The sequence below is a fragment of the Entelurus aequoreus genome, linkage group LG10 (assembly GCF_033978785.1).
Source record: "Entelurus aequoreus isolate RoL-2023_Sb linkage group LG10, RoL_Eaeq_v1.1, whole genome shotgun sequence".
Classification (NCBI taxonomy): domain Eukaryota; kingdom Metazoa; phylum Chordata; class Actinopteri; order Syngnathiformes; family Syngnathidae; genus Entelurus; species Entelurus aequoreus.
Window position 1 is genome coordinate 43,656,905 of NC_084740.1, and position 72,089 is coordinate 43,728,993.

The 72,089-nt window shown below is 39.5% G+C and overlaps 3 protein-coding genes and 1 non-coding gene across 6 annotated transcripts in view; 1 reads left to right on the plus strand and 3 right to left on the minus strand.

Moving 5' to 3' along the window:
- Positions 1–4,001: 4,001 nt before the first annotated feature.
- hnrnpul1 (heterogeneous nuclear ribonucleoprotein U-like 1) lies at positions 4,002–49,722 on the minus strand. 3 transcript variants are annotated; one of them, XM_062060914.1, is made up of 16 exons: positions 49,586–49,722; positions 48,877–49,179; positions 39,364–39,570; positions 39,031–39,220; positions 31,022–31,095; positions 29,840–29,979; positions 26,660–26,759; positions 26,467–26,579; positions 26,078–26,341; positions 23,938–24,060; positions 23,730–23,858; positions 11,896–12,064; positions 11,088–11,339; positions 7,873–8,033; positions 7,561–7,794; positions 4,002–4,611 (listed from the first exon to the last, which is right to left on the minus strand). In XM_062060914.1, exons 2-16 carry the CDS (start codon positions 49,139–49,141, stop codon positions 4,495–4,497), a joined length of 2,538 nt encoding a protein of 845 aa, XP_061916898.1. In that variant the 5' UTR covers positions 49,142–49,179; positions 49,586–49,722; the 3' UTR covers positions 4,002–4,494. The 3 variants fall into 3 exon arrangements, with proteins under 3 accessions (XP_061916898.1, XP_061916897.1, XP_061916900.1); XM_062060913.1 differs by having other exon boundaries at positions 7,561–7,797; XM_062060916.1 differs by lacking the exons at positions 4,002–4,611; positions 7,561–7,794; positions 7,873–8,033; ... (7 more) ...; positions 29,840–29,979; positions 31,022–31,095 and adding an exon at positions 35,257–36,916.
- LOC133659471 (small nucleolar RNA SNORA76) lies at positions 31,157–31,269 on the minus strand. Its single transcript, XR_009827698.1, has one exon. It is a non-coding gene; the product is annotated as a small nucleolar RNA SNORA76 (small nucleolar RNA).
- Positions 49,723–55,335: 5,613 nt separating the features above from the next.
- On the minus strand, positions 55,336–62,331 carry opa3 (outer mitochondrial membrane lipid metabolism regulator OPA3). Its single transcript, XM_062062160.1, has 2 exons — positions 62,124–62,331; positions 55,336–55,937 (listed from the first exon to the last, which is right to left on the minus strand). Exons 1-2 carry the CDS (start codon positions 62,263–62,265, stop codon positions 55,609–55,611), a joined length of 471 nt encoding a protein of 156 aa, XP_061918144.1. The 5' UTR covers positions 62,266–62,331; the 3' UTR covers positions 55,336–55,608.
- Positions 62,332–66,608: 4,277 nt separating this feature from the next.
- The window catches only part of LOC133659155 (uncharacterized), a 34,176-nt gene continuing 28,695 nt past the window's right edge, over positions 66,609–72,089 (plus strand). Inside the window, exons 1-2 of the mRNA XM_062061890.1 lie at positions 66,609–66,757; positions 67,769–70,765. Of these exons, the coding sequence (XP_061917874.1) occupies positions 66,609–66,757; positions 67,769–70,765 (3,146 nt within the window). The remainder of the gene's footprint in view (positions 66,758–67,768; positions 70,766–72,089) is intronic.

Here is a 72,089-nt window from a genome sequence, read left to right on the forward strand (position 1 = left end):
CTATTTTGGCCCATTCCTCCATGCAGATCTTCTCCAGAGCAGTGATGTTTTGGGGCTGTCGCCGAACAACACGGACTTTCAACTCCCTCCACAGATTTTCTATGGGTTTGAGGTCTGGAGACTGGTTAGGCCACTCCAGAACTTTCAAATGCTTCTTATGGAGCCACTCCTTCGTTGCCCGGGCGGTGTGTTTGGGATCATTGTCATGCTGGAAGACCCAGCCACGTTTCATCTTCAAAGCTCTCACTGATGGAAGGAGGTTTTGGCTCAAAATCTCACGATACATTCATTCTTTCCTTAACACGGATCAGTCGTCCTGTCCCCTTAGCAGAAAAACAGCCCCAAAGCATTATGTTTCCACCCCCATGCTTCACAGTAGGTATGGTGTTCTTGGGATGCAACTCAGTATTTTCTTCCTCCAAACAGGACGAGTTGAGTTTATACCAAAAAGTTCGATTTTGGTTTCATCTGACCACATGACATTCTCCCAATCCTCTGCTGTATCATCCATGTGCTCTCTGGCAAACTTCAGACGGGCCTGGACATGCACTGGCTTAAGCAGGGGGACACGTCTGGCACTGCAGGATTTGATTCCCTGTCGGCGTAGTGTGTTACTGATGGTAACCTTTGTTACTTTGGTCCCAGCTCTCTGCAGGTCATTCACCAGGTCCCCCCGTGTGGTTCTGGGATTTTTGCTCACCGTTCTCATGATCATTTTGACCCCAAGGGATGAGATCTTGCGTGGAGCCCCAGATCGAGGGAGATTATCAGTGGTCTTGTATGTCTTCCATTTTCTGATAATTGCTCCAACAGTTGATTTTTTCACACCAAGCTGCTTGCCTATTGTAGATTCACTCTTCCCAGTCTAGTGCAGGTCTACAATTCTTTTCCTGGTGTCCTTCGACAGCTCTTTGGTCTTGGCCATAGTGGAGTTTGGAGTCTTGACTGTTTGAGGCTGTGGACAGGTGTATTTTATACAGATAACGAGTTCAAACAGGTGCCATTAATACAGGTAACAGGTGGAGGACAGAAGAGCTTCTTAAAGAAGAAGTTACAGGTCTGTGAGAGCCAGAGATCTTCCTTGTTTGAAGTGACCAAATACTTATTTTCCACCATAATTTACAAATAAATTCTTTAAAATTCCTACAATGTGAATTCCTAGATTTTTTTTTCACATTCTGTCTCTCACAGTTGAAGTGTACCTATGATGAAAATTACAGACCTTTGTCATCATTTTAAGTGGGAGAACTTGCACAATCGGTGGCTGACTAAATACTTTTTTGCCCCACTGTATATACAAACCCCGTTTCCATATGAGTTGGGAAATTGTGTTCGATGTAAATATCAACAGAATACAATGATTTGCAAATCATTTTCAAGCCATATTCAGTTGAATGCACTACAAAGACAACATATTTGATGTTCTAACTCATAAACTTTATTTTTTTTTTGCAAATAATCATTAACTTTAGAATTTGATGGCAGCAACACGTGACAAAGAAGTTGGGAAAGGTGGCAATAAATACTGATAAAGTTGAGGAATGCTCATCAAACACTTATTTGGAACATCCCACAGGTGAACAGGCTAATTGGGAACAGGTGGGTGCCATGATTGGGTATAAAAGTAGATTCCATGAAATGCTCAGTCATTCACAAACAAGGATGGGGCGAGGGTCACCACTTTGTCAGCAAATGCCTGAGCAAATTGTTGAACAGTTTAAGAAAAACCTTTCTCAAGCAGCTATTGCAAGGAATTTAGGGATTTCACCATCCACGCTCCGTAATATCATCAAAGGGTTCAGAGAATCTGGAGAAATAACTGCACGTAAGCAGCTAAGCCTGTGACCTTCCATCCCTCAGGCTGTACTGCACCAACAAGCCACATCAGTGTGTAAAGGATATCACCACATGGGCTCAGGAACACTTCAGAAACCCACTGTCAGTAACTACAGTTGGTCGCTACATCTGTAAGTGCAAGTTAAAAACTCTCCTATGCAAGGCGAAAAACCGTTTATCAACAACACCCAGAAACGCCGTCGGCTTCGCTGGGCCTGAGCTCATCTAAGATGGACTGATACAAAGTGGAAAAGTGTCTGACGAGTCTGACGAGTCCACATTTCAAATTGTTTTTGGAAACTGTGGACGTCGTGTCCTCCGGACCAAAGAGGAAAAGTTCTAGGGGCAAAGTGTAAAAGGCAGCATGTGTGATGGTATGGGGGTGTATTAGTGGCCAAGACATGGGTAACTTACACATCTGTGAAGGCACCATTAATGCTGAAAGGTACATACAGCTTTTGGAGCAACATATGTTGCCATCCAAGCATGGACGCCCCTGCTTATTTCAGCAAGACAATGCTAAGCCACGTGTTACATCAACGTGGCTTCATAGTAAAAGAGTGAAAAAGAGTAAAAAAAGAGTAAAACTGTGGACGTCGTGTCCTCCGGACCAAAGAGGAAAAGTTCTAGGGGCAAAGTGTAAAAGGCAGCATGTGTGATGGTATGGGGGTGTATTAGTGGCCAAGACATGGGTAACTTACACATCTGTGAAGGCACCATTAATGCTGAAAGGTACATACAGCTTTTGGAGCAACATATGTTGCCATCCAAGCATGGACGCCCCTGCTTATTTCAGCAAGACAATGCTAAGCCACGTGTTACATCAACGTGGCTTCATAGTAAAAGAGTGCGGGTACTAGACTGGCCTGCCTGTAGTCCAGACATTGAAAATGTGTGGTGCATTATGAAGCCTAAAATAGCACAAGGGAGACCCCCGGACTGTTGAACAACTTAAGCTGTACATCAAGCAAGAATGGGAAAGAATTCCACCTGAGAAGCTTCAAAAATGTGTCTCCTCAGTTCCCAAACCTTTACTGAGTGTTGTTAAAAGGAAAGGCCATGTAACACAGTGGTGAACATGCCCTTTCCCAACTACTTTGGCGAAATTCTAAGTTAATTATTGTTGGCAAAAAATAAAGTTTATGAGTTTGAACATCAAATATGTTGTCTTTGTAGCATATTCAACTGAATATGGCTTGAAAAGGATTTGCAAATCATTGTATTCCGTTTATATTTACATCTAACAATTTCCCAACTCATATGGAAACGGGGTTTGTATATATAAATATATACATATATATCGAACTTTTAATGGAACGTGTCTATTGCGATATAGATGTCGTTGTGGCTTGTGCAGCCCTTTGAGACATCTGTGATGAAGGGCTATATAAATATCAATCAATGATTGATATTTTTATCGGCCCAGCCCTAGTTGAAAAAAATAAAAAATATTAGGGATGTCGATAAATGCGTTAAAATGTAATATCGGAAATTATCGGTATCGTTTTTTTAAATTATCGGTATCGTTTTTTTTGTGTTTTTTTTAAATTAAATCAACATAAAAAACACAAGATACACTTACAATTAATGCACCAACCCAAAAAACCTCCCTCCCCCATTCACACTCATTCACACAAAAGGGTTGTTTCTTTCTGTTATTAATATTCTGGTTCTTACATTATATATCAATATATATCAATACAGTCTGCAAGGGATACAGTCTGTGCTTCCTACATTATATATCAATATAGTCTGCAAGGGATACAGTCCGTAAGCACACATGATTGTGCGTGCTGCTGGTCCACTAATAGTACTAACCTTTAACAGTTAATGTTACTCATTTTCATTAATTACTAGTTTCTATGTAACTGTTTTTATATTGTTTTACTTTCTTTTTTATTCAAGAAAATGTTTTTAATTTATTTATCTTATTTTATAATTTTTTTTTAAAAGTACCTTATCTTCACCATACCTGGTTGTCCAAATTAGACATAATAATGTGTTAATTCCACGACTGTATATATCGGTTGATATCGGTATCGGTTGATATCGGTATTGGTAATTAAAGAGTTGGACAATATCGGAATATCGGCAAAAAGCCATTATCGGACATCCCTAAAAAATATGCTAAATGTTGAAGAAGAAGCTATGAGGTTTGGTCCAGGTGTAGACAACGGCTTTTATTGTATAAAGACAAGAAACAGCTCGGGTTATTAGGTTTTTACCACACTGGTACAAAAAAAAAAAAAAGGTTTTTGAACTACAACAAGCACAAGGGGATTAAAAAAAAAGAAGCATTATACATCTACTGAAAAAGTGGCATTATGAACACTTCTAAAATGTTGCAGGAGTAAATGATCTCGCTCACCGTAACCGAGAAAGAAGGTAAAATGAAAGTAAAAGGCATGCTTTTGTTCTCCGCCCCGCCCACGCTGTGGATGTATCTCTAGTGTAGAGTTTTCTCACACTGAAGCTCTCTGCTTTGTCAGGTTAGCATCTAGCTAGCTAGCATCTATCACCTCGCCGCCACATAAGACTGATTTAGGGGGAAAAAAGAAGAAAGGACACCTGAAGGAATGAATGTTGGGACTCCACTCCTTTCTGGCTGGCAGGCCACACCAGGAAGTGTTGGGGGGGGTGGACGTGAAGGGGGCGGGGCTACTGGGTGCCAGAGGAGGAGCCTTGGCTGCCCTGTCCTGGGTAGCCCCCATACTGGCTGTAATACTGGTTCCACTGGTTCTGGTTCTGGTAGTACTGCTGCCACTGCTGAGCGTACTGAAAGAGAAACAAGGATTGGTTGTTTTTTTTTAGAGTTATGACATCATCAGCAATAAAATCACCATGACAGGGTATTTATTTGGGGTGCACAAAATAAAATAAATTCACATCCGAAACCCAATTATTATTCATTCAGATTCTAAATCGAGTCATCATTTTCAGAAATCGATTTACAAAAAAACCCTTTTTAATTTTACTTTAATAAAAATAAATTTTTAAAGGGGAACTGCACTTTTTTTAAAAAAAAGATTTTAAATACAGAAAAAACGCTTGGAAGATTTGGCTAATAAGAACTTTCAAAACCCTCTAAAACAACTTAAAAACCCTTCATCAACGTTTTATATACACACTGCAAGTATACATATGATGTAGTAACAGACACCTTCATAACAATATGTAATATGTACAATATACACACTGCAAGTATATATATAATGTAGTAACAGACACCTTCATAACAATATGTAATATGTACAATATACACACTGCAAGTATACATATGATGTAGTAATAGACACCTTCATAACAATATGTAATATGTACAATATACACACTGCAAGTATATATATAATGTAGTAACAGACACCTTCATAACAATATGTAATATGTACAATATACACACTGCAAGTATATATATAATGTAGTAACAGACACCTTCATAACAATATGTAATATGTACAATATACACACTGCAAGTATATATATCATGTAGTAACAGACACCTTCATAACAATATGTAATATGTACAATATACACACTGCAAGTATATATATCATGTAGTAACAGACACCTTCATAACAATATGTAATATGTACAATATACACACTGCAAGTATATATATAATGTAGTAACAGACACCTTCATAATATGTAATATGTACAATATACACACTGCAAGTATATATATAATGTAGTAACAGACACCTTCATAACAATATGTACAATATTTACCATATTTTGACTTCTTCAGCACATTGATTTCTGTTTCCATAGCAACGTACATCTGACTTCTTGCAACAAAAGTGTGTTCCTACTTCCGGAATCAAACACGAGTGTGTGTTCTAATCATGGCAGACTTGGTAACAAACAATGAAGACGACTATTTTTGAACAAAGAAGTTAACAACCTTATATTTTTGAAGCTGAACTTACTGAGGATGAACTACTGCTTTAAGAAGCCAGCACGAAGGAAGAGTGAGACGTTGGAGCAGACGGAAGCTGGGAGTGAGGTGAAAGTGATTTTGACGCTATGAATATGGAACTGGGAGCCAAGTTATTTCGACATAAATGGATTGCTTACCCAAAATAAACAGGAAAAAACGTCTCCGGCCAGCTGGACCAAACAGACAACTGTCCACGGAGGGAGCCACACTTTATATTGATGATGATACATGCAGCACGTCATGCGTGTTAGTACAACTACAGTACATACATTGTCTGGCTAGCTATGTACAAACAAAACATGAACTAATACTTTACAGATATTGTAATATGATTGTTCATGTTTTTCACTCAGTACATATTGGTGTTCTATCACAGTGTTGTGTATTACAAACTAACGCATTTCGTGTTGTTGTAGAAGTTAGCTTATCTGTTGCCGTAGTTAGCTTGTACGGCTAATATCGGTATCGTACACTAGACAAATGGTTCCTCAGTGTTTGCTCTTACAAAAACAATGTGGCTACAGTTTGGTTATTATACAGGTTACGGAACGTAAATGAAGTATTATTGACGCTTTTTGAATGCATTTTTAAAGTGATTTAGAGGTAGAATTGATTACTCCCATTAGATGCATTGCTAGCCACCTACAACAAGCCAATGTTTATGTTAGAATGCACAAAAAACAACCTTAGTGTCCTCTTGTCTCTCATGATTCTGAACAATAGGCAAAATGTTTTTACAAAGTGCAGTTCCCATTTAAAAAGGTTTCTTAGGCCATCTCAATGCAACTACAATCGCAATTCTTCTTCATTCCGATTTTAAATAAATTCGTAATTTTTAAAAAATCGATTTAAAAATAAATATATTTTTTAAATGTATTTTTAGGGTATCTCCATGCAGCCAGAATCACAATTCTTATTCATCCCTGTTCTAAACAGATTCATAATTTTCCTAAATCAATTTACAAACAAAAATTACATAAAAAATGTATATAATTTTAGTTTTTTGCATGAAGAGTCAAAAAATATTTTTTTTAGCACTTTTCAATGCAATCAGAATCGCAATTTTTCTTGATCCTAATTTTAATTAAATTTAAAAAATCTAATAATATAAAAATATATATTTTTGTTCAAATATATATTTTATCCCATCTCCATGCAACCAGAATGGCAATTTTTATTCATCCAAATTCTAAACCGATTCACAATTGTCAAAAAAGGATTTACCAAAAAATTCAATAAAAGTACATAATCGTTTTTAATAAGAATTCATTATTGAAAATACCTTTAGAGCTTCACCATGCAGACAGAATAGCAAATATTATTAATCCAAATTCTAAAACGACTCATATTTTTCTAAAATCTATTAAGTAAAAAAAAAAATTTTTTAAATTAAAAATACACTTTTTTTTTATTTAAAAAAAGAGTTTTTAAAAAAAATAACAAAAAAAGACATTTAGGGCATTTTCGTGTAACCAGAATTGCAATTATTATGTATCCCAATTTTAAAAAGATTACTAATTTACAAAAATTGATTAAAACTTTTTTTTTTTTTTTTTAAGATATATAATTTTTTTAATCATTTTTCCTTTTTTAATAAAGGAATTTATTTTTAAAAAGACGCTTTTAGGGCCATTTCCATGCAACTGAAAGGAGCCTTTCTAACCTGTAAGCAGTTTTGAAAAGGTTTTACTATAATTAATATACCAATTAATACGCTGCGAGAATCATGTTGAATGGAGAATTGATTGGGAATGGAATGGTTAGGTGGCCAAAGATAATAATTACCTGCTGATACTGCTGGTTGTAGCTCTGCTGGGTCTGCTGCTGTTGGGGCTGCTGAGCGGGGGGCTGATGCTGAGGCAGGGGCTGCTGGTATGTCTGCACTGTGGCGGCCGGCTGGCTGTAGCTCTGACTGTAGCCGGGGTACTGGCTGTAGTTGCCATAGTAACTCTGGTTGTAGCTGCTCTGGTTGTAGCCTGCTTGGTTGTAGGCGCCCTGGTTGTAGTTCTGGCCGTAGCTCTGCTGGGGGAGCGGAGGAGAGCGTGTGAGTCTACAGGGAGGACTGGGCCCGCCACAAGAGCACAAAGTTGGACTCACTTGGTTGTATCCTCCCTTGTTGTAAGAAGCCGGCCTGCTGTAGGTGGATGCAGTCGACTGGCTGCGGTATCCAGAGCGCGAGTCGGAGCCTCCATCACGGTAGTTGTTGCTGTTGCTGTTGTTGCTCCAGCGGCTCTGGTTGTAGCTGCCACGATTGTAGCCTGCCAGCACAACCAATACCTGATGTTTAAGGTCTACCATGATGCAAAAGTAACCCTTTTAACTAGAAAATGCGTGTGAATAATGGAAAGCCGAAGTTGAACGGAAATGCTAACAGTTAGCGCGCTAGCGTCAAATAAAATACGACTCTTGGGGTTATCTAAAATGAGTTTGCATACTAACATGCTAATGTTAGCATGTTAAATTAACAAAAATATTTGACTGAGGCGTATACCTGCATAATCTGCTAAACAATCTGCCATGCTAATGTTAGCAGGTTAAAATACTCGCTGGCCAGATAAGAGTCAAATAAAATACCCGAATTCCGGTAAAAAATTGTTTTAATTCCACAACCTTTTTTCCTACGTTTCGCACCCTGCGGCTTATGAAACGGTTTTCTTTGCTGACGGCCATAATGCAAATAGTTTAAAACAAACAAACAAGCAAAGACACTGAATAGATGTGTTTGTGCTGTGGTGCCATCTTTTGGACAAGTTCTGCATTGCCCTTCTGTTTAAACTAATTTCAGTTTCCTAGATGTGCATAGCCTTTCTACTCGTATGGATTCTTCAATTATCTCTCCAAGCAACGTTTGTAAGTTTTTTAATATAACTAAAACAATTCTTACTGACTATAAAGTGTCCCATGTGTGATGTCTGTAGGAGTGTTTTCATGGTATTTGTACGTGCTATCGCAATGTAATCAACCTAGCGTGGTTAGCATTAGCTTATATGCTAACACGTTTACAAGTGTGTGTTAGTATTATTAACTTAAAATGGCATTCTTTTTGTATTGTTTCAGTTTCACAAATTCCTCAGTAAATTCACCAAAATGTCACTGTGGAGTTATTGAGTCTGTTTAGCTGATTGGAGAGCTAGCTTCTACAGCTCGTGGGTCCATGACCATGACTTCTGTTTTGTTTGATCAGCCGTTTTACTGCCATGTTACAGACACTGTTTGGAAACAATTAAGGTATGTAAATAAACATTTACAGAATATTTATGTGTAAATAACTCATTTCACAACGTACATATCTGCGGCTTATTGCCCGGTGAGGCTAATAAGGATTTTACTTCGCTGACTACCATAATGCAAATAGTTTAAAAAACAAAAACCATGCAAAGACACTGAAAAGGTGTGTTGTTGTTTGTGCTGTAGCGCCATATTTTGGACAAGTTTGCCCACTGCAGGAGCTGCATTGCCCTTCTGTTTATAGAACTTTGAACCGGAAGTAAAAGTGCCGTCCTGTCTTCTCGCCGCCCATCGCGTTTCTACTCATATGGATTCTTCATTCATCACTCCAAGGAACGTTTGTAAGTTTTACAATATAACTAAAACAATTCTTACTTACTAAACTGTCCCATGTGTGATGTCTGTAGGAGTGTTTTCATGCATGTTTGTACGTGCTATAGCAGGGGTCACCAACCTTTTTGAAACCAAGAGCTACTTCTTGGGTACTGATTAATGCGAAGGGCTACCAGTTTGATACACACTTAAATAAATTGCCAGAAATAGCCAATATGCTCAATTTACCTTTAACTCTATGTTATTATTAATAATTAATGATATTTACACTTAATTGAATGGTTTAAAAGAGGAAAAAACACGAAAAAATGACATTTAAATTTTGAAACATAGTTTATCTTCAAGTTCGACTCTTTAAAATTCAAAATTCAACCGAAAAAAAGAAGAGAAAAACTAGCTAATTCGAATCTTTTTGAAAAAATTAAAAAAAGAATTTATGGAACATTAGTAATTTTTCCTGATTAAGATTAATTTTAGAATTTTGATGACATGTTTTAAATAGGTTAAAATCCAATCTGCACTTTGTTAGAATATATAACAAATTGGACCAAGCTATATTTCTAACAAAGACAAATCATTATTTCTTCTAGATTTTCCAGAACAAAAATTTTTAAAGAAATTCAAAAGACTTTGAAATAAGATTTACATTTTATTCTACAGATTTTCTAGATTTGCCAGAATATTTTTTTTGAATTTGAATCTTAATAAGTTTGAAGAAATATTTCACAAATATTGTTCGTCGAAAAAACAGAAGCTAAAATGAAGAATTAAATTAAAATGTATTTATTATTCTTTACAATAAAAAAAATTAATTTACTTGAACATTGATTTAAATTGTCAGGAAAGAAGAGGAAGGAATTTAAAAGGTAAAAAGGTATATGTGTTTAAAAATCCTAAAATCATTTTTAAGGTTGTATTTTTTCCCTAAAATTGTCTTTCTGAAAGTTATAAGAAGCAAAGTAAAACAATTAATGAATTTATTTAAACAAGAGAAGACCAAGTTTTTAACATATTTTCTTGGATTATCAAATTCTATTTGAGTTTTGTCTCTCTTAGAATTAAAAATGTCGGGCAAAGCGAGACCAGCTTGCTAGTAAATAAATAAAATGTAAAAAATAGAGGCAGCTCACTGGTAAGTGCTGCTATTTGAGCTATTTTTAGAACAGGCCAGCGGGCTACTCATCTGGTCCTTACGGGCTACCTGGTGCCCGCGGGCACCGCGTTGGTGACCCCTGTGCTATAGTAATGTACTCAAGCTAGCGTCGTTAGCATTAGCTAATAGTGTCTGTGTTAGTATTAACTTACAATGGCATTCTTTTTGTATTGTTTCAGTTTCACAAATTCCTCAGTAAATTCACCAAAATGTCACCGTGGAGTTATTGAGTCTGTTTAGCTGATTGGAGAGCTAGCTTCTACGGCTCGTGGGTCCATGACCATGACTTCTGTTTTGTTTGATCAGCCGTTTTACTGCCATGTTACAGACACCGTTTGGAAACAATTAAGGTATGTAAATAAACATTTCTGTGGAAATAACTCATTCCACAACATATATACAGTATCTGTGGTTTATAGGTTGGTGCGGCTAATATATGGAAAAATATTGTTTCCTTTTAAAATTTAGTGGGTGCTACTTGCGCTCTATAGTCCGGGAAATACGATATTTGACTCTTCCAAAATCGACACATCTCCAAAAGCAGGCTGGAGCTCAGCCTTTTCCTTGAAATGTGACAAAGATAAGAGCGGCGACTCACCTCTGTGACTTCCAGAGTCGCCGCTGCGGTTCTGGTACCCGCCGCGAGGGGCGTCGCGGCTGTCGTAGCGCTGGAAGCTGCCGCGGCCACGGTACCCGCCCTGCCTGTTGTCGAAGCGTTTGTCGGGGGGCGGGCCGGCCTTGCGGCCCTCCTCGTTGTACTGCTTCAGCAGCTTCTCAGCGTCCTCGCGCTGCAGCTCGCCGAAGCTCACGTCCTCTAGGAAGTCGCACACCTCCGGTAGGGTGAAGTTGGCTTGGGGAGGGCGAGCCAGGGTGGAGATAGAAAGAGAGAAAGGGAGGGAGGGGAGGGGGGAGCAGTGAGGACCAGAGCGGTCACACCACCAGAAGACAAAAAAAAGACAGCAATTAGTGTCGCGCAGAGGAGGAGGAAAAACTTAAGAGCAGAAAGATGACGCATTTACAACAACAAACGTTTCCTCCGTAGAAGCAACATTTGTGTAAGCAGACACAGGAGGGGGAGGGGGAGGGGAGGGGGGGCTGGTAAAAAAGCACTGCAAACCAAGGACAGCGAATACCTAGCGTTAGGATGGTGCTAGCACGCCGCCTCAGTTTGCAGTGCATGAATACAGGGAAAATTTCAAAAGAATCATGGGGACTGCTTTCAAAAGAAATAAAGTCCAGGTCTGATAACGGTCTAATGGTGGGGAGATGACGGGGGCGGGGAAAGGAGGCATCTTTCAAGTTTGATTTTTTTTTTTTTTAATAGAGACAACATAGAAAAAGTTTCAAAAATAAAAGAACAAAAAGTAGATCTGGTGTTGAGTTGCTTGAATCCACAGCGTTCCTACCTTTCATTTCTAACACAGCATGATCGGGCACATCCTTCCCCTGCTCATTGGTTTGCTTTAATGTTCGCTCTTTTAAATCCTCGTCCGTGGGACAAATTACAATAGCCTTGCGTTGAAAACCTTCAAAAGGACGCATTTTTCGTCTCCTGGCTGATCCATAAACATTTGTCTAGCAATGGTGACAAGAAAGAGGTAGAAGCTTGTTTGTTATTGTTTACTTGCAAAGGCGTTCCACTGGAAAAGGGAAGCTGGAACCCTGCAATCATCAAGTGACAGAGGTTTTTTGGGGTTGGATGGTAGACTACGCGTTAGCTCAGCTGCTATAAAAGGCCTCGTCACTCGCACACTCACCTGGACGTCAGCGGGACGGCTGCTGGGCAGACAGTGTGCACTGACGGGGGAGGGGGGCACCCAAAATGAACCATCGATTGCTGCCGTGTGTCGAATTGAAGCAATGTAAGCGGTGCTGATTGGCTACTCAGAGGTGACAGCATGCAAACATGTCTGCTGTTACAAACATGACATTGAAGCTAGCAGCTGCTTGAATGTTAGCAGAGGTTGAACAAGTTAACAGTCATTCTCTGAAGAGTGTGACAATATATTGTCATATCTAACCTTGGAAATAAAACAATCGAACCGTTCCACACACTCTCAGTCTCTCGCCATAAACGGTTGTGTTTTATCCTTCGGTGCAGTGAATATGTACCGTATTTTCCGGACTATAAGGCGCACCTAAAATCCTTTTCCCCCTTCAAAACTCGACAGTGCACCTAATAACGCGGTGCACCTAATGCAAGGAATACGTTTGGCTGAGCTTACCCACCTTGAAGCTATTGTACTTGGTGCATGTTGTGATGATTAGTGTGACCAGTAGATGGCAGTCAAACATTAGAGATAAGTGTAGCTGCACTTTGATGGCAATATGCCTCAAGTAAACACCGACATTTTAAATGTTCCATTGAAAATATAGAAACATTACACACGGCACTCAAAAATCTATCAAAATGTTTTAGTACGACTTTGGTAAGCTATGAAGCCGCACCGCTTGACGGATTGTCGGGGCATTAAACATAGGAGTATTATTATGGTGTGTGTATAAGGTAAGACATTATCTGGCGTTTTGTTTCGCAATATTATTTCTTCTTTTTCTCTATCCTCTTATTATGGGACATTCATCCTCCGCTGTTGCCATTTCTAATATAAAGTAGTGTAAAGTTCTTACTTCTATCTGTCAGTAAACTCACCATGAAAGCGCTAAAACATACCGGTGTAGTGAGTTTACATTATTCACCCAAGGAACTTTAGTTATTAGAGTTCCGGTCGGACGGTTTTTGAAGGATTGTCGGGGCATTAAACATAGTAAGAAAAGACATATTATCTGGCGTTTTGTTTCGCAATATTGTTTCTTCTTTTTCCTCTATCTTCTTGTTATGGGACATTCATCCTCCGCTATTGCCATTTCTAATATAAAGTAGTGTAAAGTTCTTACTTCTATCTGTCAGTAAACTCACCATGAAAGCGCTAAAACATACCAGTGTAGTGAGTTTACATTATTCACCCAAGGAACTTTAGTTATTAGAGTTCCGGTCGGACGGTTTTTCACGGGACACATTTCCGGTGGTGTTGTTTCTGGGTGAGGAGATGCTGCTCCGTTGTTGATTGAAGTAAAGTGTGAATGTCATTAAAACAGTTAGCTCCATCTTTTGACAAGTCTTCCACTCCCGTCCTTGCACGCTACACCGCTACAACAAAGATGACGGGGAGAAGACGCAGTCGAAGGTGAGCCTCGTAAATAAGATCGCCCACAAAACGGAAGCGACTGTCAGAGAGTGACTTGAAGATGATGTGTAAAACAATCTATGCAACATTTTGACCAAAGAACCACCATTACATGTTATGTAGACCACAAGGAAGTATTTTACATAAAAAAAAAATCATAGTAATATGACTCCTTTATTGCGCCATCTAATCCAGTGCACCTAATATATGAAAAAAGATCAACTATAGGCCATTCATCGGCAGTGCGCCTAATAATCCGGTGCGCCCTACGGTCCGGAAACTTGGATGACTAACGCTACACCTTCAAACAATCGCACTACAGTATCCTTAGGGCACATTCACTTTGCTCCTTGCAGGCATCACAGTGGAACGAAAGCAATACGATACGCAAAATAGCTCGCAGACATTCAAAACAGGAATTGTATTTTAGTTTTTGATATTATCATTATTAAACATCACATATTGTATCGTAGCGTAAGGTACTCTTGAGATTCCCAGCCCAATTTCTTAGAACCAACGACATACATTAGCAAAATAAACTTTAAAAATATATTTTTTAGCAAAACAAAACATTATCTATAGAAGGGTTGCATATGACGTCACATCTGTATTTCTTCTTGGCGGCTTAATTGACAGGATGGTCAAGCAGCTTGGGCATAGCATTAAAAACAAGTCAGAGTGTAGAGTTTGAGCAGAAACTGTCGTATTGTTGTTTCGTTCTTGGGTGTTCAAATAGATAGGAAATAACTTTCATAGAGTCCCCAAAGAAGTGGCTCGTGAAGGTAATAAGGAAAGTGCGTGGAAGGAAATGGCTCTTAAAAATATCACTTTAATCTATTTGTGGAATACAGTCGTGTCTGCAGAGATCATTTTGTAAAATGTTTGTTTGAACATTTGATTTGTTTGAGAAACTTTGTGTGACGCAATCGAGTTTATTCCCTACTATTTTAGTAGTGTTTCAGAGCCGAACTAAACGTAACGAAAGGACAAGAGATGGCATTAGTTTGTGTTCTTTTGTGGTTGCTATGCCTAAATATAACTAGAAGACCTGCTTGTGCAAATAAACTAACGTCATGTTAAGTCCTAGTTATAAATATTGTGATTGTTGGTCCAATCCATCGTATTTTCATTGTCCATTTTCATAACATAAACTAAAAGCTTAGTTGTTGTGCAGGAAAGCCAAGTGCTTTATTCGACACGGATGACCCAATTACAGCGTCTTTGGTGATATTTGTTAGCATCAAGAAAATATCCTTAATAGTATTAATAAAGTAGATGAATAAATCTTGATATCACTTCCAAACATTGCTGAACAACAGGGACATCTGTAGCTAAATAATGAGACAAAATATACTTCACAGCATAAAAACTGCAGAAATGAATCGTAGATGAGACTAATATGTGTAGCAGGAAATCAACTGCAAACAAACTGATCTTTTTTCTGAGTAGCGTCACAACACTCGTTATGTCAATCAAATACGTTACTTAGCGATGCATGAATAAATACAACTTTGACCGATTAATCCCTAATTTGTGGACCCCTCAGATGTAAAGACATGATGTGCCTCCAATCTTTTCTTCTTTAATTACTGTGTCAAATGAAATTAGGTTGTAGCGAGCAGTAACATCTTGTTGATGATAAATGCTTTAAAAATATATTTTTCTTAAGGGTGTAAAAATCCACTCCATCCCATTTTAAATATTTTTTTCATGATCGCTTTTATATTTGCCTGTAAACCTTTCAAAATACGCCCAAATATGCACTGACTAAGGTAAATTAGCAGTAGTATAATAGTGCTCTGTACCACTGCCTGAAACCCGGAAGTGCCCAGATGTCCCTCGAGGCCACGTGATTGAAAAAAAGAAAAATTTTGCAAGATAAACCTTGATGTGATTGAGGTTTCCTTGTGCTTTACATCAAAAGCTGCAGACTCTGCAACGTTCAACAAGTGCTTGAAGGTGATAGTGTATAAGTACTGAACTGTAAATTCCGGTCTATGAGCCACTACTTTCCCCCACACACTGGAACTACAAAGGGTTTCTGCAGTTATGAGCAAATCAAATTAACTGCTTTTTAAATGCAATTTAAAATTAAGTCAATGTCCTACTGCAGATTGTTGTTAATAGTCAAAACAGGGTTTCTCCTAGATTGCCAAGATACATGTGGCGGTGGGGGCGTTGCTAGGGGCAATGACATCACATTAATTGCTATGATGTGTATATTTTCTTTAAAAAGTGAACACATACATTCAAAACAAATAAGTTACTAATTATTAAATTAACATATTACATCAAACATATTTAAAGCCAAAACCATCTTACATAACATGGTTTTAACTATTTTTCAATTGTTGCTGCTTATTATACAACGTGCTTTGCTGAGAATAGTTTTTTTAATTAGATTTCTCCAAACATTTTAGTCACTCTTCCTTTATTAAAACGACTGGCAACATATTAGCATTTATTTCTGGTGTTATTGTAGAATGTACTCGTGTTTAGAGACTCCATTTATGCCTGACGTCACACTTGTTTCGCGCTGCTGGGAGCCTCTCTCTCCTTAAAAGCCGCCAGTGTCATCTTCAATTTTGAAGATCGCTGTCCGCGAGAATATCTGAGATATATTAAAGTACGTCCACATCGCGGACATGCTGCCTCCGATCCAAACAACCCTTAGCTTACGTCATCACAACATTCCGTTTCAGCAGCGCTGTTCCGTTGATCAAATTACGTCTTTTTTCAGCCAAATTTCCGGTGCATCACTAGTCAATAATGCAGAAAAATAAAGACAGATGAATATATTTATTCATACTGTAACCACCTGCTGATGTTGATGTCTATGTTAGTGTGTTCATTTTTCCTAAGGTCTGTGAACACACCTTGACGGCGGAGAACGAGGAAACGTGTGTCTAAGGGTGAAACACACGTGCGTGCATGGGGGAAATACTTGCTGGAATTGGGCCTGGTAGAATAAAATTGGCAATAAAGGCTAAAAAAATAAAAATGCGTCAATTTTTTGTTTTCTTATAGACGCTACATCATATAATTGTATTTTGGTTTCAGGAAAATATGGCCACGGCGTACCACCACAATCAAATACATTGAGGGGAAACCCTGCAAAAGCTTAACCTGACTCTCGCCAGATCCTTGTAGTTCGCTGAGCTCCACACAAGGATCTGGGACTTCTCAAAAAGAGATGTATTTCAGAAGGCGGGGCCTTGTAAAAAAAAAATCATTGTATGTGAATGGATAAACCACATGTTCGTTATCTTGAATGACGTGCTACTTCAACCACTCACATTGAAATCAAGCCGTGACGCTGGGAAATCCAAAACCTAACAACCGACATATTGGATAACGGCAGAGCGACAAGTTCTCTGTTCATCTTTTACATAATTAATATTCAATAGATTCGACAAAAAGGTTGCAATAGCAGAATCAATGTCAGCACACGACTCCTCGCTGCGTGACGCCATTGTTGTTTGAATCAAACAGTCACTTCGGCGCTACGTCTCATGTATAAAATCCCGCCCGGCGATCCTGATTGGTTCATTATTTTTTGCTATCTTGAAGGATTTTCTTTGCCCTCGAGCCCAGATCCTTGTGTGGAGCTCAGTGAACTACAAGGATCTGGCGAGAGTCAGGTTAGCAAAAGCTTGCATGGACAGAGAAAATTGTGAGCTTTTGACAATGATACATTTGAATAGTAGAAAAGTTAACTAATGCAATCATATAATAATGCAAGTAACCCTTTCAAACACAATAAACATACTAGAATTTGTCATGACTGTAGTATTAGTTTATCATTGTAATTGTAAGGACAATAACTGAATTATCTTAAATAGGTAAACAGAAAAATAATCTTTAAGCAAAAACTGCACTTCAATGAATATTGACTATATGAAGTGCAGTTTTTTTGCCCACAGTTGGAAAAACTGGATCAGGTGGTTTGTTCCGTTGTGTTTTTTTGCTGCCGATGTCATAACAACATACTTGCTCGTTCATCCGTTCTGATTTTTTTTTTTTACCCTTATTAATTAACCCAGGAAAGTTCCATTGAGATTAATCATTTCTTTTTCAAGATAGTCCTGCACATTCACACACCAGTGCAGGTGCCAAAGGGAGCAAGGTGGGTCAAGTGTCTTGCCCAAGACACAACAGCCGTGGATAGTATGGCGGAAGCTGGAATCGAACATAGAACCTTTAATTTGCTGGCACGGCCGCTCTGACATCCGTGCCTCACCGATGGGCTCCTGTTTCTCATTCAGTTCCAAACATTTGGCTTTGTAATCATGTTTTTTCCTCCTAACTTTAGCTACTTAATGAGCAGTGCTTCTTACTAGCGAGGCCAGGTCTGTGTATTCCGTGTGTGTGTGAGCTCGCGGTCCTGCCTGCTCATAGCGAAACAACTGACTGGAGGCTTCACTGCACTCATTTAAGTCTTATGTCAAATAAACGTGCTCGGGTGCTGAAAGCGATGCACATAGTGAGACCACTTGTTTCATTTGAAAGCCAGAGAGGAAGAAATGAAACACACAGACTAGCGATGCTAGCAAAGTTATCAAGTTCATGTATCATACAATTGTGTGACATTTTTCAATGCATCTGGACATCGTAATTAATGCTTTTTAAAGCCCTTGAAGGCCATCATTTTTGCAAAACCCATTTAATGACAATGCTTTTTAATTATGTGCGGAAACCCTGTATCATATCATACAACGCTGCGCCTGATTTATGTTTTTTTTCCGGGTTAAAGAGCTTCACATGCCACCAATATATTTAACTTCGTCACATCAGACCAAAGAAACTATTCACATTCACATAAACGCACTCGCACAATCGTTCAGTCAGCCATTTAGCCTATATGCACTCACCCTCGTCACTGAGAACAAAACGACCGAATGCAGACGACGCAATACCAAAGCCCAAGACTATCAACCCCGGTCATCGAAAAAGGACAACCCCGCCACACAGAACAGAAATCCAGGCCCTGAAAGGCTGCAGCGCGAAGGAGTACAAAGACAGTGCCGTACGGAGGCTACTACTGTCGTGTTACAGGCACGGTCTAATGTTAACTTTGTGAATGAACACAAGCGCCTATGTTAATATTCCATGTTTCAGACTTGTACATTTACAAAAATTAGGTGGTTGTGGCTTTTATTGATCGGTGCACTCGATAGCCTGGAAATGAGGTAACGTCTTGTAAGTAATTTTGATTAATTAATACAGGAAAGATCAACTAGTAAACACATAATGCATCTCATGTATTACATCTATAGTTTATATAAACATTTAGTTTCAGCTCCAAATCTATGCACTTGAATTACAACAAAGTTGTTTCTTTTCTGCACATGCCTGTGTTCTGTAGGACTTTAGTTTTGGTGACTTTATGCATGTATTTACATTATAGAAATATTTATCTATTACCGTAAATTCTGGACGCTTAGAACACTGCGGCTAATTTATGGATTTTTCTCTGCCGACAACCATAAAGCAAATAGTGTTCATGAAACTGAAAGGGCGTGTTATTGTTTGTGCTACGGTGCTATCTTTTGGATGAGTTTGCGCACTGCAGGTGCTGCTGGGTAATTGTGAACTACTGCTGTTTAAAGCTTTCAACCAGAAGTTGAAGTGCCTTTCGTCTACTTATTGTCCATAGCGTTTCTAATCATATGGATTCTCCATTCATCACGCCAAGCAACGTCTGTAAGTTTTACATAAAAACGCAACAATTTATACTTACTAAAGCGTCCCATGAGTGATGTCTGTAGGAGTGTTTTCATGCATGTTTGTACGTGCTATCGTAATGTAATCAAGCTAGCGTTGTTAGCCTGTACTAATATGCTAACATGTTTACAGGTGTCTGTGTTAGTATTATTAACTTACAATGGCATTCTTTCAGTTTCACAAATGCCTCAGTAAATTCAACAAAATGTCACTGTGGAGTTATTGAGTCTGTTTAGCTGATTGGAGAGCTAGCTTGCGCAGCTAGTGGGTCCATGACAATGACGTCTGTATTGTTTAATCAGCTGTTTTACAGACACCGTTTGGAAACAATTAAGGTATGTAAATAAACATTTACAAAAACTTATGAGGTAAATAACTAATTTCACAACATATCCGCAGCTAATATATGGGAATTTTTTCTCCTTCTAAAATGTAGTGGGTGTGGCCTATATACCGGTGCGCTTTATAGTCTGGAAAATACGGTACTTTGTTCAACTTGTATGTCATAAAAATAGTCTTCCTTTTTTAAAGTAGCGGTTCAGGAACGGTGTGAGCGGTGTCAAAACTGGTACCAGATAATCAAAAGCCAACCCTACTTGAAGTTGTTGTATATTTTGATACGTGGCTCGCATTCAACTGCGCGACATACAGTATATTCCGCTCTCTTCCTGGTTTAACCATGTAAGCTCGGTGCCACTAATACTCACAACAAAAGGATAGCGTTGTTACAAAAAGAGTTTGGAAAAGCAGGCTGTTTCGACAGCAATATAGCAACCACAGTCATCAGATTTGGATAAAGTTTAACTTCTAATAGTGAAGCATTTGTTAAGGCCGCTCTTTGAAACCGCTATCTTAGCCTTTGGTGGTATTCTAATATTATTTTGCTGTAATTGTTTTAATTTTGATAAGCTTGAACTCAAAACCGAGCAGATATATTTGTAGGAAGCGAATGAGTTAATCTGCAAAAGCACGTACGGTACAAATGTATGCATCCCTTCAGTGTACAATCACACCACAGTGTTAATGTTTTAAATGAAAATGATGAAAACAGAGGACCTCTGTGCATGTTGCGCAACGCTTCTACATTTACTGGACGTATGGTGGACACAAAACAAAATTATGAACGTGTACCAAGTTTAGGACGAGCTCATTTTGGTCGACGTGCGTCAACTTTTACACGGTGACATCGCCAACGAGTGGTCTGGCATACAAATAAATTACAGTTACTTTCATACAGTGGAACCTCGATTTACGAACCCCTCTATTTGCCAACTTTTTGGCTTACGTAGCATGTTTCTGTGTACAAACGCTTCATGCATTTGTTTTGTGTCACGCTGGCAGCCATTTAGTGCTTGCTCGTATTGAAAACAGTTTTTGTTTTTATTTGTGACGACAACAGACTTTTCTGGAAAAAGATGCCAAAACGGAAAACACACACATGGCCCCTCCACCCCGCCCCCTTGGATAATTCCTCTCCTCATAAGGAGCAGCTAAAGAGAGGACTTTGCAGATGTTACCGTATTTTTCGGATTATAAGGCGCAGTTTTTTTCATAGTTTGGCCGGGGGTACGATTTATACTCTGGAGCGATTTATGTGTGAAATTATTAACACATTACCGTAAAATATCAAATAATATTGTTTATCTCATTCACGTAAGAGACTAGGCGTATATCAGCAACCGAAACCATCCTGTCCGGATTCAGAGAGGCTGGAATAATTGGAACTGCAACTGACGATGACTCTGACATAAGCGACGTACCGATAGAAGAGGAAGCGGCGCATTGTCTACCTTTGGAGTTGGCAGAGTTGTTTAGAAGCGACACAGAGGAAGAAGATTTCATGGGATTTAGCGATTAGGAGTGACAGATTGTTTGGTAAACGTATAGCCTGTTCTATATGTTATAGTTATTTGAATGACTCTTACCATAATATGTTACGTTAACATACCAGGCACGTTCTCAGTTGGTTATTTATGCCTCATATAACGTACACTTATTCAGCCTGTTGTTCACTATTCTTTATTTATTTGAAATTGCCTTTCAAATGTCTACTTTTATCAAATACATTTCCCCCAAAAATGCGACTTATACTCTAGTGCGACTTATATGTTTTTGTCCTTCTTTATTATGCATTTTCGGCCGGAGCGACTTATAATCCGAAAAATACGGTAATCAGAATCAACTTAATGCACTGTAAGTGGATTTTACTTCAAATGTTTATTATTGTAGCAATTAAGTTGTTAAAGTTAAGGATTTTTGATCGTTTGTGAGGGCACCAAAGGGACTTGCGCGTGTTGGCAGAGCAGCGCATACAGACAGCAGCTTGTCGTCAATTTAGCTTGTTAATAAAGATATCGTTCATTCATCACCTGGTTATGTTTGTTTGATGTACAGTACTGTATAGCACTTCATATTGTGTTCAAAGTGTACAAACCTTCACTAAAATATGGACTTTTTTCAAGGCTGGAACCCATTATTCATATTTACATTGTTTCTTATGGAAACATTTGCTTTACTATATGAAACTTTGATTTCCCAACCCAGTTCAAGGACTAATCAAGTTCATAAATGGAGGTTCCAGTGTCATCACTTTTGGCAGATTGTTGTTGACGCGCTCAGCAAATGCTAAAAAAAAAATGGTGTTCCAGTCTGTCATTAAATGTATTATATTTAGCATGGTCTGAGACTAACAACGCAAACAGGCGATGGACACAACAAGCTAGGTTCAATCAGGCACTGGCGGACATGACTGTGAAAAGGTTTCTTACAGAACGGCTAAACTTCTCAGCAACGAGCTGCTTTGTGTTTTCCATGTCACCTTTTCCTCGCCATTTACTACGACTGTGAAGACAAAGGCCAGATTCTGAAATAGCCACAGACTAGGGATGGGCGAAAAAAACGATATCGATATATATCGCGATACACGTAATCCATATCAATAAAAAATGGGTTCGATAAAACGTTCGATATAAATATATTTATTGTCTTCTTCGGAAATAGCAGGAAGTTGCGAAGCAAGGTTGGTCGCATGAACAAAAGCGTGCGTTGCTCGCTAACCTTTCGCCATCTTGTCGTCTCGCGGTTGATTCCTTGCAAGGAGTGCCAAGAGAAAGTAACAATTATAAAATGTGGATAAAACAAGAAAAGTCACAGAAGTATGGCACTTCTGTGGATTTTTTTTAATTTTATACGGACCGTAGTCAGACCGTTGAGATTGGTAATACCACACCACCTTGAAAACAGTTCTTCTCGGGATTCTCGGTTTACATTTGCACACTTTGCAGTGTTTTTGCTACACTTAATTAGGCATTATTTACACTTTCCTTATTTTTGCACTTTGTGATTTTAGAATTGTGTTTACATTGTTTAAGTGTGTGTCTTGATAGCTCAAAGGAAGGTTACATTTTAAAAATGTTTTACATTTATATTTTTCTTCAGGTCCTTATCGCCAATGGGTCATAAAATAACGGATTTAAACCACTTATACGGTGACACGGTGCCCAGCCCTACTACTGACCCCACACGTGATCGCTCGTCATGAAATATTCGTGATAAAAAGTTAGTGGTAGCAAAGTGCGATGAAGTCGTATTAGTTTGATAAACTGATTAGACAGTAAAGTCGGGATGCTAATTTATGTTATTATCTGCCTACTAAATCAACAAAATGGGGCCCCTCCCCCGATACTTACCTGAACTTACCTGGTTTTCGAAAGTGCTCTCGTCCCACTTGACACAACAACACAGATACAACTCACCTGTGAATACTCACGTATCCATGGCAACGCCCCTGTCAAGACTCACCTACCTTTTTGCCACCTTGGCCATCGCCAAAGCCCTGAAAAGCTCAAGGTGGTTAGACGCTACTTACCTTGGGGGTCAATTCATAAAAATACACACTCAAAAGTTCCATGTATCTCACTTATGTAAAAAAAATAGCTTTTAAAGGAAAAAAGCTCTCTCTTAGGATTTAGCAACAGAAGGTGTTTTTCTTACTCACCAGAGTCAGAGCTTACTTGTTTCTCAACATCTTTACATAGTCACGGTCTACTTGTACATTGTCGCAGTTCACAAGACAAACAGTAGTGTATTATGACAAGAGATAGCAAGTGCGAGTATAGCGAGGGATGACAACATGGATTAAATGTTCTGTCACTTTCATCGATTACAATACAAGACAGAGCAAAGTGACAAGAGGGTGATCAATGCTTCTTCTACTACTTCTACAATACACAGAGCCCCCCTGAAAGATAAATAGATAGTCCATTAGAGAGAGTGATCATTGACTGACGGTGCTGAGTGTGTCCGAGTGTGCGAGGACGCCGGTACGCTACCTGGTCCAGGATGTAGTTGCGTCTCTTGCGTGCGGCGATCTCGATCAGCCGGTTCAGGCACTGAGTGGCCTGTTGGATCAGAACGTCCCAGCGACCCGCGTAGTTCCTTTGGCGCCGCAGACCCATCAGCTGCGGGACAGACCCTCTTGTGAGCAAACAATAACAAGCGGGGTTTTTCCCCCCACCCTGTTTGGTGTGTGGCACCTACCTTCATCTTGTCCATGATGGCGTTGGTGCCCAGGATGTTGTACTTCTTTTCAGGGTTGGTCTCTGCGTGCTTTACAGCCCAGGTGGTCTTTCCACAGGCGGGCAGGCCCACCATCACCAGGATCTGAGACAACACACACAGCTTGATCCTGATGTTCTACACACAACATTGACTCAACTACTTAAAAGGGGTTTCTTCCATTCAGACCAGGGGTTTCTCAACCTTTTCCACAGGGGCCACATTTAAAACGATTGAAGGCTGTGTGGGACCACTTTCATATTAGGGATGGCCTAAAATCTATATTGCTATGTATATTGCAGTCTTCTGCAAAAACTATTTGTTATGTACAATACAGGCCAAAAGTTTGGACACACCTCATTCTATGCGTTTTCTTTATTTTCATGACTGTTTAAATTGTAGATTGTCACTGAAGGCATCACAACTATGAATGAACACATGTGGAGTTATGTACTTAACAAAAAAAGGTGAAATAACTGCACACATGTTTTATATTCTAGTTTCTTCAAAATAGCCACCCTTTGCTCTGATTACTTTTTCGCACACTCTTGGCATTCTCTCGATGAGCTTCGAAAGGTAGTCACCTCAGTGTTTCCCACACATTCATTTATTTGTGGCGGCCCGCCACGAAAGAATTACGTCCGCCAAAAATTAAAAAAATAAATAAAATATTTTTTTGTCGTGTCCAGCTTCTCAGGCAAATCATATAGTTGATGTAGATGCCCATATCGGCTGTTCAGATTTACTTTACAAAAGAGAAGTGTAGGATACTTCTCTTGTTGCCTTATTTGTATTTGACCACTACTGCTTTCTGTTTATTTGTTACTGACTGTGGCAGGACACTTCTGCCTCTGTTTCACTTTATGTTGCTGGTAAATAATATGGTTGTAGTAGTAGGCTAAAGTTAAATTATTTAGTATGCACTAATTAAAAGGGCAGAGCTTTAAGAGACATTTTAGCTTTTATATTTTATAAGATATATTTTTTGTAAGAACCACAATTAATAAATATATTTCAGTGAATAACTTATTGTTCAAATCTGTATATAAATATGTACATAAAGTGTTGTAATTATATTGTAAAATGGATGGATGGACGTTTAAAACAAAACTGTTATTATTAATTAGTAAGTATACATTTTTTGAGCCTTTTTAGAGAAAATCATATCATTGTAGTAAATTATGCAAATTACCCGATGATGTCATGGTGACCACGCCCATAGCCACGCTCCCACCGCCACGGGTATCTTGGCAGTTTATGGGAAACACTGAGTCACCTGTAATGGTTTTCACTTCACAGGTGTGCTTGAAGCTCATCGAGAGAATGCAAAGAGTGTGCAAAGCAGTAATCAGAGCAAAGGATGGCTATTTCGAAGAAACTAGAATATAAACATGTTTTCAGTTATTTATAATAAAGACTTTAGAATATTTAGGAGTGAGGAAATTTCACGACTGGATTTGTTGCACAGGTGGCATCCTATGACAGTTACACGCTGGAAATCACTGAGAGCGGCCCATTCACAAATGTTTGTAGAAACAGTCTTTATGCCTAAGTGCTTGATTTTATACACCTGTGGTCGGGCCAAGTGATTAGGACACCTGATTCTCATTATTTGGATGGTTTGCCAAATACTTTTGGCAATATAGTGTAGTTTCTTTGCCGCCATGGAGGCAAGGACTGCTGACTCAGTAGTGGCTTTGCACTTTGGAGGGAAGTTAGCCGCTAGCCTGAATGCTACATTGCGTTGAGGACGCATTTGTTTGCGTCATAATTTACAGACATAACTGGTATGACCAAAAACCGTATTGTCCGCCAAATTTACATAATTTATATTGTAACCCTCTTTGATATTTGTCAAATGTTCATTTATTTAAACACCACAATGAGCAAACGTGGGTCAAGGTATGCTAAGCAATAGGGGTGTGTCGATATGTCGATTATTTGATGCATCGCGTGACGATCAGTATTGAAAATAAAATAAAACATTTCCATGATAGCAAAATTACAGACAAGTTGGCCAAAACGTACTCTAGCGCCAGCTCATCTACAGAGACTGGGCTGCGGTGGAAACTGTAGTTGAGTAAATCAACTCCCAGGTGCCGGGGAGAAGGCACTTCTTTACCTCGCATTCGTTCTTGTTGGCGGGTCCCTTGGTGCCTCGGACCTTGTCCTCCAGGGCCACATTGTGGATGTACGTGAAGCCCTCTGGCGGGGGGAAGTAAGACTCCTTCTGTCCAAAGTTGAACTCCACGTGGCAGTTCTTCACCAGCACGTGAGGGAAGAGTGCGCGGCCCGCCAGGTCCTCCTTGGTCACCTTGAAGGCCACACCCAGTGGGACTCCGTTCTTGGAGTACGACATCTCCACCTCATCGCCTTCCTCAAAGTCCTGGCATCATCAAAATGGCCGTTAGCTTCACATTTGGACAACACATGCATAATCTAAGCAGATCTCTTTTGGTCTTAATCTCCTTGTGCAATTCCATTCCAATTAAAAGTGTCGCTGTTACTCACGATGTAACATCCGATGACGTCGTTTTCACCAAATTTTTCCCCAAAGTCGGCAAATTTACAGTCAGATGATTTTTTCCCCGTTCCTCCATATCCATAAGAAAAGGGCTCCTCTCCTAACAAGAATGAAGAAGATAGTTTTAAGGGACAGAGGCCACATTAGAGTTTTTTTTTAGTTTTGGTTACTTGCTCCTACCGAGTTGTGTGCTGCTGTGGTTAAGGGACCACCCGATACGGACGACGTGGGGGTCTGGTTCGGAGCTGGGCAGGTGCTTCACGGGAATTTCCTCATTGATCTGAAGGAGAAAATTTTATTTATCAAGGACTGTGGGTGTCACATGCGGGAACAGTATAAAATAGGCTAACACATTCGATTAATCACACAAAAATATTACATGAATCACGTTGAACCACAGATTAATAACGTTGACTGCACATGCTCCATTATATTAACTGTGGATGGTTACTTGAAGGGTATTATAGTCAGTATTAAGATCAATGCATACATCAGACTGACTGGTGTGCTTCAAAATACACCCTAACAGGATTGAAGATTATACTGTTATCAAGTTTTGAACAAATGTTGTGCAGTCGAGTAAAACATAAAAAAATGTTTTTGCAAGATATTCTGACAATAAAATTGCATTTGTGTCAAAATATTGAGGTCCCTTTTAAAGTTATTTTTATGATGTACATAATTTATTGCGATTAATCACAATAAATCACTTCAAAAAGTGTGATTTAAAAAAAATTATCGTTTGACAGAACTAGTATAAACACGTGTCAAGAAAACTTTAGAAATGTGTGATTGCAGACCACCACTATTTATCCCTCAGGGCATCTTCTAAATACAACCACAGCAGAGATGTGACATTCGTGAACAAATCGAGTCTTTTGAACGGATCGACGAGAACCGATTCTCAGTTGTGAGCCGTTGTTTATGCCCATGCAAATAGAGCATTTGCAATTGCCCATTCTGCCCATGCGTCCCACCGGACTGCCGAATGGACTAAAAAATGAGTCAGAGTTAAAGGAAACGTAGCAGCATTTACAGTAAAGAAATATATATATATATTTACATTTTAGTTCTATATATGTATATATTAATTATTTCCATATTGTATTTTTCTTCATTTGGTTTGAGTTAACATAATTTGCGATTACATATATATTTTCTCTCTTTCCCAAAATAGAAAGAAAGAATACATTTAGTGAGAAAAGTTACAGTACATTATTGATACATATTATTTCCAGGCTTTCGAGGGCCAAATAACATGAAGTGGCGGGCCACATCTGGCCCCCTGCCTTGAGTTTGACACCTGTGCTTTACTGTGTACTTCTTGCTTGGTATACTTGCTCGCCCCGTTATAAACTATTTGCTTGCCTAACAGAATTGTTATAGCGACATCCAGTGGACACATTCAGAACAGCAGTTTCTTTCATTTAAAAATGCAGCTCAATTTTACACTTGAAGTTAAGTTAAAGTACCAATGATTGTCACACACACACACACACACACACACACACACACACACACACACACACACACACACACACACACACACACACACACACACACACACACACACACACACACACACACACACACACACACACACACACACACACACACACACACACACACACACACACACACACACACACTAGGTGTGGTGAAATTTGTCCTCTGCATTTGACCCATCCCCTTGTTCACCCCATCAATCATTCAATCAATCAATCAATCAATGTTTATTTGTATAGCCCTGAATCACAAGTGTCTCAAAGGGCTGCACAAGCCACAACGACATCCTCGGTACAGAGCCCACATGTGAGGTGAGGAGAGCAGTGGGCATCAGCGGTGGCCACGCCTGGGAATCATTTTGGGTGATTTAACCCCCAATTCCAACCCTTGATGCTGAGCGCCAAGCAGGGAGGTAATGGGTCCCATTTTTATAGTCTTTGGTATGACTCGGCCGGGGTTTGAACTCACAACCGACCCATCTAAGGGCGGACACTCTAACCACTAGGCCAGGGTTTTTTAACCTTTTCTGAGCCCAGGCACATTGTTTTCATTGAAAACATTCTGAGGCACCCCACCAGCAGAAAATATAAAAAAATGAAACTCAGCAGCCAATATTGACAGTAAAAAGACGTTCTTGCAATTGTTGGATATGAATTAAAACCATAACCAAGCATGCATCACTATAGCTCTTGTCTCAAAGTAGGTGTACTGTCACCACCTGTCACATCACGCCGTGACTTATTGAGGTTTTTGGTGTTTTCCTGTGTGTAGTGTTTTAGTTCTTGTCTTGCGTTCCTATTTTGTTGTTGATTGTCATGTCATGTACAGATGTACTTTGTGGACGCCGTCTGCTGCTCTACACGTTGTAAGTCTTTGCTGTCGTCCAGCATTCTGTTTTTGTTTACTTTGCAGCCAGTTTAGTTTTACTTTCGTTTTGCATAGCCATCCCTAAGCTTCAATGTCTTTTCTTAGCGGCACTTGCCTTTAGTTTATTTTTGGTTTAAGCATTAGATACCTTTTTACCTGCACACTGCCTCCCGCATATTGTGATCACGACAAACCATGTTCCTGACATCTACAAAGCAATTAGCTACCTGCTGCCACCTACTGATATGCCAAGCTCTAGACGGCACAGACACTCAACAACGGCACATTATTTGCGGATTATAATTACTGGTTTGCAGAAATTATTTTAACCCAATTAGGTGAAATTACATAATGTCCCACGGCACACCAAACAATATCTCACAGTACACAAGTGTGCTGCGGCACAGTGGTTGAAAAACACTGCACTAGGCCACTGAGTAGGTTGGCAAACTCATCTCGCGGGCCGTATTAAACCTGTCTATGGGTCTGATCCAGGCCGCATGTTTGACATCCCTGCTCTAAACCGTAGCGTGGGTTACCTGTACTGTTTATATATGAACAAAATGGCAGTTGTTAGCATATATTACATCTATCAAACATGGTGGACATGTCTGTTACAAGATACTGCGGTAGTAAACGTGGTACTCACTACAATCCTGCACGGGACATTCCGTTTTAATAATTTTTTATTTTAATCCTGATATTAATCTAGATCAGATGATATGAAAAAATTAATTCATAATAATATTTTTTTTTGCCATATCGCCCATCCCTACTTCCTCCCAAACAACAGGTTCAAAGGGCAGTCTGCCCAAAGGTGACGGATGGAGTACACTGCCAATCTCTCTGTAAGTGACATTGTTCATTCACGACAAAGAAGAGGTAAATTGCTGAGTGGTGGACGGACGTCATGATTGGTGATGGAGTTATTAGCTTTTTAGAAAACACCTGGCTAGCATTTGCTGTATGAAAAGTCAAATGACTTACCTTCATCTCATAGCACACGCGACCAGCGGCGACCCCGTGAGTGGCTCGTGCCCCCGCCCACAGGTAAGCGAAGCCTTCGATGGTGAGCGGATAGCCGCTGTAGCGGTCCCGTGACACTTTGAAGTGCAGGTCGCAGTTGTCTGAAAGCAAAGCCGGGCAGTTTGTTGAGGAACACGACAGTTTCACTATATAGAACAGGGGTGTCCAAACCTTTTCTACAAAGGGCCGCATACTGAAAAGTCAAAGCATGCGAGGGCCATTTTGATATTTTTTTCTGTAAGAAAAATGCTAAAAACAGAAATTATATATATTTAAAGATATGACTGTCAGCTTTATACTACAGGTGACATTATTATTCTATTACAATACAAATATTAGACTCTTGACCACGATTAATCTGATTCGATATCAGTACAAATGGTACATACTTGTATTATTTAGCAGTGTGGCATGTTAGAAAAGGTTTGATCATGTGAAATGAATCAAACAGAACAATGGCCAGTATGAAAAACACGTACCTATTTAATATCAACCGTCTGGAGTACACTTATGCTGTCTTCAAGTTAAAGTGGAGTGATAGTTGTTTGTTTTGGCAACACCTAGTGGTCACAATAACCCATTAAGCTCATGGCCTAGTAAACGCTGCTTTAACATCTGCTGACTGAAGCCTTGCTTTTGAAGAATCCTCCATCAAGTCTTTTATTGGGCGCCAAACAATCATCCATGCCACAACCACTTCAAGTCCACTTCTTGTTATGCGGACACCTTTGTTACTGGATACAATTTTAATACGTTGCTGACTTTGAATTTGTATTTAATATTATTCCATACTTGTTAATACTGACAAGTGTCTTATTTTAGACTGTAATGTTGTTCAATTAAGGACACTATATCTAGCGTGTGTGCTTTGCTCTTGTCAATTAAGGACACTAATTACATATGTCTAGTTTGTGCCAATAGAATATTTGCTATTTTGCTTGCATGGGATCGATATCGATATCATATCCACCTAGTTATTAGTATCACAATTTTAGCTTTTTCCTCACTATATTAAGTCTTTTTGCTGTTTTTTCTTGCAATGTTACTTGTTTTGTTTGATTTTATTTCAACAATTTACTGCGGGCCAAGAAAACTTGAGCTGCGAATGGTATAAGACATTTGTAGGGTTGTGGTCACACTTACAAGTATCGATAGTGACCAGAGTGTCATCAATGTTCTCTTCCTCGTCTTCTGCGGGTGGCTGTGGTGTGCGGGATCTAAAAAGCACACAGAGAAGTCAATCCGGGTGCAGTTTTAGGACAGGCTGGTGTGGAATGGGGCTATGGCTTGCTTTGACAAGAGCGACCTGTTATGAACAAGCCCTCTCTCTTTAGCACTGTAGTTTGGCCCAGGAGGTCACGGGTCAGACCCAACAAGTTCAAAGACAGTGCCCAACTTTGAATATCATTGCTGTGAATTGACGTGAGTCCACTTCATGACAATTGTTACACATCAACAGGACTTTTTTAAAAGAAATGTGCCATCAGACAATATGTAAACAACTGTATGCATGACGATAAACACAATGGAACCTGTTTTGAAAATGGAGTTCACTTGTATACCGCGTTTCTATCTTCAAGGAAGTCATTACCGCACTCACCTACTGACAACAGCATCAGGAGCAACTGTGCCTTGCCCAAGGATACTTCAAAATGGTCACAGAGAGACTGACGAAGGAAGCAGCAACCTTCAGGTTGGTAGATAACTACTCTATGGCTTGAGCCATGCTGCCCCTAACCATTGTGCGCACAAAAGATTTTGATTTAACCTACTGCAACTTGTTGGCATGCTTTTCCGGAATTGGTGTATATTCTTAATAACACTGCCATGACTTTATTCTGAAACTTATTTTGCACTGAACAGGAAGTAGCATTGTGCACATTTTGCACCGCAACTATAAATAGCATCAATTGTCTATAAAATTGTTATAAGTACACCCCAGCATAACAGTGTGTCCTTATTACAACATATTACCAGAAAACACATTTTAAATCATATTACGACAAAAAACTAACATTTTAGTGAAAATGCATAAATATGCCATAAAATAAAAATGCAATCATAAAACGAAAACCATTATTTGACTGACTTAAAAATGTTGATACTGAAAATTTATATTAAACTCAATAAATAATACATTAAAATTGATCAGCAACATTACTGATAAAGCATGTAACCTGGGGTCACACGATTATTGAAGAACTGACATTTTATTTTATAGAAATTAACACTTTGGTTCTCAAATTATGTCTACAAAGAAGGTTGACTATGTATGTCGACTTAAAGCTGGGGTACCCAAGTTATATTCTTTAACATTTTTTAATAGAAATTAACACTTTGGTTCTCAAATTATGTCTACAAAGAAGGTTGACTATGTATGTCGACTTAAAGCTGGGGTACCCAAGTTATATTCTTTAACATTTTTTAATAGAAATTAACACTTTGGTTCTCAAATTATGTCTACAAAGAAGGTTGACTATGTATGTCGACTTAAAGCTGGGGTACCCAAGTTATATTCTTTAACATTTTTTAATAGAAATTAACACTTTGGTTCTCAAATTATGTCTACAAAGGAGGTTGACCATGCCCACTGCTCCCCTCACCTCCCAGGGGGTGATCAAGGGTGATGGGTCAAATGCAGAGAAAAATTTCGCCACACCTAGTGTGTGTGAGACAATCATTGGTACATTAACTTTTTAACTTATGCTAGGTTCACACCAACGGCGCTTTAAAGCGGCATGCAAAGCGGCATGCAAAGCGGCGTTAAAGCGTAACAAAGCGTGAGGGTCGTAATGGATCGTGGGAAAGCTTGTAGTGAAGCGGGACATGTGGCAAGATCGCCAAAATTTTTTAAACGGTTTAAAAAAATTCGGCGCTCTGTCAAGAATGGAATAAAGCGCCGAGAGCGTATCAAAGCGTGACAAAGCTCAGCAAAGCTTGACTCAAAGCGTAGGAAAGCTTAACAGATCTTGGTCCAAAGCGCGGACCCCAGTCGCCACCGCATGCCACCAGACGACACCACCAGACGACACGACGTGACACGCTCCGCCACACGCTCCGCCACGATTCGCTGCGAACCTGTGACAAGATGTGCTACGCTTTCATCAAGATCTGAGGCGCTTTGATACGCTTTGATGACGCTTTGCCGCGAATGTCGCCGATTTGATACGCTTTGATGCCGCTTTGATGAAGGATTGACACGCTTTGGCGCGAACCTCGCCGCTTTGATGAAGGATTGACACGCTTGGTGACGCTTTCTCACGCTTTGATACGCTCTCACGTATCTCACGCTCGCACGTCTCGCTTTCTCACGCTCTTTCGCGCGCTCCTATAAAAGCAAGAGGGCTGCCACTGGAGTATCATTCATTGCCTTGACTCTGAAGAAGAAACATCCAAGTATCCTGCAGTATCCTGAACCTGACAATGGGACCCAAGAAAGGTAGAGGTGCAGCAAAGAGGAACCAGAGAGGGACAGGCACAGTTGAGGACAGGTCTCCAACACCACCGGCGAAGTCTCCAACACCAACGCCAGAGACAGAGCCTGAGATGCCAACCATCGCACCTGCCCGCAAGAAACGTAACAACAAACCGTATTATTACACCACACTGACCGATCCACAGAAAGAAGAGGTCATTGACTGGCTGAAAGCTCATCCCGCCTTGTATGCCAAGCGAATGACTGAGTACAAGGACACACACACCAAAGACAAGCTATGGGAGGACAAGTCTGCTGAGATGGGTCGAACCGGACCCAGATGAGCCGGCTCAAGAGGATTCTGGGCAAGTCCGGCGACGGTGCGGAAAGAGAAGAGGACTTGTCTGCCACGGACAAGTGGGTGTGGGAGCAGTTCTTCCTGAAAGACCACATCGAAAGTGTGGAACGTCGGAACGTGGTGAGCATCCGTGGTGGGAGCGCAACACCAGCAGCAGCCACAGCTACTGGGCCAGCACTACCCCGACCAACACCCATCAGCATCCAGTCTGACTCTGGGTCAGACTCAGTTGACCGTTGAGTCTGGGAGAGTCTCCACAGAGTGTCGACCTCAAGCGAACTCTCCTGGACTTCATGTCTGGCAAGAGAGGTGGTCCCTCCACCTTTGCCAGACATATAGATGAGGGTCTGGCACAGGTTCCTGGGGACATCAAGAGGGCCACAAAGATGAAGCTGATGTCAGTCTTGCACGAGGGACAGAGGCAGGCTGAAGAGCGCCAGGAGATGCAGCAGCAGCAACAGGTCGCCCCAATCCAGCCAATGCAGCCACCACTTCAGTACCTACCAAGCTCCACCAGCAGGCAGTACCCCCCAGAATGGTGTCCCAGAGTCCCCAGTGGCAGCCTCCACCATCACAGTGGTCAACCCAGCCGATGCCAGGTCAACAGTCCACTAGTGTCTGGGGCTCCCAATACCCACGGTATATGCACAGCCAGTACCCTGCCCTGTACCCACAGCCATCCACTTCACAGACAGCAATAACATCACCCATAACCTCCCCCACCATCCTTGACCTGGACACGGGGGCCAGTAGCACACCCCAAGCAGACAAGAGCAGCGACCTGAACCTCAGTGACTTTGTCAACACCCCGCCATGACCACTGCAGGGATAAACACAGTGCCATCATCTCCTGTGAAGCGTGTTGAAAATCAGCCACCTCCACCTGGAGATGATCCTACAACTACAAATAGGAAGTGACTTTGATATTGACTAGTGACATTGAAACTTTATGTAAAACCAACACAGGATTACAAATCCATTCTCTTTTGCATCATTGCCTTTTTTACACGATGATCATTGTTTCTGTACTTCTGTTAGTTTGCTGTTTGATGTTACAGTTTGACATTACTGTCTAATTTTTCTGTATGAAAATGTAAACAAAAATGGTTCTTAACTTTCTACTTTGTGGACAATGTTGATCCACTCTCTTGTATCATCTCATACAACATAATGTACCCTTTGTCATATGAACCCCACATTATGTAACCTGATTGGTGAACAGTGATACTATTTGTGCTTTTTTGTTTGGTCAAGTTTGTTGCTTGCTGTACATGTTGATAACATATTCCTTAATAATAAAGAGAATATGTTACGTTTAAAAGAAATGCCTTTTATTATTGTCAACTAGCATAAGAAATGAAAGATAGATATTTATTAAGATGACAAAGAAATAAAAGAAATGAAGATATAAAACATAACGGAAAAAAAAGAGAAATTGAAAAAATAAATGAATATAAAAAATGTGTGGAAAACAGTATACTGAGCTTTTCACTTTTTTTTTTAACTTATTTGTTTATCATATTTCTCTTTTTTATTACATTGTGTTTTATCTTGTATATAATAAAACAAAAAGAGAAATCAAATAAATAGATACATCTAAAAAATGTGGGGAAAACTTAGTATACAGAGTTTTTCACATTTTTTTCTTATTTCCTTATTTTTTTGTCATATTTCTCTTTTTTATTATATTATGTGTGCGCACGCAATTTATTCATCAAATTCACAAAATAATAATCACAGCATCTTCCAAATTGCACATAATTACATAACAATATCACATTTCAAAGTCAATATTACAAATGAATGTTCATAATGTTCATGACACATTAGTCTTCATCTTCAGACTTCATTTTCATCATCAGCATCGGACTCAGTCCTCTCTTCAACTGCAGCTGGAAGTACAACACCAGCCATTCTTTGCTGACATTCAACAGCACCTACTTGAGAGACAAAGTATTCTCTTAGATGTTCTCTCTGCTGTCTGGCATCCACAGTGGCGCGGTTTCCCCTTGCAGGTGGCTGTGGAACATCTTCCCAGTGAGGTCCCTGTCTCCAGGCCCCTGGTATGAAGTTGTCCTCTTCATCCTCGTGGTCCACCTCATTTGCTGCCATCACCAACCTCTGCCTCAGCAGGTTGTGCAGCACCACAGCAGTCTCCACCAACTTTCTGACAATCTCTACCTTCTGTTTCAGTGTTCTCAGCAGGCACCTGAACCTGTTGGCCAGTATGCCAAAGGCATTCTCCACCACTCTTCTACCCCTTGATATCCTGTAGTTGCAGATTCTCTGCTCATCTGTCATCCCTCTTCTACTGTATGGCTTCATCATGTAACTCTTCAGGGCAAATGCATTATCGCCCAGGATGAAGTATGGAATATCTGGCTCTGTTTCCCCAGGGAGAGGGCATGGTGGTGGCAGCCCTATGGACCCATCTTGTAGGCATTCAAAGAGCTCAGAGTCTGTGAATATCTGGGAGTCAGACATGTGTCCTTTACCTCCAAGCTCAATCCAGATGAACTTGTATTCTGCATCTACAAGGGCCAGCAATGGTATGGAGAAGAAACCCTTGTAGTTGTGGTAGAGACTGCCTGTGTTTGCTGGCTTCTTGATGGCTATGTGCTTTCCATCCAAGGCACCAACTGCATGGGGGACATTCCACCTATTTTCAAACTGGTCGGCAAGGTTTCTCCATGCCTCAGGGGTTGTAGGTGGGTTGAAGACTTCATCTTTATATGCCTCTATAATGGCCGTGCACACTTCTGGAATCAGCTCTGATATGGTGGACATACCACATCTGAATCCATATGCCAGTGACTTGTAGCTGTCTCCAGTGGCCAGATGTCTCAAGGTGATTGCCAGCTTGAGGCCAGCTGACAGCGGGGGCCTGTAGTTAGTCTCCTGCTTCTGGATGACTGGTGCCACTCTCTCCAGGATCTCATCGAACAACTCAGGGGTCAATCTGGTGAAGTTTTTGAAGGCAGCAGGGTCTTCTAATCTGAGTTGTGTATCCAGGAGGGTAGTGTAATGACCATAATGTTGTCTTCTTTCTTCAGTCAGCCATGGCCTGGTCCAGCAGCTCCGGATAAACGGTGTTCTCCCTCCTGCTCGTCGGTCAACCTCCCCTTGTCTTTGCTGTTCTTCCTCCCTCTCCTCCGCCTCAAGGGTTAAGATGTAGTTATACAAAAGGGAGACAAACATCATGTCTTCTTCGGATAGATCATGCTCTGGTACACCTAGAACTTCTTGATCTTGTTGCTCTGCCATCCTGTTCGGGAGCCAAAGATGCAATGACTTTGTGCATATGCTGCATCTTTATATACCGCTGGAGTGACATCGGCGACCTCTATAATTCCAATGCGTAACAGAGCGTAACAATGCACAACAGAGCTTGATAATCGTGTCAGAGCCTGATTTAAAGCGTCAGAATCGCATCAAAGCGTAATAAAGTTCAATAAAGCGTAATAAAACGTATCAAAGCGTGATTTAAAGCGTATCAAAGCGGCATCAAATCGTGAGGAACGGTAACAAAGCGGGAAAGAATTTGTCCCCCCAAAGCGGCAACTAATTCGTATCAGAGCATAACATTACTTCGGAGATCGGGATATTCGTGGAAAAATTGACAAAAATGACGGCGCTTTGCTCGCCGCTTTAAAGCGCGGCAAGCGTCGTTGGTGTGAACCAGGCATTATAGAAATTAACACTTTGGTTCTCAAATTATGTCTACAAAGGAGGTTGACTCTGTATGTCGACTTAAAGCTGGGGTACCCAAGTTATATTCTTTAACATTTTTTAATAGAAATTAATACTTTGGTCCTCAAATGATGTCTACAAAAGATGTTGACCATGCCCACTGCTCCCCTCACCTACCACGGGGTGATCAAGGGTGATGGGTCAAATGCAGAGAAAAATTTCGCCACACCTAGTGTGTGTGTGACAATCATTGGTACATTAACTTTTTAACTTAACTTATGTACGTCGACTTAAAGCTGGTGTACCTAAGTTATATTCTTTAACACTTTTTTAAAATCATATTAGCCTTATGCAGTATATCGTAACAGTAATCATTTCTGAAAAAAGTTGTACGTTTGCGTGCTGTCTGTGCCTTATAAGTATTTTAGTAAATAAAACCCCGGAAGACAAAGTAATGTGTCTTTATGATGGTTAAACCCGTCCAGATCCAACCACAGGATTTAGAGAAAAGAGGGGTGAGCAGAGCCCATTAAGGAGCCTCCTTGTTGGCTGAGGCGGTATGTAGCGAAGCGTGTGAAACTTGTTTCCACCTGGAAGTTCACAATATCTGCGCTTGTTACAGCATATACTGCTAAAAAAAACAAACACAAAGAAATCAGAGAAAGAAAAGAAAGACGCTGTACGTCTAAAAAACAAAAAAAGAAGAGCCAAAACCTGAATAAATATTGGTCTGGCGTATTCAATATGGAGGGCACTGTGGGCCAGTCTTGGACTAACTTTGGATGCGTGATTGGCCGTTTTCCTTCTAGACAGGTCATCTACTGATCCATTTAGCCACGTGTGTTACTGCAACAAAATACTAACTAGGGGATCCTTCCATGCAACTTTAGACTGTCAACACGTGTGCACGTACATCTCTCCTGCACTTCCAGAGAGGAGGAGACTGGGAGGGACTATCAGCAGTTTGAATTCTGCCTGGTGACACAAGAATTAGGTACCCCAGCTTTAAACGGACACTTGTTCTAATAAGAGGTCAGTCTTTACCCATGTTTCATTTATTTTTGGAGGCTACAAATGTGCATATATAATGGGACGGTGTGTGTGGCTTGTTGTTCCAACTCTCTGTACAGTCGTTGGCAATGTAACTCTGCATCTAGACATGCAACAGTTGCCTTGGTTGTGCACTATGACGCATCTATGCATCAATACAATTATAATCCAGATGTACAATGAAGTGTGAATTATCTTGAAAACAACGGAGCCCAGGAAACAACATGAATACACTTTCTCATTCAATGCGTTTTCTTTCTTTTCAAGACTATTTACATTGTATATTGTCACTGAAAGGCATCAAAACTATGACACCTGTGAAGGAGACTACCTCTTGAAGCTCATTGAGAGAATGCAAAGAGTGTGCCAAAAAGTAATCAGGGCAAAGGGTGGCTATTTTGAAGAAACTAGAATATAAAACGTGTGCAGTTATTTCACCTTTTTTTGTTAAGTACATAACTCTACATGTGTTCATTTATAGTTTTGATGTGACAATCTACAATGTAAATAGTCATGAAAATAAAGAAAACACATTGAATGAGAAGGTGTGTCCAAACTTTTGGCCTGTACAGTATATATTTTTTCATTACCCAATGCCACAGGTACATTGCAGTACCCACAGATAGACTTCTACTGTACCTTTTCTCTTCGCGATGCTCATAGTAGTTGTAGCCTCTGCTCTCCTCGTGCGGTCTCTTTCGGCCATAGTGTCCCCTGTCAGACTCCGCCTTCACTTCGGCGCCACGCTGCGGTTCTGTCCCGCGGCCCTCCCGCCCGGCGTCCCCGGCGGCCTCCGGGTCATCTTCCGTTTTAATATCCTCTTTAATTTCTGCAATGACGGAGAACAAAAGTGAGCGTGGACAGACGGTGTCTACTAATAAGTTAACTGACGACTGCAAGATCAAGCAGGAAACTAAAAGATCTTTCCACAAAAACACGGCAGGGCGTGTCTGGAATTTAACCATCAGTCACCTTGTTTGATGTCCACGCTCGGCTTCACTTCAGGTTTGCTGGTTTCCTCTGCGGCTGCGACGGGTTTGGGAGTGTCGGACGCCGCCTGACTCTCGTGAGGCTCGGCTTCAGCCTCCTGTTCCGCCTCCTCTTCCTCGTAGTAACCACCTGAATCTCTGCCCTCGTCTTCCTCTAGAAGCGCAGGGCCTCCGTCTTCACCGTAGTCCTCTGCAGATGTCAACAGAGAGAGAAATTGTACAGAATTTGGCGATTGCTTCGGCATTACAGCACATAAATCAAATACGAACTAGGGCAGGGGTCGGCAACCCGGGGCTCCGGAGCCGCATGCGGCTCTTTGACCACTCTGATGCGGCTCAGCTGCATACTTGCCGACCCCCCGATTTTCCCAGGAGACTTATGGATCTCAGTGCCTCTCCTAGAAAACTCCCAGGGCAAATATAATCCTATTTTCACTCTAATTACTAAATTAAGGGCGTGCGCTAATTGCACCGCAGTAATTGTCCTCTATAGCATTTACAAACAGCGTGCCAGCCCGGCCACATGTTGTATGTAGCTTTTACCTGCACACGTAAGAGACAGCAAAGCATACTTAGTCATCGGCCACACAGCTTACACTGACGGTAGCCGTATAAAACAACTTTAACACTGTTACGTTACAAATATGCGCCACACCGTGAACCCACACCAAAAAACAATGAAAAACACATTTCTGGAGAACATCCGCACCGTAACACAACATAAACACAACACAACCAATACCCAGAATCCCATGCAGCCCTAACTCTTCCGGTCTAGATTATACACCCCCGCTACCACCAAACCCCCCCCCACACATAAACCCTCCCACCCTCTGTGCGTCGGTTGAGCGGAAGAGTTAGGGCTGCATGGGATTCTAGGTATTTGTTGTGTTGTGTTTATGTTGTGTTACAGTGCATATGTTCTCCAGAAATGTGTTTGTCATTCTTTTTTGGTGTGGGTTCAAAGTGTGGCGCATATTTGTAACGTAACAGTGTTAAAGTTGTTTTATACGGCTACCGTCAGTGTAAGCTGTGTGGCTGTTGAACTAGTATGCCTTGCTGTCACTTTCGTGAGCAAGCTGAAGCTGCATTCTACATGTGGTCAAGCAGGCATACTGTTTGGGCAGGCTGTAGAGGGCGCCAAAAGCAGTGCCATCACGCCCTGATATTCGGGAGTCTCCCTGAAATAATGAGAGGGTTGGCAAGTATGACGCTATCAAGCGCCATTCATTCAAAAGTCGCGGGCCGCACTAACATCAAATTTCCATATTAAGGTGCGTGCCGGTGCGTGTGACTGAGACCCCTGGTTAACATAGCACAAAGCAATTTAAGCTTTGTATGCGGTGTTTATCATTTTAAATTTAAAAATTTTTTTTGTGGCTCCCATTATTTTCTTTAATTTGTGAAACTTGCCAAAATGGCTCTTTGAGTGGTAAAGGTTGCCGACCCCTGAACTAGGGGATCCTTCCATGAAATTAAGAATGAATCAATACAAATGCACGTTGACTAAGACGATAACAAAACATAATTGATATTTTTGACAACTAATAACGAGAAGAAAATGTTGACAGAAAGGAAACCCAATCATATTTCATTTTGTCATGTTGATGGTTGGGCCAAGTTGGGAATATATCCAGTGACTGCTCTTTAACAGTGCACATAAAAGGGGCCGGCAGTTAGTTACGAAGAAGAGCCAATCAGACATATTTCCTAAAACGTCCCCGGCGGCGACAAAAACAAGACTGTGCGGATTTAACGTGTTCTACATTGTAATATGTGTGTACACCTGGGAGAAAGCGAAGAGGACACATTTGATTTTTGACGTTGAATGATGCCATCAGCAGGCGAGTCATCATGACATCCACACAACTGTAAGTTAAAGTTGTGTGTACTGTATTTTCCGCACTATAAGGCGCACCTAAAAACCTCAAATTTTCTCAAAAGCTGACAGTGCGCCTTATAATCCGGTGCGCCTTATATATGGACCAATATTGAGCCACAACAGGTCTCGCAACTACGGGATGCATAACGTAACCCCAGCCTCTACTGTAGCGTCTATTCTATGCGCCTTAGAATGCGGTGCGCCTTATATATGAACAACGTTTTAAAATAGGCCATTCATTGAAGGTGCGCCTTATAGTGCGGAAAATACAGTATTTGCCGCTTCCGGTTCTCCTGCGTTCATAAACAAAGTTACCATGAAAGCATGCATTGTAACTCCATTACACAACACACACAATCATAAATATTTCCTTAATATGGGTTGTGCTACTTTTGTGTTGAACAAATGCTTTGCAGGTAAAATAAACGTGCTTTCAAATAAACTTAAAAGGAGGCATGACCTTTTATACTTTATATTTTAGTTCGCTAAATGTACTGTCATTTTAGCTGACAAAAATGTGGTGTAATTTGTACAACTAAATCAATTTAGATGACTAATAGACTAAAAAAAAATTCAAAAGACCGACTAAAACTAAATTAAAACTGCTGTCAAAATGAACACTGCGCCGTATGCATAAAATGTGCAAACTAGGTAAATATTACATGTTAATATGAATGTTACTACATATATATAGTGTTGGCGCTAGGACCCCATCAAGTCATAAAAATGGGGTCCCACAGTAAATGTTTGGGGTCTCAATTTTTTGTAACCGTTTTGAAAACAAATCAGTGTTTCCCACACATTCATTTATTTGTGGCGGCCCGCCACGAAAGAATTACCGTATTTTCCGCACCATAAGGCGCCCCGTGTTATTAGCCGCACGTTTAATGAACGGCATATTTCAAAACTTTGTTTACCTGTTAGCCGCCCCGTGCTATTAGCCGCACCTACGCTACGCTAAAGGGAATGTCAACAAAACAGTCAGATAGGTCAGTCAAACTTTAATAATATATTACAAACCAGCGTTCTAACAACTCTGTTCACTCCCAAAATGTAATGTGCAAATGTGCAATCACAAAAATAGTAACACTCAAAATAGTGCAGAGCAATAGCAACATCAATAACTCAACGTTGCTCATACGTTAGTGTCACACAACACACAAAATAAACATTTAAAGCTCACTTTCTGAAGTTATTACTCATCTACAAATCCCTCGAATTATTCTTCTTCGGTGTGCTTCACTTGTTTTTTGACACCATCTGTGATGTGGACGCGCATGCAGTCGTAGATCAACAGGAACGGCGCTGCGTGAAAAAAGTCACCCGGTGTCTTCGCGTAAACGTCTATCAACCACTCGCTCATCTTTTCTTCATCCATCCATCCCTTCGAGTTAGCTTTTATGATGACGCCGGCTGGAAAGTTCTCTTTTGGCAAGGTCTTCCTTTTGAATATCACCGTGGGTGGAAGTTTCTGGCCGTTAGCATGGCAAGCTAGAACCACAGTAGGACGACTTCTCATTCCCTGTGGTGCGAATATTCACCGTACGTGCTCCCGTTGTATCCACAGTGCGGTTCACATGAATATCAAAAGCCAGTGGAACCTTGTACGCGTGTCTCTTAGTAGGAGACATTTTGTTGTCTTTACAGAAAAACAAATGAAATTAAATATCCGCGAGCTTCTTCTTCTCCGGGGGCGGGTGCTCACCTTGGCGGTTGCTTACAGTAGAAGAAGAAGCGCTTCCTCTTCTATGGGGCGGTTGCTTACCGTAGAAGAAGAAGCGCTTCCTCTTTTACGGGGAAAAAAGATGGCGACTGTTTACCGTAGTTGCGAGACCTAAACCTTATGAAAATAAATATGAATATTAATCCATATATAAGGCGCACCGGGTTATTAGCCGCACTGTCTGCTTTTGACAAAAATTGTGGTTTTTAGGTGCGGCTTATGGTGCGGAAAATACGGTACACCCGCCACAAATTTAAAAATGTTTTTTGTTTTTTTTTTGTCCTGTCCAGCTTCTCAGGCAAATCATATAGTTGATGTAGATGCCCATATAGGCTGTTCAGATTTACTTTACAAAAGAGAAGTGTAGGATACTTCTCTTGTTGCCTTATTTGTATTTGACCACTACTGTTTTCTGTTTATTGGTTGTTGGCAGGACACCTCTGCCTCTGTTTCACTTTATGTTGCTGGTAAATAATATGGTTGTAGTAGTAGGCTAAAGTTAAATTATTTAGGATGCACTAATTAAAGGGGCAGAGCTTTAAGAGACATTTTAGCTTTTATATTTTATAAGATATATTTTTTGTAAGAACCACAATTAATAAATATATTTCAGTGAATAACTTATTGTTCAAATCTGTATATAAATATGTACATAAAGTGTTGTAATTATATTGTAAAATGGATGGATGGACGTTTAAAACAAAACTGTTATTATTAATTAGTAAGTATACATTTTTTGAGCCTTTTTACAGAAAATAATATATCATTGTAGTAAATTATGCAAATTACTCAATGATGTCATGTTGACCACGCCCATAGCCACGCCCCCACCGCCACAGGTATCTTGGCAGTTTATGGGAAACACTGCAAATGATAAATGTATGCATTATCCTGTTATATCTCACATTCTATATTGTTTTGGAAAAAGGTTGTCATAAACGTTACCAATTCATTAAAAAAACTATACAAAAGAAAACAAATTGTTATGCATATGTAAATGTTTTCAGTTATAAGCATTCATTCACTTTCTTCTGTCTTCCAAGGATCTAAACTTTACCGCTGCTGCCCCAAAATCAAAGTTCTCTGGCTGACAAGGTCCACTAACACATCTCTGCATATTTTACTAGAATACCCTTATGGGCATTACATGTATCAAAATCAAGTACTTACAATACGGTTTACTAGTTGAAATACCCTTTTAGAGCAAATATCTACCCAAACGACTGCTTTGCTGCTGCCAAAAATGTATTTGAAGAGTATTTCAACAAGTAAACAGTACAGTAGGTCCTTGATTTTGATATATGTGATGTTCATAAAGGTATTCTAGTAAAATATGTGATTTGTAAATATCAAAATATTCTGTTGAATCACTTTTTGTCAGGCAATATTAGGTTTAACGAAAATTTGACATAGATGAATACATACAAACACTTTATAAATATTTGTTTTGTGCAGCAAGAAATAACAGTTACAAGTGTATGTATCTTCCAAACAAGAAAGAGGTTTTTATCACATCAACATGGGACTAACAGTCCTTTAAATCTCATTATATATATACATGTATGTGTGTATATACACACACACACACACACACACACACACACACACACACACACACACACACACACACACACACACACACACACACACACACACACACACACACACACACACACACATAAAAACAGGATGTAAATTAACCAATGATGGAGGTGTTTGGATGTTTTTAAGAGGGCTTTAAAGGCCCAATAGAGCGACTACAAAAGGCTTGATTAACTAACTTTTGCTAATGTTTATTTACAAGTTAGAATGCATTAAAAAACATGTGTTCTTATCTCACATAAGGATTGTGAGTGACAGACGTCTCAAAAAAATGCAGTCCCACTTAAGACATACTATTTCACAGTTTCATAAAAGCACAAACGATTTTTAGGGTCAAGTGTTTTGGCAAAGAAAAATACAAACTGTCAGGCATCCCGCTCAAATGTGTAAAGATGGATATCCCTCGGGTCTGGCGCCCCGGCTAACTTCCGCTTTGTTCTGTGAACTTCTGGGATTTATTTAAATAAAATTGCAGCATTTTCTTTTTGTTTTGTTTTTATCTTGCAGTGTTTATGCGAGTTAAAAACAGTCGGTTTTAGATTTGGACCTGCTGGCCACTGTAGTGATAACTTTGAGGGGTGAAAAAAGTGTTAAATGTCACATATATATATATATATATATATATATATATATATATATATATATATATATATATATATATATATATATATATATATATATATATATATATATAAAAACAGGATGTAAATTAACCAATGATGGAGGTGTTTGAATGTTTTTAAGAGGGCTTTAAAAGGCCCAATAGAGCGACTACAAAAGGCTAGATTAACTAACTTTTGCTAATGTTTATTTACGAGTTAGAATGCATTAAATATGTGTTCTTATCTCACATAAGGATTGTGAGTGACAGACGTCCCAAAAAAATGCAGTCCCACTTAAGACATACTATTTCACAGTTTCATAAAAGCACAAACGATTTTTAGGGTCAAGTGTTTTGGCAAAAAAAAATACAAACTGTCTGGCATCCCGCTCAATTGTGTAAAGATGGATATCCCTCGGGTCTGGCGCCCCGGCTAACTTCCGGGATTTATTTAAATAAAATTGCAGCATTTTCTTTTTGTCTTGCAGTGTTTATGCGAGTTAAAAACAGTCTGTTTTAGATTTTGGACCTGCTGGTCACTGTAGTGATAACTTTGAGGGGTGAAAAAAGTGTTAAATGTCATATATATATATACATAAAAACAGGATGTAAATTAACCAATGATGGAGGTGTTTGGATGTTTTTAAGAAGGCTTTAAAGGCCCAATAGAGCGAATACAAAAGGCTCAATTAACTAACTTTTGCTAATGTTTATTTACAAGTTAGAATGCATTAAATACGTGTTCTTATCTCACATAAGGATTGTGAGTGACAGACGTCTCAAAAAAAAATGCAGTCCCACTTAAGACATACTATTTCACAGTTTCATAAAAGCACAAACGATTTTTAAGGTCAAGTGTTTTGGCAAAAAAAAATACAAACCGTCAGGCATCCCGCTCAATTGTGTAAAGATGGATATCCCTCGGGTCTGGCGCCGCGGCTAACTTCCGCTTTGTTCTGTGAACTTCTGGGATTTTTTTTATTCATAAAATTGCAGCATTTTCTTTTTGTTTTTATCTTGCAGTGTTTATGCGAGTTAAAAACAGTCAGTTTTAAATTTGGACCTGCTGGCCACTGTAGTGATAACTTTGAAGGGTGAAAAAAGTGTTAAATGTCATATATATATATATATATATATACACACATATATACATAAAAACAGGATGTAAATTAACTAATGATGGAGGTGTTTGGATGTTTTTAAGAGGGCTTTAAAAGGCCCAATAGAGCGAATACAAAAGGCTCAATCAACTAACTTTTGCTAATGCTTATTTACAAGTTAGAATGCATTAAAAAACCTGTGTTCTTATCTCACATAAGGATTGTGAGTGACAGACGTCCCAAAAAAATGCAGTCCCACTTAAGACATACTATTTCACAGTTTCATAAAAGCACAAACGATTTTTAGGGTCAAATGTTTTGGCAAAGAAAAATACAAACTGTCAGGCATCCCGCTCAATTGTGTAAAAATGGATATCCCTCGGGTCTGGCGCCGCGGCTAACTTCCGCTTTGTTCTGTGAACTTCTGGGATTTTTTTATTCATAAAATTGCAGCATTTTCTTTTTGTTTTTATCTTGCAGTGTTTATGCGAGTTAAAAACAGTCAGTTTTAAATTTGGACCTGCTGGCCACTGTAGTGATAACTTTGAAGGGTGAAAAAAGTGTTAAATGTCATATATATATATATATATATATATATATATATATATATATATACACACATATATACATAAAAACAGGATGTAAATTAACTAATGATGGAGGTGCTTGGATGTTTTTAAGAGGGCTTTAAAAGGCCCAATAGAGCGAATACAAAAGGCTCAATCAACTAACTTTTGCTAATGCTTATTTACAAGTTAGAATGCATTAAAAAACCTGTGTTCTTATCTCACATAAGGATTGTGAGTGACAGACGTCCCAAAAAAATGCAGTCCCACTTAAGACATACTATTTCACAGTTTCATAAAAGCACAAACGATTTTTAGGGTCAAATGTTTTGGCAAAGAAAAATACAAACTGTCAGGCATCCCGCTCAATTGTGTAAAAATGGATATCCCTCGGGTCTGGCGCCCCGGCTAACTTCCGGGATTTATTTAAATAAAATTGCAGCATTTTCTTTTTGTCTTGCAGTGTTTATGCGAGTTAAAAACAGTCGGTTTTTGATTTGGACCTGCCGGCCACTGTAGTGATAACTTTGAGGGGTGAAAAAAGTGTTAAATGTCATATATATAAATATTAGGGCTGCAACTAACGATTAATTTGATAATCGATTAATCTGTCGATTATTACTCCGATTAATCGATTAATAATCGGACAAAAGAGACAAACTACATTTCTATCCTATCCAGTATTTTATTGGGAAAAAAACAGCATACTGGCACCATACTTATTTTGATTATTGTTTCTCAGCTGTTTGTACATGTTGCAGTTCATAAATAAAGGTATATTTTAAATTAAAAAAAAATATATATACCGTAATTTCCGGACTATAAGCCGCTACTTTTCCCCCTCGTTCTGGTCCCTGCGGCTTATACAAGGGTGCGGCTTATTTACGGCCTGTTCTTCTCCGACACCGACGAAGAGGATTTCGGTGGTTTTAGTACGCAGGAGGAAGACGATGACACAATGATTAAAGACTGATTTTTCATTTACCGGTAGGCTGGTTATTTTGATAACCCACAGGCGAGCACTTTGTATTACTTTGCACCGTTGTATTATTTGTACTCTGCACGAATGCTGTTCGCCATGTCAAAGATGTGAAAGTCTGATTGAATGATTGAAAGATTTATAGTTAATAAATGGGACGCTTTGCGTTCCCAAACAGTCATCTCTGTCCCGACAATCCCCTCCGTGGTAGCAGGAACCCCTATATACTACGCTAATTACACATCAAAACCCTGCGCCTTATAGTCGGGTGCGGCTTATATATGGAGCAATCTGTATTTTCCCCTAAATTTAGCTGGTGCGGCTTATAGTCAGGTGCGGCTTATAGTCCGGAAATTACGGTATATATATATATATATAAAAAAAAATAAAAAAAAAACTCTGCGCATGCGCATAGCACAGATCCAACGAATCGATGACTAAATTAATCGGCAACTATTTTAATAATCGATTTTAATCGATTAGTTGTTGCAGCCCTAATATATATATATATATATACACCTAAAAACAGGATGTAAATTAACCAATGATGGAGGTGTTTGGATGATTTTAAGAGGGCTTTAAAGGCCCAATAGAGTGACTACAAAAGGCTTGATTAACTAACTTTTGCTAATTTTTATTTACGAGTTAGAATGCATTAAAAAACGTGTGTTCTTATCTCACATAAGGATTGTGAGTGACGGACGTCTCAAAAAAATGCAGTCCCACTTAAGACATACTATTTCACAGTTTCATAAAAGCACAAACGATTTTTAAGGTCAAGTGTTTTGGCAAAGAAAAATACAAACTGTCAGGCATCCCGCTCAAATGTGTAAAGATGGATATCCCTCGGGTCTGGCGCCCCGGCTAACTTCCGCTTTGTTCTGTGAACTTCTGGGATTTTTTTTATTCATAAAATAGCAGCATTTTCGTTTTATCTTGCAGTGTTTAAGCGAGTTAAAAACAGTCGGTTTTAGATTTGGACCTGCCGGCCACTGTAGTGATAACTTTTAGGGGTGAAAAAAAGTGTTTAATGTTGAGTTTACCTGGTTGCTCTTGCGCTTCGTCGCCATCCTCCAACGCCTCATCTCCGCCGTCGTCGTCTTCATCCCCCCCGCCGTCGTCCATGTACTCGGCGCCCTCGTCGCCGTGCTCGCCTTGCTCCGAGGTGTCCGCCAGGGCTTCCTCCTCCTCCATGGCCGTCTTCAGCCGCTCCACCAGGTCCGCTTTGAGGCCTCTGGTGTCCAGGCCGCGCCGCTGGAGCTCATCCTTCAGCTCGTTCACTTTCAGTTTCTTCACGTCCAAACTCATGGCGTTTTTCTTGTGATCGAGCGTCTCAGTGCAATTTGCTGCGGAGATTATGCGAGAAAACGTTTATTTATTTTTGAAAGCCGCTAGACTCTGCGCGCGGCGCTAAGCTAACTGGCTAATTTAGCTAGCATGTCCCACAAATCAAACACGCGTGTGCTGCGGAGTTATAACCCATTACGAGAAGTGTACATAAAAGGGCTATGAAACAAAAAAAGAGTAATTATGCGTACAAAATATTACGGGAGTAAAGTTATCCACACGCCAACTTACCTAGCTAGCTTAGCCCTGTTAGCTAGCTAACATTGCAAGTATAATACAATAGCTCAGCGTTCTAGTACACATGCATTGGTTTTGCCACGTCGTTGCACTGTTTGCGTGCAGCAATAATAAGAGTGCAGCAATAATAACAATATTATCCTACAAATAATGAACGTCGCGGCCTACCTTGTCTCCTCAGCGAGTCTGGCGGGCAAAGATGCAAACAGCGACTACTGCCCCCTGGCGCCAGCGACCTTCACACCGGAAGTCATTCTTCTTCTTTGTCTGTTTCTGGCGGGTAACTTAGAAAGTGGCATGCAGCCACCTACTGTACCGGAGTATGACGCATGCGCTCGCGCTCCACGCCGTTTTATTTTGAAAAAAAAAAATGTTCGAAACAGATATTAAAGATATTTAAAGACAGCACTTTGTGTCAGCTTAGTGTTATAAAGGGACTTACATATACTATTATTAATCACTAGTATGAATATTTAATCTTTTTCTAACTAAATACTGATTTGATTGCTCCTTTTTTCTTACATTTTGACTGTTAAGAAATGGCCAAACTGCAAATGGCCCCCAGGACGCACTTTGGGCACCACTCATCTAATATAGCTTACTATTAATAATAATAATAGAAAAATGTACAGTATGTATATATATATATGTATATATATATATATATATATATATATATATATATATATATATATATATATATATATATATATATATATATATATATATATATATACACATACCCCCCCCCCCCCCCCCCATGAAAAGTAGAAAAACTGTTAAATTATCATCTTTATTGGAGGAATTTAATTAGTTTTAAATGAGCCCAAATTTATATCTCGCTAAAAGATACCTCTGCAACCTGTTGTGCCGGGAAACGCACCCCGGCCGTAAAGTGCACCCCCTGACGCGGGAGCGCGCTTACGTCACTCGTCTCGAAAAGTATATCTAAACTCGGCTGTAATGACCGAAGTGGCTGAAATCGCCTCTTTCGGCATAAAAAAGTACATAAAGTGAAATAATCCAAGTTTTCTTTACTTGTGGATGGATTAAAAATTGTGAGCCTTTAATGATTTCGCCGTCATTCAAGTGGCTGAAATCGCCTCTTTCGGCATATAAAAGTACATCAAGAAACACACGGAATCTGAACGTGTGTTCAGTACTGCGGTAGACATTGTTTCCACAAAACGTAGTCTGCTCAAACATGAGCATGTGGATCAGTTGATTTTCCTTAAAAAAAAATCTGCCCTCCAAAAAAACAGAGGACAGTAATGATGAAAATGCACAGGCATAGTGTAAGTGAACTACTGCTTTTTGACCTGGGAAACGGCCGGTACCTCTCACACAGTAGTTTTTTTTCTTTTTACATATGTATTTATTTTCTCTATTCTTTTACACAAAGCACTTGTCACTGTGCTCATTGTTGCCACATTTTGAGATGTGTTATAGGTGTGTAACTTGTTTACATTGTAATGTTGCACATTTGTTACCTACCTCTAGTGTTCAAAACACTATATGCTCAGGTTGAAATATTGAATCTTTGTTACCTACCTCTAGTGTTCATTGTTACCTACCTCTAGTGTTCAAAACACTATATGCTCAGGTTGAAATATTGAATCTTTGTTACCTACCTCTAGTGTTCAAAACTATGCTCAGGCTGAAATATTGAATCTTTGTTACCTACCTCTAGTGTTCATTGTTACCTACCTCTAGTGTTCAAAACACTATATGCTCAGGTTGAAATATTGAATCTTTGTTACCTACCTCTAGTGTTCAAAACTATGCTCAGGCTGAAATATTGAATCTTTGTTACCTACCTCTAGTGTTCATTGTTACCTACCTCTAGTGTTCAAAACACTATATGCTCAGGTTGAAATATTGAATCTTTGTTACCTACCTCTAGTGTTCAAAACACTATATGCTCAGGTTGAAATATTGAATCTTTGTTACCTACCTCTAGTGTTCAAAACTATGCTCAGGCTGAAATATTGAATCTTTGTTACCTACCTCTAGTGTTCATTGTTACCTACCTCTAGTGTTCAAAACACTATATGCTCAGGTTGAAATATTGAATCTTTGTTACCTACCTCTAGTGTTCAAAACTATGCTCAGGCTGAAATATTGAATCTTTGTTACCTACCCCTAGTGTTCATTGTTACCTACCTCTAGTGTTCAAAACACTATATGCTCAGGTTGAAATATTGAATCTTTGTTACCTACCTCTAGTGTTCATTGTTACCTACCTCTAGTGTTCAAAACACTATATGCTCAGGTTGAAATATTGAATCTTTGTTACCTACCTCTAGTGTTCATTGTTACCTACCTCTAGTGTTCAAAACACTATATGCTCAGGTTGAAATATTGAATCTTTGTTACCTACCCCTAGTGTTCATTGTTACCTACCTCTAGTGTTCAAAACACTATATGCTCAGGTTGAAATATTGAATCTTTGTTACCTACCTCTAGTGTTCATTGTTACCTACCTCTAGTGTTCAAAACACTATATGCTCAGGTTGAAATATTGAATCTTTGTTACCTACCTCTAGTGTTCATTGTTACCTACCTCTAGTGTTCAAAACACTATATGCTCAGGTTGAAATATTGAATCTTTGTTACCTACCTCTAGTGTTCAAAACTATGCTCAGGCTGAAATATTGCACTTTGTTGTTACTATTCTGTGCTACTTTTACCTCTGGAGTTCCCATCCTACAATTCAGCCAGACTTTTTTTGGTCCATGTCTAAAAATAAATACATTGACATGTGATTTTGTTGTTCTGTTTTTTTTGCTAGTGCCGTAAAGCCACAATGCTTGGGGATTTGGAGTCTTGAATATTAACCGTCGAATCGAATCTAATCGAATCGGTCTGTAATAAAAGGATATCGTTTTTGAATCGAATCGTAACCTGTGTATCTAGATGCATATCGAATCGTTTATCTATAAATTCCTACATGATCATGGAGAGGAGCCACATGAGGTGGTTGGGGCATCTGGTTAGGACGACTCCCTAGGGAGGTGTTTAGGGCACGTCCGACCGGTAGGAGACCACGGGAAAGACTCAGGACACATTGGTGAGACTGTCTCCCGGCTGGCCTGGGAACAGCTCGGCATCCCCCAGGAGGAGCTGGACAAAGTGGCTGGGGAGAGGGAAGTCTGGGCTCCTCTGCTTAGGCTGCTGCCCCCGCGACCCCACCTCGGATAAGCGGAAGATGTATGGATATTCATACATACATTTTATTTTATTCTATTTGTATTATCTCTTACTTTAACATGTTTTGTTTGTGTAAAGATGTTGACTTTAGTATCATTTGTGTGTTCTGTTGGTCAATTAAAAAAACAACTAATTGATAAGTTTTGTGTCACAATTTTATGCATCAAACAATAAAAACTATGTATTCAAAAATATTTGATTTCATTTATTAAAGCTTACACTATTACCTATTCTCTTTCATTGATCACTTAAACCTTCATGGTGTTAACAGTGATTTTGACTGAAACTCAGACCCATATTGGAAAACATTGAACGTCAATGATTGAACAACATTGAACGTCAATGATTGGACAACATTGAACGTCAATGATTGGACAACATTGAACGTCAATGATTGGACAACATTGAACGTCAATGATTGGACAACATTGAACATCAATGATTGGACAACATTGAACTTCAATGATTGGACAACAATGAACGTCAATGATTGGACAACATTGAACATCAATTGGACAATATTGAACATCAATGATTGGACAACATTGAACATCAATGATTGAACATCAATGATTGGACAACATTGAACATAAATGATTGAACATCAATGATTGGACAACATTGAACATCAATGATTGGACAACATTGAACGTCAATGATTGGACAACATTGAACGTCAATGATTGGACAACATTGAACGTCAATGATTGGACAACATTGAACGTCAATGATTGGACAACATTGAACGTCAATGATTGGACAACATTGAACATCAATGATTGGACAACATTGAACTTCAATGATTGGACAACAATGAACGTCAATGATTGGACAACATTGAACATCAATTGGACAATATTGAACATCAATGATTGGACAACATTGAACATCAATGATTGAACATCAATGATTGGACAACATTGAACGTCAATGATTGGACAACATTGAACGTCAATGATTGGACAACATTGAACGTCAATGATTGGACAACATTGAACGTCAATGATTGGACAACATTGAACGTCAGTGATTGGACAACATTGAACATCAGTGATTGGACAACATTGAACGTCAGTGATTGGACAACATTGAACGTCAAAGATTGGACAATACTGAACATCAAAGATCGGACAATATTGAACATCAAAGATCGGACAATATTGAACATCAATGATCGGACAATATTGAACATCAATGATCGGACAATATTGAACGACAATGATCGGACAATATTGAACGACAATGATCGGACAATATTGAACGACAATGATCGGACAATATTGAACGACAATGATTGGACAATATTGAACGACAATGATTGGACAACATTGAACATCAATGATTGGACAACATTGAACATCAATGATTGGACAACATTGAACATCAATGATTGGACAATATTGAACATCAAAGATTGGACAATATTGAACATCAATGATTGGACAATATTGAACGACAATGATTGGACAATATTGAACATCAATGATTGAACATCAATGATTTGACAACATTTAACGTCAATGATTGGACAATATTGAACGTCAATGATTGGACACCATTGAACGTCAATGATTGGACAACATTGAACGTCAATGATTGGACAACATTGAACGTCAATGATTGGACAACATTGAACGTCAATGATTGGACAACATTGAACGTCAATGATTGGACAACATTGAACGTCAATGATTGGACAACATTGAACGTCAATGATTGGACAACATTGAACGTCAATGATTGGACAATATTGAACATCAAAGATTGGACAATATTGAACATCAATGATTGGACAATATTGAACGACAATGATTGGACAATATTGAACGACAATGATTGGACAATATTGAACATCAAAGATTGTACAATATTGAACATCAAAGATTGGACAATATTGAACATCAATGATTGGACAATATTGAACGACAATGATTGGACAATATTGAACATCAATGATTGGACAATATTGAACATCAATGATTGGACAATATTGAACGTCAATGATTGGACAACATTGAACGTCAATGATTGGACAACATTGAACGTCAACGATTGGACAACATTGAACGTCAACGATTGGACAACATTGAACGTCAACGATTGGACAACATTGAACGTCAACGATTGGACAATATTGAACATCAATGATTGGACAATATTGAACATCAATATTGAACGTCAACGATTGGACAATATTGAACGTCAACGATTGGACAATATTGAACGTCAACGATTGGACAATATTGAACGTCAATGATTGGACAATATTGAACATCAGTGATTGGACAATATTGAACATCACTGATTGGACAATATTGAATGTCAATGATTGGACAATATTGAACATCAACGATTGGACAATATTGAACATCAACGATTAGACAATATTGAACGTCAACGATTGGACAATATTGAACGTCAACGGTTGGACAATATTGAACGTCAACGGTTGGACAATATTGAACGTCAACGATTGGACAATATTGAACGTCAACGGTTGGACAATATTGAACATCAATGATTGGACAACATTGAACATAAATGATTAGACAACATTGAACATCAATGATTGGACAATATTGAACATCAATGATTGGACAATATTGAACATCAGTGATTGGACAATATTGAACATCAGTGATTGGACAATATTGAACATCAATGATTGGACAACATTGAAGGTCAAAGACAAATGAAGCCCTCTCAGGTTAACGTTGTTATCAAATATATTACTTTGGAAGGCGTTACAGAGTCCATCTTGTAGTGAGCATGCAACATGGAGACCCTCAACAACATGGAGACCCTCAACAACATGGAGACCCTGAACACACCATGAACATCACAGCAGTTCTACGTGGTCGCTCCACATGTGACTTCATTACAAAACGCAGCCATGTTTCCTCCGCAAGAAAACAGAATATTCCGTGAGTGGAGTGGCCGCCATCACATCGGGCTTTAAGTGTGGCGAGAAGGTGTCCAGATCACTTTTTATTGGGCGTGGGGAAGGAGAGCAGTTGCCTGTTGACTTCTCGCAGCTGAGCGCTCAGCGTCTCTGTGGTGAAGGTCAGCTCTGCTATTTGAGTCTGGAGGCCACTGAGGGTCTCGCTGAGCTCCTCCTCCTTGCGGCGCGAGTTGGCCGCCTGCCTGCTGTACTCCAGCACCATGCACCCGCCGCCCACCAGGAAGACCACCGTCTCTCCCAGCAGCTCCGCCCCCAGCTCCGCCGCCGCCTCCTCGTTCAGCGGCTTTATGGTGGACCCCCTGAAGCCCATGATACGCATCTTTGTTCTCATCTCGACCCAGTGGTAAACTGAAACCAGGACATACACATGGTTAGGTCATGCGCCACAACAAAACTACCACAGGGGGTCCTAACCGTCTCCACTGAGGGCCGCACGCTGAATAATCAGAGCAGGCGGGGGCCATTTTGAGATTTTTCATTTTTAAAACCAACACAATATATTGATTTTTTTAAATCCTTTTGGGCTCTCCCCAAGTTTGGTACCGTGAACATGTCTTGTTGAAAAATAAAGTCATGAATAAACTTTTTTTTTTTTTTTTTTAAACGTTTAAATCTCTAGATCATTTTCAGATGTATCGATAAAATGTAAAAAAAAAAATGTTTGTTTTCCGTCCTTTCTTTGATAAAGAAAACCCTGTTTTTTATGGCAAAAACACAAAATATGCTATATTTTCCCAAAAAATATTTCAAAGTGGAATATTTGATTGATCAATTGGTGCCTTAAATTGGTCAATAATTTATAAAACCATTAATTTTGATCAATTATTAAATTGTAACTTAAATAATAATAAAAAAATCGCACTAAAGTTCAGTAACAAATAACACATTTTTTATTCCATGCTGTTTTTGTCATAGAAAACTTTGTTTTTTTAAGGCAAAAACAAAAAATATGCAATATTTTCCCCAAAAAACATTTCAAAGTGGAATATTTGATTGATCAATTGGTGCCTTAAATTGGTCAATAATTTATAAAACCATTAATTTTGATCAATTATTAAATTGTAACTTAAATAATAATAAAAAAAATCGCACTAAAATTCAATAACAAATTTGTATTATTTAATTTAATGGGATTTAATTTAATTTATAAAACCATTAATTTTGATTAATTATTAAATTGTAACTTAAAAAAAAAAAAAATCCCACTAAAATTCAATAACAAATTTGTACTATTTTTTAAAGTTTTTTTTTTTTTAATTTTATGCTGTTTTTGTCATTGCAAACTTTGTTTTTGTTAACAGCAAAAACACAAAATATGCAAAATTTTCCCCAAAAAACATTTCAAAGTGGAATATTTGATTGATCAATTAGTGCCTTAAATTGGTCAAAAATTTATAAAACCATTAATTTTTATCAATTATTAAATTGTAACTTAAATAATAATAAAAAAAATCGCACTAAAATTCAATAACAAATTTGTATTATTTAATTTAATGGAATTTAATTTAATTTATAAAACCATTAATTTTGATTAATTATTAAATTGTAACTTAAATAATAATTAAAAAAATCGCACGAAAATTCAGTAACAAATAACACATTTTTTATTCCATGCTGTTTTTGTCATAGAAAACTTTGTTTTTTTAAGGCAAAAACAAAAAATATGCAATATTTTCCCCAAACAACATTTCAAAGTGGAATATTTGATTGATCAATTAGTGCCTTAAATTGGTCAATAATTTATAAAACCATTAATTTTGATCAATTATTAAATTGTAACTTAAATAATAATAAAAAACAACAAATTTGTATTATTTAATTTAATGGGATTTAATTTAATTTATAAAACCATTAATTTTGATTAATTATTAAATTGTAACTTTAAAAAAAAAAAAATCCCACTAAAATTCAATAACAAATTTGTACTATTTTTTAAAGTTTTTTTTTTTTTTAATTTTATGCTGTTTTTGTCATTGAAAACTTTGTTTTTGTTAACAGCAAAAACACAAAATATGCAAATTTTTCCCCAAAAAACATTTCAAAGTGGAATATTTGATTGATCCATTAGTGCCTTAAATTGGTCAAAAATTTATAAAACCATTAATTTTGATCAATTATTAAATTGTAACTTAAATAATAATAAAAAAAATCGCACTAAAATTCAATAACAAATTTGTATTATTTAATTTAATGGAATTTAATTTAATTTATAAAACCATTAATTTTGATTAATTATTAAATTGTAACTTAAATAATAATTTAAAAAATCGCACTAAAATTCAGTAACAAATAACACATTTTTTATTCCATGCTGTTTTTGTCATAGAAAACTTTGTTTTTTTAAGGCAAAAACAAAAAATATGCAATATTTTCCCCAAAAAACATTTCAAAGTGGAATATTTGATTGATCAATTAGTGCCTTAAATTGGTCAATAATTTATAAAACCATTAATTTTGATCAATTATTAAATTGTAACTTAAATAATAAATAAAAAAATCGCACTAAAATTCAATAACAAATTTGTATTATTTAATTTAATGGGATTTAATTTAATTTATAAAACCATTAATTTTGATTAATTATTAAATTGTAACTTTAAAAAAAAAAAATCCCACAAAAATTCAATAACAAATTTGTACTATTTTTTAGTTGTTTTTTTTTTAAATTTTATGCTGTTTTTGTCATTGAAAACTTTGTTTTTGTTAACAGCAAAAACACAAAATATGCAAAATTTTCCCCAAAAAATATTTCAAAGTGGAATTTTTGACTGATCAATTAAAGTTAAAGTACCAATAGTTGTCACACACACACTAGGTGTGGTGAAAGTTGTCCTCTGCATTTGACTCACCCCCTGGGAGGTGAGGGGAGCAGTGGGCAGCAGCAATGCCACGCCCGGGAATCATTTTTGGTAATTTAACCCCCAAGTCCAACCCTTGATGCTGAGTGCCAAGCAGGGAGGTAATGGCTCCCATTTTTATAGTCTTTGGTATGACTCGTCTGAGGTTTGAACTCACAACCTACCCATCTCAGGGCGGACACTCTAACCACTAGGCCACTGAGTTGAATTGGTGCCTTAAGTCAATAATTCAGAACACCATTCATTTTGATTGACATTTTAACTAAAATTTGAATTTTTTTAATATTTAGATATAAAAATGCCTTATTCTGATTAAATTAGTGGGTGTGTTTTTTCTCTCAGTCGGGACCAATATAGACTCCTGTGAGTGCCTGCAAGTCTGCATTCAGGGCCGTATTACTGGTGAGCAGATAGTAAAAGTAAAGTGTGTCACTAAAGTCGCTGCTCCTTTTAAATGTTGTTTCAACTTCTATGCTAGTGTTAGTCAAATTTCTTTATTCTGTGTATTTTGAGACTGATTTTCACGTGGTGGAACGGGAGGTCGCGCACACACAGACACACTTTGACACAAACACACGCCAACGTACACAAACATGACAACATAGTCTGATTAAGACGGAAAACAAAGAAGAGATCCTGGATAACTTCAATCTAAATCTTAGTCCTGTCCTCTGTCTTCTTCTACGTTTGTTGAGTCCACGTAAAACTCCGTCTGGGTAAAACCGGCGCATCGAATGAAGTTGCAAAAATTAAGTTTGCACGCTTGTTATTAGGGCTGCGAATCATTTGATGTACCACGATTCGATTCAATATCAATTCCTGGGGTCACGATTCGATTCAAAATCGATTTTTTCGATTCAACGCGATTCTCGATTCAAAAACGATATTTTCCTGATTCAAAAGGATTCTCTATTGATTCAATACATAGATTTCAGCAGGATCTACCCCAGTCTGCTGACATGCAAGCAGAGTAGTAGATTTTTACAATGTTTTATCAACTGATTGCAATAATGTACTTTTGTTTGAACTATTAAATGAACCAAAAATATGACTTATTTTATCTTTGTGAAAATATTGGACACAGTGTGTTGTCAAGCTTATGAGATGCGATGCAAGTGTAAGCCACTGTGACACTATCAGTGTTTCCCATAAACTGCCATTATACTTGGGGGCGTGGCTATGGGCGTGGTCATCATGACATCATCGAGTAATTTGCATAATTTACTACAATATGATTTTCTCTAAAAAGGCTAAAAAAAATGTATACTTGCTAATTAATAATAACAGTTTTGTTTTAAAAGTCCATCCATCCATCCATTTTACAATATAATTACAACACTTTATGTACATATTTATATACAGACTTGAACAATAAGTTATTCACTGAAATATATTTATTAATTGTGGTTCTTACAAAAAATATATCTTATAAAATATAAAAGCTAAAATGTCTCTTAAAGCTCTGCCCCTTTAATTAGTGCATACTAAATAATTTAACTTTAGCCTACTACTACAACCATATTATTTACCAGCAACATAAAGTGAAACAGAGGCAGAGGTGTCCTGCCACAGTCAGTAACAAATAAACAGAAAACAGTAGTGGTCAAATACAAATAAGGCAACAAGAGAAGTATCCTACACTTCTCTTTTGTAAAGTAAATCTGAACAGCCTATATGGGCATCTACATCAACTGCCGTAATTTCCGGACTATAAGCCGCTACTTTTTCCCCTCGTTCTGGTCCCTGCGGCTTATACAATGGTGCGGCTTATTTACGGCCTGTTCTTCTCCGACACCGACGAAGAGGATTTCTGTGGTTTTAGTACGCAGGAGGAAGACGATGACACAATGCTTAAAGACTGACTTTTCATATACCGGTAGGCTGGTTATTTTGATAACGTACAGGCGAGCACTTTGTATTACTTTGCACCGTTGTATTATTTGTACTCTGCACGAATGCTGTTCGCCATGTCAAAGATGTGAAAGTTTGATTGAATGATTGAAAGATGTATTGTTAATAAATGGGACGCTTTGCGTTCCCAAACAGTCATCTCTGTCCCGACAATCCCCTCCGTGGTAGCAGGAACCCCTATATACTACGGTAATTACACATCAAAACCCTGCGGCTTATAGTCGGGTGCAGCTTATATATGGAGCAATCTGTATTTTCCTCTAAATTTAGCTGGTGCGGCTTATAGTCAGGTGCGGCTTATAGTCCGGAAATTACGGTATATTATTTGCCTGAGAAGCTGGACAGTAAAAAAAAAAAATATATATATATTTTTTGTGGCGGACGTAATTATTTCGTGGCGGGCCACCACAAATAAATGAATGTGTGGGAAACAATGACTATTGTTCTTTTTTTATAAATGTCTAATGAGAATGTCAATGAGGGATTTTTAATCACTGCTATGTTGAAATTGTGACTAATATTGATACTGTTATTGATAATATTCATTTTTGTTTCACTACTTTTGGTTTGTTCTGTGTCGTGTTTGTGTCTCCTCTCAATTGCTCTGTTTATTGCAGTTCTGAGTGTTGCTGGGTTGGGTTTGGTTTGGGAATTGGATTGCATTGTTATGGTATTGCTGTGTATTGTTTTGTTCGATTGATTAATGAAAACAAAAATTAAAATAAATAAAAATAAAAAATAAATCGATTTTAAAAAAATGAGAATCAATTCTGAATCGCACAATGTGAGAATCGCGATTCGAATTCGAATCGATTTTTTCCCACACATTAATATAGGTTTGAAACGGAAAAACGGTATTTATTTATTTTAGTACCTAAAACACAATAATGAAAAGATAGGTGGGGTTTTTTGTGTGTGTTGGTTTCAAGGGGAAAAAATAATTGACGATTAATTTCAGTGTTTTTGGCATTTGCAAAATGAGTAGTTCATCTCATCGCAGCAATGTTCATTTGAAACGTTGCATTAGTTTCATGATGTTTGTGTGTTTTGGGCTCATAATAAGATAATTTCTGTCTTTTTGTAAATTGTAAATAATGTAAATAATTCAATGTGATTATCTTGTGTGATGAATGTATTATGATGATAGTATATATCTGATAGTATATATCTGTATCATGAATCAATTTAAGTGGACCCCGACTTAAACAAGCTGAAAAACTTATTCGGGTTTTACCATTTAGTGGTCAATTGTACGGAATATGTACTTCACTGTGCAACCTACTAATAAAAGTGTCAATCAATCAATCAATTTTGACCGTTGCTGTGCATTGGCCGCTGCCGGCCACCGTAGTTATCAGTTAATGAACGATTACGTTCCAGTTTATGACTGTGTTTCCTTGTAAGCTATTAATTAGATAACAGCTAACATGACATCGGTGTACGTGTTAGAACATGCAGATTTTTACTAGCTTAAAAGAGACACGATGTGCGTTATTATGGATATTATAATTACTATTGAAGTCATTGTGGAGTGTTCGAAGGCTTGCCCTGAGAGGCTAACATTAGCAAAAAGGACAACCTAATTCCGCCCCCTACGCCCTTGCTCGTACGCAATTGGACAGTCAAGGGAATACTCGACGCCTATTGGACGATACATTTTCACAAGTGTAATCTCATTGGTCCTTGAGGAACCTCGCCAACTCCGGGTGTCCGACACTGAAAGCCAGCGGTCACTAGGCCCCCTTGAACGCGGCAACTAACTCACGCTGTGCCGGCGGCAGACAGACGTAGCTTCGGAAGAACTCGCTGCTCCGGGCTCCCGCTTTTATCCGGTTCGCTATGGGCTTGCTCATCTGCTTCACTCCGAGGTAGAGGAGCTTGGCGATGGGGAAGGCGCCGACGACCATCTTGGCGGAAGTGCTCTCACAGCAAGAGGGGGCGGGGCTTGTAGATATCACGTGATCGCCTGGGCGCCCAATCACACGCCTTGAGTGCAGTATTTATTATGCCCAAGGATTACATTGGTGATGACGTCATTTGTACGTATAGACACCTTTTTATACATGACGCGAACACGTTTGAAGATGTTATTGCCATTTATGAGCAAGTTGACTCTGACGTCACCCGGCCAGATGTGGCGCGAACACTTGGCTCAGGTTACCTTTGAAGCCTCATTATACTGCTGGCTAAGTTTTATATTCATAAATGTAAGTTTCTCAATACCCGACCTGCTTTTTGTGCCTTTAAAAAGTTTAGTTTAGTTTTGTTTATTATTTCTTCGGTCAATGGTCAACAAAATAAACAAACAGTTTTGAATAAACAAACAGTTGTACATTCATAAATTGAAAATGTTGCAGACCGACAAGGCTTAGGCTGAAGTTGAACACTTATTGCGCCTAACCCTATAAACAATGTCAAATACAAGATGAGCTTCCAAAAATGATGACATTTCCTTTTCACAACATATTATAAATACACATTGTACACAACATAAACACTGTCCAATTAGTAAAGGCATGTGAAATACCTTTATACCAATTATATACTATATAAAAGGAATTAGAAATTTACTTTAAAACGCTTTCTACCTCTAACAACCTAAAAGCTGTGAAAACTATGATGTTGTGCTCCAAATTTGAATTATTTACGGAATTTGTGTTGCTTTTAGAGCTATCCATCCACTTGGGTGAAACAGAATCCATCCTGTTTGGGTCCCACATCAAACTTAAGAGAGTCAATGACTTCACCATAAAAGTAGGTGACAGTGTCATCACCAGGAAAGATGAGGTCACCTACCTAGGTTCCATTCTAGAGGCTAACCTTTCCTGTGATAAAATGGCAACCAAGGTAATCAAAAAGGTTAACCAACGAACGAGATTTCTCTACAGAATTTCCTCTCTGGTCAACAAAAGCACCTTGAGGATTCTGGCGGGAACTCTCGTTCAACCCTTTTTCCATTACGCATGCACCTCCTGGTACCCTAGCACCTCCAAAACCCTCAAATCTAAACTCCAAACATCTCAGAACAAGCTAGTCAGGTTACTGCTAGACCTCCACCCCAGATCCCACCTCACTCCTACCCACTTCTCTAGAGTGGGCTGGCTCAAGGTGGAGGACAGAGTTAAACAACTTGCACTGAGCCTAGTCTATAAAATCCGCTACACCTCCCTGATACCGAAGTACATGTCAAACTACTTCCTTAACGTAAATGACCGCCATAACCACAACACCAGGGGGTGCTCCACTAACCACGTTAAACCCAGATTCCGAACTAACAAAGGTCTTAACTCATTCTCCTTCTATGCCACATTAATGTGGAATGCGCTCCCAACAGGTATAAAAGAAAGGGCATCTCTATCCTCCTTCAAAACCGCAATAAAAGTTCACCTCCAGGCAGCTACAACCCTAAACTAACACCCTCCCCGGATTGCTAATAATAAAATGTAAACAATCAAATGCAGATACTTTTTCTTTTTCTTATGCCTTCTGATCTCTCTCTCTCTCTCTCTCTCTCTCTCTCTATGTCCACTACTTGATGTCCATTCCCCCCCCCTCCACACCCCTGATTGTAAATAATGTAAATAATTCAATGTGATTATCTTGTGTGATGACTGTATTATGATGATAGTATATATATATATGATAGATCATGAATCAATTTAAGTGGACCCCGACTTAAACAAGTTGAAAAACTTATTCGGGTGTTACCATTTAGTGGTCAATTGTACGGAATATGTACTTCACTGTGCAACCTACTAATAAAAGTCTCAATCAATCAATCAATCCGATAATGGCTTTTTTGCCAATATTGTCCAACTCTTAATTACCGATTCCGATATCAACCGATACCGATATATACAGTCGTGGAATGAACACATTATTATGCCTAATTTTGTTGTGATGCCCCGCTGGATGCATTAAACAATGTAACAAGGTTTTCCAAAATAAATCAACTCAAGTTATGGAAATAAAATGCCAACATGGCACTGCCATATTTATTATTGAAGTCACAAAGTGCATTATTTTTTAAAACATACCTCAAAACAGCAGCTTGGAATTTGGGACATGCTCTCCCTGAGAGAGCATGAGGAGGTTGAGGTGGACGGGGTTGGGGGGTAGGGGGTAGCGGGGGGTGTATATTGTAGTGTCCCGGAAGAGTTAGTGCTGCAAGGGGTTCTGGGTATTTGTTCTGTTGTGTTTTTTTTTTTGATTGATTGAAACTTTTATTAGTAGGTTGCACAGTACAGTACATATTCCGTACAATTGACCACTAAATGGTAACACCCCAATAAGTTTTTCAACCTGTTTAAGTCGGGGTCCACGTGAATCAATTCATGGTACAAATATATACTATCATCATAATACAGTCATCACACAAGTTAATCATCAGAGTATATACATTGAATTATTTACAATCCCGGGGGTGGGATGTGGAAGGGGGAGGGTGTTAGTCAAAGGTTGAAGTTGCCTGGAGGTGTTCTTTTAGTGCGGTTTTGAAGGAGGATAGAGATGCCCTTTCTTTGTTTATGTTGTGTTACGGTGCGGATGGTCTCCCGAAATGTGTTTGTCATTCTTGTTTGGTGTGGCTTCACAGTGTGGCGCATATTTGTAACAGTGGTAAAGTTGTTTATACGGCTACCCTCAGTGTGACCTGTATGGCTGTTGACCTAGTATGCTTGCATTCACTTGTGTGTGTGAAAAGCCGCAGATATTATGTGATTGGGCCGGCACACAAAGGCAGTGCCTTTAAAGTTTATTGGCGCTCTGTACTTCTCCCTACGTCCGTGTACACAGCAGCGTTTTAAAAAGTCATGCATTTTACTTTTTGAAACCGATACCGATAATTTCCGATATCACTTTTTTATTTATTTATTTATTTTCATATTTTTTTTTATTGACATCCAGCATCAGACATTCCTATCCATATACATTAGGGATGTCCGATAATGGCTTTTTGCCGATATCCGATATTCCGATATTGTCCAACTCTTTAATTACCGATACCGATATCAACCGATACCGATATCAACCGATATATGCAGTCGTGGAATTAACACATTATTATGCCTAATTTGGACAACCAGGTATGGTGAAGATAAGGTACTTTTTAAAAAATTTTGTAAAATAAGATAAATAAATTAAAAACATTTTCTTGAATAAACAAGAAAGTACAACAATATAAAAACAGTTACATAGAAACTAGTAATTAATGAAAATTAGTAAAATTAACTGTTAAAGGTTAGTACTATTAGTGGACCAGCAGCACGCACAATCATGTGTGCTTACGGACTGTATCCCTTGCAGACTGTATTGATATATATTGATATATAATGTAGGAACCAGAATATTAATAACAGAAAGAAACAACCCTTTTGTGTGAATGAGTGTAAATGGGGGAAGGAGGTTTTTTGGCTTGGTGCACTAATTGTAAGTGTATCTTGTGTTTTTTATGTTCATTTAATAAATAAATAAAAAATAATAATAAAAAAAAAACGATACCGATAATAAAAAAACGATACCGATAATTTCCGATATTACATTTTAATGCATATATCGGCCGATAATATCGGCCTGCCGATATTATCGGACATCTCTAATATACATCATATTCACATACATCATATATCTGTTGTATGCCCTAAATGTCAAAATATTTTTTGTTTATATCCCAACCATACCACCCCCCGCCCCCAAAAAGAAAGAAACAGCAAAAAAAAAAAAAAAAAAGTAATATCTACAAATACATCAATTAAATAAATAAAAAAGAAATAATAATACATTAATAATAACAATAATCAGAAATAAAATAAAAAATATACAAACAGATACACATATATATATATATATATATATATATATATATATATATATATATATATATATATATATATATATATATATATATATATATATATATATATATATATATATATATATATATATATATATATATATATATATATATGTATATATACACACACACACATACATATATATATATATATATCCGACCGAACTCTGGAAAGCGGAGCCACACCAGTTTAAGTTCTTGGTCCAGTCAGTTTATGATGTCCTCCCAAGCCCTGCTAACCTGTTCACCTGGGGCCTGATAGACGCACCTGTGTGCCAGCTCTGTCAGAAAAGAGGATCATTAGAACACATCCTCAGCTGTTGCTCAAAGGCATTGGGAGATGGCAGGTATCGGTGGCGCCACGACCAGGTCCTGCGGGCAATAGCAGACACCATCTGCATGGGCATCAACACCAGTAAGCGGCAACACCCAACCAAGAGCACAATTGCCTTTGTCCGAGCAGGAGAGAAACCTCAACCCTCCAAGAAGACCCAGGGGGGCATGCTAACAACAGCAAGGGACTGGCAGCTCTTGGTTGACCTGGGAAGGCAGTTGCGATTCCCAGACATCATCGCAACTACAACACTCCGGCCAGACATGGTCTTGATGTCTGGAACCAGCAAGCAGGTGGTACTCCTTGAGCTAACTGTCCCCTGGGAGGACAGAATGGAGGAAGCTCAGGAAAGGAAGAGAGCGAAGTACGCAGATCTTGTGGCTGACTGCCGGAGGAACGGGTGGAAGGCCCGCTGCGAGCCTATTGAGGTGGGCTGCAGGGGTTTTGCAGGCAAGTCCTTACACCGGGTCCTGGGGCTCCTTGGGATTTGTGGACTGCACAGGAGAAGAGCCATAAAAAACATTTTGGAAGCGTCTGAAAAGGCTTCACGTTGGCTCTGGTTGAGGAGGGGGGACGCGTGGCGTAGTGCGCTACCTGGACACAAGTCGAGGGACTGATCACCCTCGGCTGGGTCGCCCGGGTGAGGGTGTTTGATTAAGACCCGAAACACCCTATGACCCCGGGAGAATCACTGATGATGTGTCCAGGTTGCACCATGAGGTGTATTATAGTACTAATCCAGTATGGCATCGCCATTGACTTCCAGGAAGAGGCTGGATGACAACCCCGAAAGTGTGGTGACAATTGGAGAGACAGTTGACAGCCCGGAAAGACGGCAACCGGGGCAGGGAGGGGTAGCATCCCAAGCTGCAGCTCTCGCAAGGGAGCACCCATACAAAGCTACGAAAAACCCTAAAGAGATATACCCCCAGGGGCGCCCGAGAGGGGGGGAGAATGAGCGCCCCGAACGGACAGATTTTCTGGTAACGATCCCTGCGAATGGACAATTGACTACGAGTGCAGTCTGCAAATGTGGCAAGGTCTGCAAAAACCAGACGGGTCTAAAGATACACCAGACCAAGATGGGCTGCCTAAGGAAACCCGTGGCGCAACGCACAGTGCCAGTACCCTGTACGGCACCTGATGAGACGGAGGAGGATCTAGGCCCGGACACTCCCCACAGTGCCCAGAACCTCCAAGCACCACCGGCGCAACCCCAAAGCAGACCGTCAGAGTATCGTCGGATATTGTGGCCCGCTGCCAACAAGGAGTCAGAGTGGAAACAGTTTGATGAAGATGTTAATACAGCCCTGGAAGCAACAGCCAAGGGTAATGTGGACCAGAGGCTCAAGACAATGAGCACATTCATAATTGGCATTGCATCAGACAGGTTTGGCATAAAGGAACAACGTGCCACCAAGACTACCACTGCAGCACCAATTCCAAACCGGCGGGAAACCAAGATTTCCCAACTCAGACAAGAACTGAGAGTACTCAGGAGCCAGTACAGGAAGGCAAGCGAGAATGAGAAGGCAGCCTTGGCAGAACTGAGGGGTGTGGTAAGGGATAGGCTACTCACCCTGCGACGTGCCGAGTGGCACAGGAAGAGAGGCAAGGAAAGGGCCCGCAAGCGCAGTGCCTTCATTGCAAATCCATTTGGATTCACAAAGAAGCTGCTGGGAGAGAAACGCAGTGGTCAACTCTCATGTCCCGAGGAGGAAATCAACCTCCACATCAAGAACACCTACAGCGACGGCATGAGAGAGCAAGACCTCGGCCACTGTGCAGCCCTCATATGCCCACCAGAACCCTGCATCCTGTTCGACATCAGTGAACCCACCCTGAAGGAAGTTAAAGAGGCAATCAAATCTGCCAGAACAGCATCAGCACCAGGCCCAAGTGGAGTTCCGTACAAGGTTTTCAAACAGTGTCCCCGCCTGTTGGAGCGTCTTTGGAAGATCTTCCGGGTGATCTGGAAAAGAGGGAAAGTACCTCAGCAGTGGACGTACGCAGAGGGAGTATGGATTCCCAAGGAGGAAAATGCAAGGAACATCGAGCAGTTTAGGACAATCTCCCTCCTCAGTGTTGAGTGCAAGACCTTCTTCAAAATCGTTTCCAATCGCCTCATGGGATTTCTCCTGAAGAACACCTATATTGACACCTCGGTGCAGAAGGGAGGAGTCCCAGGAGTTCCAGGGTGCATCGAACACACTGGTGTGGTAACACAGCTGATCCGTGAGGCACGAGAGAACAGAGGCGATTTGACAGTACTGTGGCTGGACCTCGCCAATGCTTATGGATCAATTCCACACAAGTTGGTGGAGTTGTCTCTGAGCAGATACCACGTTCCAGAGAAGATTTGCAATCTCATCCTCGACTATTACAACAACTTTAGTCTGAGGGTGTCCTCTGGCACTTCGACATCAGATTGGCATCGTCTAGAGAAAGGTATCATCACAGGCTGTACAATCTCTGTGTCCCTGTTTGCACTGGCCATGAATATGCTTGTGAAGTCTGCGGAAGTAGAGTGCAGAGGCCCTTTGTCCAAATCCGGCACCCGGCAACCTCCGATTAGAGCATTCATGGATGATCTCACGGTAACCACAACATCAGTGTCTGGTTGCAGATGGCTCCTTCAAGGCCTTGATCGACTCATTAGTTGGGCAAGAATGAGTTTCAAGCCCTCTAAGTCCAGGTCCTTGGTCTTAAGAAAAGGAAAGGTAACCGACCGCTTTCGCTTCAGTCTGGCAGACACCCAAATTCCATCTGTGTTAGAAAAGCCAGTGAAGAGCCTGGGCAAGCTCTTCACTGGTGATCTGAAGGATACCGCTGCACGTCAAGCTACCAGCGATAACCTCAACATGTGGCTCTCAGCTGTGGACAAGTCAGGACTTCCTGGGAAGTTCAAGGCCTGGATATATCAGCATGGCATCCTGCCTCGTCTCCTCTGGCCGCTGCCAATGTACGAATTCCCAATGACCATCGTGGAGGGATTTGAGAGGAAGATCAGCTCGTCCCTGCGCAGGTGGCTGGGTCTGCCACGGAGCCTAAGCAGCTTTGCTTTGTTTGGGCACAACACCAAGCTGCAGCTTCCTTTCAGTAGTCTGGCAGAGGAGTTCAAGGTTTCCCGGGCCAGAGAAGTCCTGCTCTACAGAGATTCTGCTGATGGGAAAGTATCGTCAGCAGGTGTGGAGGTCAGAACAGGAAGGAAGTGGCGTGCCCAGGATGCAGTGGAGCGGGCAGAGGCGAGGCTGCGGCACAGCACCCTGGTGGGAACCATAGCCACTGGTCGGGCTGGGCTGGGTAGCAACACCAAACCAAACTACAGCAGAGCCAGAGGAAAGGAAAGACGAAAGCTTGTCCAAGAGGAGGTTCGCGCCGAGGTGGAGGAGGCTCGCTTCAGCAGAGTGGTGGGAATGAGCAAGCAGGGGGCCTGGACCAAGTGGGAGCACATAGCTGGTCGCAAGATCACCTGGACCGAACTCTGGAAAGCGGAGCCACACCAGTTTAAGTTCTTGGTCCAGTCAGTTTATGATGTCCTCCCAAGCCCTGCTAACCTGTTCACCTGGGGCCTGATAGACGCACCTGTGTGCCAGCTCTGTCAGAAAAGAGGATCATTAGAACACATCCTCAGCTGTTGCTCAAAGGCATTGGGAGATGGCAGGTATCGGTGGCGCCACGACCAGGTCCTGCGGGCAATAGCAGACACCATCTGCATGGGCATCAACACCAGTAAGCGGCAACACCCAACCAAGAGCACAATTGCCTTTGTCCGAGCAGGAGAGAAACCTCAACCCTCCAAGAAGACCCAGGGGGGCATGCTAACAACAGCAAGGGACTGGCAGCTCTTGGTTGACCTGGGAAGGCAGTTGCGATTCCCAGACATCATCGCAACTACAACACTCCGGCCAGACATGGTCTTGATGTCTGGAACCAGCAAGCAGGTGGTACTCCTTGAGCTAACTGTCCCCTGGGAGGACAGAATGGAGGAAGCTCAGGAAAGGAAGAGAGCGAAGTACGCAGATCTTGTGGCTGACTGCCGGAGGAACGGGTGGAAGGCCCGCTGCGAGCCTATTGAGGTGGGCTGCAGGGGTTTTGCAGGCAAGTCCTTACACCGGGTCCTGGGGCTCCTTGGGATTTGTGGACTGCACAGGAGAAGAGCCATAAAAAACATTTTGGAAGCGTCTGAAAAGGCTTCACGTTGGCTCTGGTTGAGGAGGGGGGACGCGTGGCGTAGTGCGCTACCTGGACACAAGTCGAGGGACTGATCACCCTCGGCTGGGTCGCCCGGGTGAGGGTGTTTGATTAAGACCCGAAACACCCTATGACCCCGGGAGAATCACTGATGATGTGTCCAGGTTGCACCATGAGGTGTATTATAGTACTATATATATATATATATATATATATATATATATATATATATATATATATATATATATATATATATATATATATATATATATATATATATATATATATATATATATATATATATATATATATATATATATATATATATATATATATATATATATACATATATATACATACATACATATACACATTTTGAAGCATTTATCGGCCGATAATATCGGCAGTCCGATATTATCGGACATCTCTAGTTGTTTTATTAAGTTAACAACCCCCTGGCACTGTTTCTGTACTTGTTTTGATTAATATTGTTTCTTTGATTGTATGTAAATATCGAATATTATAAATAAAGGTTTTGAAAATAAATTTAAAAAAAAAAAGGATGTCCGGGCCCCGACACACCAGATGGCGCTGTTTCTCACGTTTGGGTTGTTTCAGTACATTAAAAACCACTTGTACTTGTTAGACGTGTTTATGGTACATGCCCAATTCTTCACCAAATGAAAGAAATACAGTTTAAAATGATTCATGGACTATACCCTTCAAGGGATTTGTTGAAACTTCAATGTAACATGGAGGTTGTTGATGGCTGTTATATGTGTGGAGCTATAAAGGATGTCAATCATCTCTTTGTAGAATGTGATACTGTACATGTGTGTGTGATACTGTACATGTGTGTGTGAGGGTGTACATGTGTTTTGGGAGGAGATGAGAGACAAGGGTGTGGAGATGTCACCATTTTCTATAGAAGAGATCACATTTGGTATTTCTGTAACATATAAATATTTGTCAACATTATTATGCTCCAGGCAAAAATGTTTCTACATAAATGTCCATTTATGAAAGTAAGGCTTACATTTTCTAATTGGCTTAATGCTTTATAATTATCAATCAAATCTTGGAGAATGATTAAGAGTACAAAAACCCTTAAATTGATATCTCTGTTAAAAACATTTAAAGTGATCTAGGTAGCCCTTTTTGTCTCTTTTCTGTTTTTCTTCATATTTTTATTAGAGATGTCGATAAATGCTTTAAAATGTAATATCGGAAATGATCGGTATCGGTTTTTTATTATCAGTATCGTTGTTGTTTTTTTGGTTTGTTTTTTAATTAAATCAACATAAAAAACACAAGATACACTTACAATTAGTGCACCAACCCAAAAAACCTCC

Bases quoted from the DNA above. Each gene is read 5' to 3' on its own strand.
- hnrnpul1 (XM_062060913.1), bottom strand. From the start codon at position 49,141: ATGAGTTTGGACGTGAAGAAACTGAAAGTGAACGAGCTGAAGGATGAG. The intron at 31,096-39,030 runs GTACAGTAGAAG...TGTGCTTTTTAG, and splicing joins GAGCATCGCGAAGAGAAAAG to ATCCCGCACACCACAGCCAC. The intron at 26,580-26,659 runs GTAGGAGCAAGT...CATTCTTGTTAG, and splicing joins CCACAGCAGCACACAACTCG to GAGAGGAGCCCTTTTCTTAT.
- opa3 (XM_062062160.1), bottom strand. From the start codon at position 62,265: ATGGTCGTCGGCGCCTTCCCCATCGCCAAGCTCCTCTACCTCGGAGTG. The intron at 55,938-62,123 runs GTGAGTTAGTTG...TCCTGGTTTCAG, and splicing joins CTGTCTGCCGCCGGCACAGC to TTTACCACTGGGTCGAGATG.